The sequence below is a fragment of the Nymphaea colorata genome, chromosome 8 (assembly GCF_008831285.2).
Source record: "Nymphaea colorata isolate Beijing-Zhang1983 chromosome 8, ASM883128v2, whole genome shotgun sequence".
NCBI classification, from domain to species: domain Eukaryota; kingdom Viridiplantae; phylum Streptophyta; class Magnoliopsida; order Nymphaeales; family Nymphaeaceae; genus Nymphaea; species Nymphaea colorata.
The window spans coordinates 22,270,166-22,342,254 of NC_045145.1; the positions used below are offsets into that span (position 1 = coordinate 22,270,166).

General features: G+C 38.3%; 5 protein-coding genes and 1 pseudogene across 7 annotated transcripts; 2 read left to right on the plus strand and 4 right to left on the minus strand.

The window, feature by feature from the left end:
* Nucleotides 1-22,592: 22,592 nt before the first annotated feature.
* On the minus strand, nt 22,593-25,829 carry LOC116258417 (pentatricopeptide repeat-containing protein At1g08070, chloroplastic-like). 2 transcript variants are annotated; one of them, XM_050078963.1, is made up of 2 exons: nt 25,602-25,724; nt 22,593-25,513 (listed from the first exon to the last, which is right to left on the minus strand). In XM_050078963.1, exon 2 carries the CDS (start codon nt 25,261-25,263, stop codon nt 23,800-23,802), a length of 1,464 nt encoding a protein of 487 aa, XP_049934920.1. In that variant the 5' UTR covers nt 25,264-25,513; nt 25,602-25,724; the 3' UTR covers nt 22,593-23,799. The 2 variants fall into 2 exon arrangements, with proteins under 2 accessions (XP_049934920.1, XP_031491419.1); XM_031635559.2 differs by having other exon boundaries at nt 22,593-25,829.
* A 1,244-nt stretch (nt 25,830-27,073) lies between these two features.
* Nucleotides 27,074-32,244, minus strand: LOC116259631 (putative disease resistance RPP13-like protein 3; annotated as a pseudogene).
* Nucleotides 32,245-38,952: 6,708 nt separating this feature from the next.
* On the plus strand, nt 38,953-41,079 carry LOC116259632 (pentatricopeptide repeat-containing protein At2g22070-like). The gene is made up of 4 exons (XM_031637488.1): nt 38,953-38,959; nt 39,590-40,056; nt 40,445-40,598; nt 40,682-41,079. The coding sequence occupies exons 1-4, from the start codon at nt 38,953-38,955 to the stop codon at nt 41,077-41,079; spliced, it is 1,026 nt and encodes a 341-aa protein (XP_031493348.1).
* Nucleotides 41,080-50,149: 9,070 nt separating this feature from the next.
* LOC116258595 (putative disease resistance RPP13-like protein 3) lies at nt 50,150-53,229 on the minus strand. Of its 2 annotated transcripts, XM_031635797.1 has the most exons (2): nt 52,607-53,229; nt 50,150-51,775 (listed from the first exon to the last, which is right to left on the minus strand). In XM_031635797.1, exons 1-2 carry the CDS (start codon nt 53,160-53,162, stop codon nt 50,463-50,465), a joined length of 1,869 nt encoding a protein of 622 aa, XP_031491657.1. In that variant the 5' UTR covers nt 53,163-53,229; the 3' UTR covers nt 50,150-50,462. The 2 variants fall into 2 exon arrangements, with proteins under 2 accessions (XP_031491657.1, XP_031491656.1); XM_031635796.1 differs by having other exon boundaries at nt 50,150-53,229.
* A 6,765-nt stretch (nt 53,230-59,994) lies between these two features.
* On the plus strand, nt 59,995-61,231 carry LOC116259634 (pentatricopeptide repeat-containing protein At4g02750-like). Its single transcript, XM_031637489.1, has 2 exons — nt 59,995-60,379; nt 60,645-61,231. The coding sequence occupies exons 1-2, from the start codon at nt 59,995-59,997 to the stop codon at nt 61,229-61,231; spliced, it is 972 nt and encodes a 323-aa protein (XP_031493349.1).
* A 5,691-nt stretch (nt 61,232-66,922) lies between these two features.
* Nucleotides 66,923-70,123, minus strand: LOC116258358 (putative disease resistance RPP13-like protein 3). The gene has a single exon (XM_031635476.2). It carries the CDS (start codon nt 70,060-70,062, stop codon nt 67,360-67,362), a length of 2,703 nt encoding a protein of 900 aa, XP_031491336.1. The 5' UTR covers nt 70,063-70,123; the 3' UTR covers nt 66,923-67,359.
* Between the last annotated feature and the right edge of the window lie 1,966 nt (nt 70,124-72,089).

Below are 72,089 nucleotides of genomic sequence, written 5' to 3' on the forward strand. Positions count from 1 at the left end.
CAATTGTAATCACCCCAAATTTTTCAAAAAAAAGAGGGCTATTAAAATTTTAGGTCTATTATTTTTAGAATAAATTTTAAATCCAAGTTTAGATCCAAATCAAGAATTCCAAACTCAAATTGCAAAGTCGAATTCAAATTTTGAATTTAGGTTCCAAAACTCCTTTCTCTTGGATTCAAATCTTGAATTCAAATTTCAAATTTTAGCTCTAAAACTCTTTCCTCCTGAATTCAAATCCTAAATTCGAATTTTGAATTTTGACTCTAAAATCTTCCCTCTTGAATTCAAATATTGAATTCGAATTTTGAATTTTGGCTCCAAAACTCTTCTCTCTTGAATTAAATCTTGAATTTGAATTTCGAAATTTGGCTTTAAAAAGTTTTCCCTCTTGAATTCAAATATTGAATTCAAATTTCGAATTTTGGCTCCAAAATTCTCTATAAATACCCTCAACTTCTCCCCTCTTAAGCAAGAGTTAGCCTTGGAAGAAACCCTAGAGTATTCTCAGTTGAAGACTTAGGGTTTCTCTTGAGTTCTTTCTCTCTCCCTTTTCCGCTTTTCATTTCTCTTCATCTTCAACATCTTGGGAGTTTCATTCAAGGTAAGTCCAAGATCATTAAAAAAAAAGAGGGATCATTTCCAATATCAATCACATTCGAGGTAATTAATCTTCCTCTATTTCTATTTTCGTTTTTTCTTCTCTCCATGGCATTTTCAATATCATTCATATCCGAGGTATGTAAACCCCTATTTTTATTTCCTCCTTTTTCTTCTTGTCGTCTTCCCATGGCCATGCAAGATAGCTCAAATGATCCTGAATCAAGAGCTACTCTTGAGTGCACCGGGAGTATGAACAAGACAGAACAAAATTCATATCTTCATTTATCTCCAAAAATATACTTGATCTATTGTCTTCATTTATTTTCTGTTCTTTCAATATCTTACCATTTAAGATTTTAATTTTTTATTTGCCGACTTCATTAAGACTACAAACCAAGTAATGACCCAATATTGAATTCATGCTTGATAGGTCTACGATCCCAATCCATTTTAAATTTTTTTTCTTTCATATATATAATATTTACAAAAATCAAAAATCTTATATGTATGTTGTGGTAGGAATGACTTTAGATGAATGTTGTGGTAGGAATGTTTTACATTCTTCTAATCATATAGGATAAATGCATCCATGCATTCTCACCCACTTTATTTCACTTATGATCATAAGCACATCTCCAAAAGAACTTAAGCAAGAGGGGATTGAGCTCTAACTAGGTGGTAACCGAATTAGAACAAAATCTCAAACCTACTTAAAGTGATAAGAGAACTCTAAAGTGATTTCAAAATGATTTCACAAGCTTTTCAAATGATATTTACTAATTCCGCTTTTTCCTCAAAATATTTCACATTTTCAAGCAACTCTTCAAGAGTCTTTTGAAAAATTTCAAACATCAAACTTTCAATATTTTCTACACTGCATATAAAATAAAAATGATGTTTAAGTTAAAATGAAATGCATCAATGATGAAATAGCCCTTGGATTGATTACTCCCGGTAAAGGTGCCGGGAACGGTCAACCCTCGTACCAATGGGCAAGTCCCTTTTCTTTTTTATTTTAAAACAAACCTCATTTTTCTGGAGCATTCCAAAACCAATGAAAATTTTGAGATGCAAACACCAACCGATTTGAAGCGAATGGTGGAATGCCTCCGGCAGGCCACCCAACAGTGTGGGTCGCAGCCGGCGGGTCGCGCCAGGACGGCCGGAAACCGTCCATCGCCTATCGGCGACCGTTGTCCGCCAAAACGGCCGGCCCGACCAAAAAGCAAATGCACAAATTCATCCAAGAAATTGTGCCAATACAACCACAAATAACCCAAAAATTCAACGATTCAACAATGAACATAGTCTCTGATACCAATTGACGGGAAGATTTTTCACATGTATATACAAACAAACGAATATGCCCTAAACAGGATCATGTTCATACTAAATCGTTGAAACAAAACTTTAAACTGTAGCGGAAGCGTACCTGATTCTATCTGAACAAATGGACAATCGGATTGTAGTAGGATCTTCCAAGGTCTGTGTGGTGCACGCGTGGTCTCTTTCAAATGGGGAAGAGGCAATCCTAGAAACCAATGTTTCAAGCAACCATTGTACGACCCCAAGGACTACTACCATTTTATATTATTGGCAATTACGGATTCAACCTATCAAAGAGTCCGTAATTACATACAGGTATATATATATTACAAAATTACCCCATACCATATTAAATGACGTAATATCCCAAAATGCAATCACTTAAGTGGATATTTACATTAAGATAGTCATAATATCTGAAATTCCTTGTAAACATATATTGATCCATTAAATGATCCTTACATATGTACCTTAAGAATGCCTTTACAGTGATGGCAACGAAAGCAGGCTTTATGGTTGACTTTGTGCTTTATGGTAGACTTTGTTCTCTGCTGTAAGGTGATCCACCAAGTAGACTGTCTTCTCACAAGCTCTGCACTTTTGCATCGTACCAGCAAAAGTAGCCATCTCCAAGGCTTCCCGCTTTACTTTCCTCGACAGAATTAATAAAACCCAAGAAAATTCTTGAGCCCCTGTTCCACTCCGGCGAACAAGAGAAAAGGGGAGTGGTTGGAAATAGTGCGTAGCGAAGATTTTGTTTGTTCCTGATGGGCTACAGCTCAACAATGAGGGGAAAAGAATTGAAACCAATAATGACAGGCAGTAAAGACGAGACGGACTCTAGATCTTTGCTTAAATCGTCTTTCAATTTTTTGTGTTTTTCTTTTTGATGTGGTGGGTCCCTTGGAGCAGCCTTACAGGTGGGGCTTTCACATTCTCATTTATACAGCACCCATTGATCATTGCCAAGTTCTAATGTTTAAAACTTTTTGTTTCTTACTGTGCTTGAAAAGCGTTTGTTCAGGTCGAGTAACAATTGGATTCATATTCAGTTGCTGGTCAGATTCTCATGTGAAAAATATAAACCCAGATGCATTGAGAAATCTGCTGATATTTTCTAATGCATGTGGCATGAAGTGTCTAGTCATAAGATAAAACTAACAAGAGTTCGAATAATGCTGCTGTTGACTAAACTGAAGACCTTCGAAGTTCAATACTAGAACTGTTCTCATATTTAATAGGAAGTAAAAGCCTCAACTTACCTCCCCAAAAAAAAAAAAAAATACAGTCATTCGACGTTTGTATTATTATTTCATAGTGAAGAATTTCATAGTGAAGAAGTTGTTCTCAGGCATCTTGAACTTTCATAGGTATCATAAAGACTACTTCTCACCTACCGTCAAAAGGGGGCGGTCTATCAGAAAGTACAATTATTGATAATTTTCAATATATATATATATATATATATGTGAAAATTTTAACAATGATTCTTTTTAGGATTACTGAAACATCTAACCAATAACCAATACAGTTTGATTATTATGATGAATTGTTAAAAAAAATAAAAAAAAGATGACAAATATGTTCATCATGTAGGTTACATACGGTAGTTTTTCGAAGTCACCTAACCGTCTAACCAATACCATTCAATTCACCATGATCAATGGTTAAAGAAAGACAAAAAAAAATGATGGGTATTTTCATCATGTAGGTTTAATTATCACTTTTTTCTTTTTGTTTTTCTTTAAACTATTCGTATGCTTCAAATAAACAATCTGGTTAGATGACATACTATTCGTTTACATATTTTTTCTTTTTCTTTATATACATATATATATATATATATATATATATATATATATATATATATATATATATATATATATATATATATATATACAATCTTTCTTTACCATTTTATGTTTTTAAAAATTGTCACAAAGGGTGCATTGTTGATTGCTAGTTACTTGATTATAGTTTTTAATGACAGGCACTTTTTGCAACAGTTTTTAACAACATAAAATTTAATGAAAAAGGCCATCAACTCACAGAGGTATATATATATATATATATATATATATATATATATATATATATATATATATATAACAAGAAAAAATATGTAAACGAATAGTAAAAAATAAAAATATTCATCACTTTTTTAATTCAATCATCCATAACCATAGAACAAACGGCCATATAAGGGAGGTAGATTATTCTAGGTGGTTCAATTATATACCTAAAAGTGATAAAAAGACCACCATTGATGTTATCTTAAAAGCAAAAACCTGCACAGACGAGAATCATGGGGTAACAAAAAAGTTTTGATGATTTGCTTTTGATAAGAAGTTCTGCTTATTCTTTGTGTCGTTATCTTGGCCTTGATGTATTGTTGGATCATCAGCAAAAGCCAAAACTTTAGGTAAGAAGGGACACGTTGTGTGGTAAAAAAAAAAAAAAAAAAAACCTTATAAATTAGGCTAAGAAATTATATAAGATAGTGTAAAATACACATACGTATATATATATATATATTGCCAACAATTAAACAAAACAAAGTTGCTTTAAATTATAAATATTAACCGTGCAAAAGAATTTATGGATGTCTATCCTAGCAATTGCACAAATTGATTAAACATGATATATTTATGCTGAGTTACCAACAATTGGATCCATAAATAGGGTGGAGACTATAGCTTTTTATTCATTTACTTCTTCACTTAGTTTTTTTTTATATTATTCCACAACAATCCTTTCCACCCCAAAATTGGAGAATCACAAAAAGGGGGAGGAAAACTTGAAAACATAATTTCAAATTTAAACTGATTTTACTTAATTTTCAGGCACACACAGACAAAATTAATGTTTTTTTTTGCTTTCATGAAATCGGTTCAGGATCTTCTACCTATTTTCAAAAAAAAAAAACATCCACTATCTTAGATCCAGCTAACTTTTCATCTATGATACCTGGGTGCGGCAGTTTTGGTCTCGCGCGGTGCGGGTGCGGATTCGGGTGCGGGTGCACCTCCGGTGCGCACCCAAATGGGTCCAATAAGAGTCGGGTGTGGTCAGCCGCACCCGGCTAAAATCGTCTATTTTCGACTCGCACCCGACTCGCGTTTGACCTGAGTCGGGTGTGGTCAAAGGCGAGAAAGTCTACTTTGGTCCAATTTTTAGGGTTTTTTTTGTAAGTTTTTAATAAAGTCGATGGTTGCCTCTTCTTCGTCCCTCTTCTTCCACCTTTCCCTCTTCGACCCTTCTTCTTCTTCTTCGACCTTCATCCCTCTTAGTCCCTTCTTCTTCTTCTTCCCTCTTCTATACGTCGCATTGGGTGGAGCCAACGAACTCGTCGCTTGCAGCTTGTAGGGCAGGATGACTGTATGAACTGTGATTCTGTGAACTCAAAACTAAAGTATATTTTTTATTGAATTGATGATTCATACTCATATCATGATTAGCAAATTGCAATTTTCATCTTGTTATTTAATAATTTTGTTAGTTTATTGACAAATTTTTGTCATATATATTATATATATATTATTATATTAAATTAATAATAATAATAAAATACTCTCGCCGCACCGCCGCACAAAAATTTTTTGAGATATGCCACACTAGCACCCGCACCCAACACTCAGGTGACATAGCTTTTCATCGCAGTCTGTGATGCCCACCAAATGCATAACATTTAGGGCTGCAGAGGAGTCAGCTTGAGATCGACTTGAACTCATTCATGAAAACTCGACTTGAGCTCGATTCGTTTCTTGAATTTGATGCTATCGAGCTCGCTCATTAAATCAAAACTGGAGCTCAATTCGTTTTTCAAACTTGAGGCTCTATTGTTGAGTCGATGTGAAGCAGTTCAACCCGTGTGCAGGCCTAACCACACCGGTTCTTGCAACGGCGACGAGGTCATAAGCAAATGGCAGCGATCACAGAAATAAACTATTTCCATATTTCTTTACTCATAATAATGAGAGCGCGAGCTGCATCGGGAATCGGACGTGTTCTTCAGTTGCTAGATTGAATCCTTCTTATTTTAGTAGTTGATGCCTGATGGAGGTTCCTTCTCCACTTATTTAATAGTTTAGATTGTTGAAAAATAAAATCAAGGTAAGTTTCTCAGTTAGGTCAATAATTTCCTTCAGCTGTTTCCAAACGGGGTTTATCGGACGTTCAAATTCTCCGACCTGCAAGGTTAAACTTCCGTTTTTACTTATCACCTTTATGGTTGTTCTTTTATGATAATGATAAAAAAAAAACTTTTACCAATCTGACAAAGGAAGGAGACAAAAAATGTTATTCATTTCAAGGAAGCCAAAAATCCTTTTTACTGGGGGGCGCCAAAAAAATTTTTAGTGAGGGTGCTTAAAGAAAGAATATATAAGGAGTGTTTGGATCACTCCTTTTTTCCCACCTTAAGATTGGGGATCCTAAAAAAAAAAAACTGAAAACTACCCCTAAAATAAAAAAATATGTAACAAAAAATAAAGAATGTAATGTATGTTTAGTGGGAGACCTTTAATTAAGTTAATTTCAACCCTGTCATTGTTCCTTTTGAGTCTTTCATCAACGTTATAAACCTTGGTAGTTAGGTTCACCTTTGTCTGGCACACACACACACACATATAGTTTTGAGGATGAAGATCCAATAAGTTTTGGCAACCTTGATAGTCTTAAAGTACAGATGATGAGGAAACGGAAGACTTGGTTTGGGCCCTTTCTGGTTTTAACTTGTGATTTTGTTTCACATCTCTCTCTTTATAAACAGCGCAACCGGTCAGGTTGGATGATGTAGAGCATGGTCATAAAAAATGCACTTAAAAAAAGCCGTGAAAAATTAAATTGCCGTTTAAAACTTTAAAAAATACATTTTTTATGAAAAAGATTCACAACAGAAAAAAACGCGTTTTTAATGTGTTTTTTCACTTTTTCATTTTTTTTTTAGTGTCGAACAGTTTTTTTTTTTTCATTTTCTGTTTCTTTTGTTGCAATTATACTCAGCTTTTGATGTTTGTGTTATTATTTTCTCACTTATTTTATTTTCTCCTTATTTTTAGTTTTTTTTAACTTTTAAAAATTTATCGTATTTTTCCTACTTTTTTTAAGTTTGCCGTATTATACATGAGAAAAACTCATCATTTAAACTTTAAAACTTTATTTGTAACTATGGTGTATAATAACCACATGTCATCCGTTAAAGACTAAGAGAACATTATCCTGATGGTATTGAAGAACGTTGATCTTGCAATTAAGAGTGTCGCTGTGAAGGTCCAGTGGTCTGGTTCTTACCTCCCCATCCCCATCCCCACCTTCACCCCCTCTCTCATTAATGTTCCCAAAATGTGATATTATAATTTAACCGAGATGCTCGTTTTAAAGAAAATTATGTGATGGTAAATTACTCTGTTTCTAATCCTGAGTAGCCAGTAAAAGTAGCAGACCAAAGGAAAATGGCTCCATCAGCCGGTTTTTGTCATCTTTCTCATGAGAAAAATTTTAAGCCCACTGTTCAACTGGTTTTGTCTTTTATCAGTTCATATTTTATTTCCAGCTTTCCATTTTGGTCAATAATATTATAGTAACTTTCTCTTACCTTTCACATTTTCCAAGGCCGTTAAGACAAATATTGTTGCCACATGTTGAAGGTCTTATAAGACAAGAGATGGAGTCCAAGTTTGTTGATCATAAAAGTTATACCTGGGGAGATTATTGAATCTGCTTTCTAATCCCTATTATCAACAATGTTATCCAATCGGTGTACTAATAAGGTGTAGCATTGCTGGTTGGATAATTGCTGGCTGCATAAGCAGTCGCATAAAAGGTATATCAACATTTTGATTTCAATGTAATAATTCACTTGATTGAAAATGATGGAATTACAAAACTGTAGTTGACGGGTGTATCATTTTTCACTCAAGTCACAACAACATTACATGTAAGGAGAATGAAAGAAACTTTGAACATCTTTTCTGAATGATGGGTTGTTAACCTCATTCTCTTCATCCAACCTGATTTTTAAAGCTTTACTGTTGCTTTCCTGGAGTCCTTTTGACCCGGCAACATGATATGCCAGCCAATTTGGGGTCACCATGCGTCCTTTTGTTGAGAAATTAATAGTATTAAATATATGTTTATATATATATTATATAACAATTCGTCTGTCTTTCTTTGTCCTCTTCTTGAACGTTAGTAAATGCCAACATATGCACTGACAAGCGACGATTTTGAGCCAGTTTTCCAGAAATCAAAATTTGAACCTAATCGGGTGGGATATTGATGCTCTGAATCCTTGGATTCCGACTGAATGGGTTGTTAATTGGCAAAAAAAAATATTATATTATTTATGAAATGCCGCACATTAATAGTTAGATCACATATATCTTTTAGTTAGATTTTATAATCATCCCGCACCATCACTGGAAAACATGTTTTCAAGTGGTTATTTTAGGTTTGCCAGAAAGCAGATAGCATGAGGTGACTGTTGTGCTACTCGTGTTGGCAGATTTGAATGGCTGCCCTGCACCCTCAACATGGCTGCCTTGGATGAAAGGGGTAGAGTGAGTTTTTGCAGCCAAGGATGACTTGCCTAGGCATCCTGAATATTAGGAAGCCTATGCTTGCATTATGTAATCTTGACATAGCACATCAGACATTGTTTCCAACTCTGTCGGGATTTTTTCTTATAAAGTTGAACAGAAGGCGTTGTTTTATAAAGTTAATTAGATGGTTATGAGATAGAAGGCTCCCCCTGTTTTCTGTAGCAGCAACTCAAAAGGGCGGATGAACACTATAGTACCGATACTCCAAACATGCAGATATGTTCCAAGAAAATTCGATCTGGGTTTTTGATATAAGCTTCTATCTCCTATTTAGATCTCATGCCCTCATACAACGTGGGCTTCACAGTTGTTAAACAGGAAAAATATTTATGATATAGTGTCTTGTAAAATGTCAGGGATATTGTGTTAGTACTCTTTTTTCTTGTTTATCCTCCTCCTCCTCCTTTCTTGTTTGATCTTGCTGTTGGAATCACCTTTGCACGTTTCTGTTGTGGCAGGTCTGTTGTCAAATATATTTCAAAGATGCAGTTAGACAAGTGAATGCATGCCATTGCTGAATATAAATGATATGATGGTGATATTGGATGGTAATCATGCTATAAAAGATGTAGATGTTAAAGTGGATGACCCAATTACTAAAGAGGAGTTAACAAATGCCGCAGATAATAACGCAACAAATAAATGTTTAATTGAAGACGGATGAGATAAATCTAGTCACAAATGTTGGTAGTGAGTTTGTGCCAAAAATCAGAATGCAGTTTGATAGTGAAGTTGAAGCTCATGGTTATTACAATTTTTATGTATGGCAAGGTGGTTTTGACACTTATACGTGACTCTAAGAAGAAGCATGGAGGAATTAAATATTATGAACAGCTTATTTGCAGGAAAAAATATTACAACAAAAAAAAGAACGAGAAAAAGAAAATATGTAGGTATAAGAGGTGCTTGCAAGGTATGGATGCCCATTGAACTGGACTCAAATACTAAGAAGCGGAAAGTAAAAAAATATGATCCAGTCTTCGGTGAAGATAAATTTTCATAAAACACCAAAGAAAAAGAATATTCCTTAGAAGAAATTTGTAGACAATATGATCTAATCCGGTGTGAAACCATCAAAGGTTATGGAACTTATGAGGAAACTTTGCGAGGAATCAAGATAGCGTACAAACGAAAATACAGAAATTGAAAACCATTCATAGAAACGTGTGTTTCATAGGACAAAAGTAGAACCTGTAGAGGCGACTGCCGACTGAATGTCGGCAGCTGTTGGTAGAACGGCTACAGTTCCCATAGAGTTATTCCCCTGCGAAGGTAGCGGCGGTGGTGGTGGCAGCGGCAATGGGTTTCTCTCCTCAATCATAGCAGCCCAATGATGGGGACAGACAATTCACGTATGGCTAAGGAGACTGATTACCCAGACGGTAAAAACTGAATGTGTCTCACTCCATCACAAGACACGAGTATTTATACTTAAGGGTCCGAAATGAATATGGACCCGTATCAACGCAGGACTATCTAGATGGGTAAATCCCAACAATCTCCCACTAGTCCAAGTCGATATCAAGGGTAAACAAAATGAATGGACTAGCCTTAAAATCCATTCCAATGTCTCACCTTTGTTATTTTACAAAACTTCTCAATAAACAAATGAGAATTTAAAATAAGTAGACAACAAACTTAATGAGAATCAACAAACTGTATGTGATCACATTCATAAATGTTTGTATGATAGTGCGTTTACATTGAACTACACAAACTCATCCTCTTAACATGTTAAAAAAAAAATACCAGATGCTAGCGCTTTAGTAAGAGGATCTGCAACCATATCTGTAGTCCCAATGTGTTGAATACACACTAGTTGATTCTCTGTCATTTCCTTAACAACAAAATACTTAAGTTTTATATGCTTACAAGAAATAGTACTTTTGTTGTTGTTGGAAAAAGAGACTGCAGCTTCATTATCACAGTGAACTTTAAGTGGTCTATCAATAGATTCCACTATCTTAAACTGTGAAATGAAATTCTTTATCCAAATTGTCTGCGATGTAGTATCATATAATGCAATGAATTATGCTTCCATGGTGTGAGCAGCAGTCACAATATGCTTTTTGCTCTCCCATGAGATGACACCTCTTGATAGAAGGAAAACAAAACCAGTAGTAGACTATCTATTATCGGTACATCCTCCAAGATCGGTGTCAGAATAGCCAATCATTTCTAAATGGTCCACCTTGCGATATGTCAACATGTAGTCTTTTTGTCCCTTGCAAGTATCGCATGACTCTCTTCACGGATTTCTAATGTGCCATGCATGAATTAGATTGAAATTACCAAGCATGCCAACAGCAAAGGAAATGTCAGGCCTAGTGCAAATCTGCGCATACTGCAAGCTGTCAACCGCTGATGCATATTGAATGTTGATCATTTGTGCCCTTTCAAATTCGTCCTTTGGACAATCATTTAGGCTCAATTTATCACCTTTAACTATGGGTGTTGAAATACGAGAACAATTCTCCATCTCATATCTCTTAAGTATTTTATTGATGTATACTGATTGAGAGAGACTTAAAATACTTTTAGTTCTGTCTCGACGAATCTCAATACCGAGAACATATGAAGTCTCACCCATGTCCTTCATCTCGAAATGAGATGTAAGAAAATGTTTGGTCGTTGTTAGCAATTTAAGATCATTTGAAGCAAGTAAAATGTCATCCACATATAAAGTCAAAATTATGAACTTACTCCTACATGCCTTAAGATACACACATCGATCAATGATGTTTTCTGTAAACCCAAAAGTCGTAATGACTTCGAAAAACTTAATGTATCATTGACGTGAGACTTGTTTAAGTACATAAATTGCTTTATTAAGCTTGCAAACCCCACTCTCAGAAAACCCTTGAGGTTGATCCATATATACTTTTTCATTCAAATCACCATTCAAAAAAGCCGTTTTCACATTCATCTAATGTAGCTCTAAGTCAAAATGAGCTACAAGTGCAAGGACAATCATTTGAATATGTCTCATTATAGTCAATGTCCTCCATTCGTGTAAATCTTTTAGCAACCAATTTTGCCTTGTATCTCTCTATGTTGCCTTTAGAGTACATCTTGGTCTTATAGACCTATTTACACCCTATAGGTTTTACTCTTTCAGGCAATGACACAAGGCTCCATGTTTGGTTTTTAGCCATAGAGTCAAGTTCTTCTTTCATGGCATTAATCCAGTGTCTGTATTGTTTGCTTTCAACGGCTTCAATAAATGTGAAAAGATCATCATCAATATCTATGAAATCACTAGGCTCTTGTAGGCATACCACATAGTCTAATGATATGGCAGATCTCCTCGCTCTTATAGATCTACGAACAGGTAATTGATCATTTTCAATTTGTATATCTACATCATGTTCGTGTTCATCAGCATAATCTACATTTAATTCATCTGGATCTGATGCATTACCTGTATGATTTGCATTCATGTCATCACGAGAGACGACATAATCATACAAATTAACATTATTTTCAGCAGGTCTACATTCAATATCCTATATTTCCTCAAAATTGAGGTTTTGTAATGCATTTAATCCAAATGAGCCATCTTCCAGAAACTTAGCCTTATCTGTTTTCACAATATGTGGTATGTGAAATGGACAATAAAACCTATAGTCTTTCGATCTTTCTGCATAACCAATAAAGAAACCACCGATTATTTTAGTGTCAAAGGCTTTTATGTAGGGGTTGTACAATTTATCTTCAGCAGGACATCCCTATATGTGCATATAAGAGAGAAAAGGTTTCCTACCTGTGTAATAAGAAGGGAAAGGTCCACAAACATCTGTGTGAAGAATTCTTAATTTTTCAGTACATCGTTCGGCACTTTCTTTATATATGTTAGTTTGTTTTGCCTTTATGAAATCTACGCATATGCCTTTATCTGTAAAATCAAGAGATCGTAAAATCCCTTCATTTAAGAGTCTCCTTATTCTCTTTTCAGAGATATGACCCAAACGACGGTGCCATAGCATGTACGAATAATCTTTCATGGTACTACGCTTATTGCCACTTATACAACGACTAGAAACCAACGATTTAGGAGATTGGATCTTCACATTCAACTTGTATAAACCATCACAAAAAATAGCAAAACCAATTTCAACAAAATCTTTATAAATGAACATATTTGAATTCTCAAACTTTAAGCAGAAATCAAATTTGTCGAGTCTTGATACAAAAATTAAGTTTCTACTATATGATGGAACAAAAAAACATCATGAAGATTCAAAACAAAGCCAGTATCAAGCCTAATCTGGCATTCTCCTACAGCTTTCACATGTGAGCATATTTTGTTTCCTGAGAAAATGCTCCTCTCATATAGTGTTGGTTCTCTTTTGCTTAGAAAGTCATGTAAAGAATTGGCAATATGCACAGTAGCACCAGAGTCAATCCACCAACTATTAATAAGAACATGTAACATATTACTTTCAAGTGAAACAAATGACATATTACCTTTCTTCTCTAACTAATTCGTGTACTTGATGCAGTCTGACTTCTTATGCCCCTTTTTCTTGCAAAAGAAACACTTTATAAGAGCCAAGTTAGTCTGCGCAGTTAGAGAAGCAGTTTGACTAGTTGACTTCTTCTTGACACTCATTTTCATTGAACTTTTCTTTATGCCAACTTTACCAGCCCTAGAGTGAGAAACCATGTGTGCGCTTTGCAACTTCTCACAATTTATTCTTTTTTCCTCTTCAACACACTTAGACATCAATTCATTGAATGTTCATTCAGTATTATGTGTGTTGTGACTGATCTTAAAATGAGTATATTCAGCTGGTAAAGAGGTCAAAGTAAAGAATACCAAGAAAAATTCAGAAATAGTCAACTTCATGTCATTCAATTGAGAAGCAATGTTCCTCATTTCTAATATATGCTGGCGAATGTTACCCCCTCCTTGATATTTCATATGTCTTTAACTTTGACATTAGGGTACTAACTCTGGCTTTATGAGAGCTGACAAACTGAGCCTCAACTGCATCCAAGAACTCTCTCACCGTTCTGCAAGGTTGGATAGCACCACGTATGTTCTTAGCGACCCTTGATTGCAAAAGCAATGAGCTCAGTCGGTTAGAACGCTCCTACTTGTCAAAGTACACTATTTCATTATGTGTACTTTATGGTGTAAGAGGTGGTGGTTCAGGTCGCCTCAAAGCCATATCCAAATTCATATACCCCAATGTAAACACAACATTTTCTTTATATTCATCATAATTTGAATCATCAAGTAAAGGAATAGAATTTAAGCCATTAAAATAAATAGAACTAGGCACCGCAGATGACAAAAGACATCAATAAGTTGACATGCATTATATGAGACAAACCATATGGAACAGTAAACTAAATAAAAGGGTTTTTATGTCTACTATTTTCAAGACAAATACCAAGGGAAATTAGGATACTACTTTGGTAATATAGCTAATACGCACATGTATTCCGTCTTAACTTTATCTAGTAAAACTAAGAAATGTAATCCAAACTGTAGTTAAGCATAACACCTTTGAGTGTAAGATGAAAGAGCTATGTAAGGATCTATTTTTCTATTTTACTCTATTTATCTCTTGAACATAACACATTATCTTTGGGTAATTATATTACTTCAAATGATTAATAAGTACAACATGAACAATAATGTGTCTTTAAATCATGCGTAGTCACTTTGGAGAGGTATAACACGATTTAACTAATTATAGGCTCTTTACATTACTGTTTCCATACAAGCTTTATGATCATGCAACAAAAATTAACTTTAGCATAATCCTAAATAAGACATGATATAAGAATTTGTCATAATTATACATATAAAATTAAACACACGAATCATGTGAATCATTTCTGCATAATCAACTTAATGCTATCCAAATCGTTTATTAAAGCTCCATAAAACATAATGAATCGGTCTCGTATCGATTTAAAATGATTGAACCAATTCATTAAACACCTTAAATAGACATGCAACCACATATACCAGCATCCTCTAGTATAAAACCGGTTCTGTATCAGTTTGAAATGGACCGAACTGGTAGAAAACTAGATGAACCGGTCCCGTAAGGGATAGAACCGGTTGAAGAAAGGCTAAAAACGGTTCCAAAACAGAATAAGCCGGTTTGAAAAAAACCCTAAATTGGTCCCTGAAAGGTCCGAACCGGTTCCAAAACTAAATGAACCGGTTTGAAAAACCCTGAATCAGTTCGAAAATGATCTGAATCGGTCCCCAAAAGGTTGAAACAGTTCTGAATCGGACCGAATCGGTTCTGTTTGAAAAGAAACAGTTCTGAATCCAGACCGTATGGATACGGGTCGGGTCCGGCAGGACCCGACCCGATCCAAAAGAAATAAAAAAAAAAAAGGGAGTGAAAAACCGGGCAGAAACGAGATTTTTTTTTTAACTCTTATGAATCCGGATCGGGTCATGACTCCCCGCCTTCCATCCGACCGCCTCCTACTCGACCGAAAACCGCTGCAACTTTGGCAGGACGGTTAATGGCGGAAGCAAAAAAACCGGCGGGCCTTCAGGGGAGGTCATGGGTGGGCGCCGGTGGGTCTCACGGCGCCGTCCGGCGACGGCGAAGTCGTCGGTAGGCTTATGACCGGTCGTCGCCCTCCCTGCTGCCATCTGTTCATGTGCCCTAGTTCTTGTTCGTCGGGCGGCTGAAAAACGGCACCTAAAAGCCCACCGACAGGCCACCCAACGACGTGGGTGGCCGCCGGCAGGCCGAACCAGCACGGTCGGAAGTCGACCGTTGCCTAATGGCCGACCCACGCCCGCCTAGACGTCGGATTCCGGCCATCCACCTCTCTTCTGTTGCTTTCCCTTTCCCCTTTCTCTTTTACAGTTTCAACGACTGCAAGGAAGGTTCGGAGGCCCACTGTCGCCCAATGGGCGACAGACGTCTGCCGATCCAGCCGTCTCCTTCTCCTTCCTCATACGTGGTTGCGACGAAAAAAACCTGACGGCTGCCATCGCCCAAATGGCTGCCCGACCCCCCAAAGCTTCTGAAACATTTCTGCCCTATTCCCTTTGCATGAAAACAGTATGCAAAGGGAAACGCGCAACGGAAGCATGGTGGTGGGCCCATAACCCATTGAGGGAACTTTGAGAGGAATCAAGATAGCGCATAAATGAAAATGCAGAAATTGAAAACCATTCATAGAAACGAGTGTTCCATAGGATGGAAGTAGAACCTGTAGAGGCGACTGCCACAGTCGGCGGCTGTTGGTAGAACGGCTACAATCCCCACAGGGTCGTTCCCCTGCGGAGGTAGCGGCGGTGGCAGCGGCAATGAGTTTCTCTCCTCAGCCATAGCAGCCCAGTGATGGGGACATACAATTCACGTATGGCTATGGGGACCGATTACCCAGACGGTAAAAACTGAATGTGTCTCACTCCATCACAAGATACAAGTATTTATACTTAAGGGTCCGAAACGGATATGGACTGGTATTGATGCAGGAATATCCAGATGGGTAAATCCCAACATCTTAAGCTAGTAGAATAGAAACAAGCAACTCAAAAGTGAAGAAGAATTTTCCTACTATTGGCAGAGGAACTAGCGGCTTTCCTCAAGAACAACGCAGACAAGAAAATAGCAAGCGTAAACTAATGCCAGAGGCGAGAGATACAAACACGTTGCAGATAGTAATACAACATGATTTTCATTCAAAAACCCCCAAAAAATCATTCGAATGTAGAAGTCCAAGCAAAATCCTACAATGGAGAAGCAGCCGTTAGACGGGAACTTATCTGCGAATGGAGTAGCCAACTTGCTTGATTGGCTGGGTAGGGCAAGGCGCGCGAGAGGGAGAGGAAAAGGGAGAGCAGGAGCTCGGGGGGAACAGAGAGAGGACGAGGCCTCTCGTGAGTGGCGACGAGGGATCATGCATAGTTATTTTTAAGAAAATAACGAGGACCGTTCGATTGAACGCAATTTGATGGCCCTAGTTTGATGTCTGGTATGAGTCTTCTAATGTGTTTATAACACAAAATTAATATAAATCATGATTTACTTCAAGTCATTTTTGTAAAAGAATTGATCTTTATACTACCAAAATTTTGATGTTTTAAAAGCCGTTCATTTTTTTACTATTAAAAAAAATTATTTAAGTAAAATAACAATTATCTAAAGTGTGTTTCTCATCAAATAATCATATCTATAAGGTCATATTTCAAAAGAATATATTTTAATAATTAATATCAATATCTCTGGTTTTTGTCTCTTAACCAAGTGTTTGGTTTTTACCAACTTTTATATATATATATCACCAAGAAAGAGACTTAGTGCATGTTTGACTTTTTTTATTTATTGTAGTGATGTAAATGATTTGGATTTGGGTTGGGTTCAATCTTTGCACTGACCGGTTATGTATTAGGTTCATATTCAGATTTTGACTCACACCTAACTAAGTTTTGAAAAAACGAAATCGGATTTGATTGAATAGTATACGATCTCACCATCAGTTTGTGGTATGCGTTTTTGGTGGAGCGTCTCAAGGAGTGGCGAGCGACTTTGGTGGAGTGTCTCAAGGAGTCGCCGTAAGCATGGAGCCTCCACGACCAACTCTCTTGCTTGCTGAAATCTTTGGTGGGCAGTTATTCTCTATTGTCTTTAGAAGAAAAAGAGGTATGTTTTCAGTTCGTGTGAGTGTGAGGAACATACAGAAAACAGAGAGAGAGTTTTGGGGCTGAAGGTCACGCAGAAGCATTGTTGTTTTGTAAGGGGATTTATTATGTTTTGGTTTCTTGGATCTCACTGTATTTTGATGCTTCGAATAATATGAATCCTGTTAGTTTCTCCCCGTGGATGTAGGAAGACAAACAGTCTATCCGAACCACGTAATTTGAGTGTCTTCAGTGTGATTGGTTTCCTGTTTTGATCTCTGTCGTTCATTTCACTATTCACTCTCTTGATATCACGTACACATACTTGTTTACAGAGTGGTTGTTTTTCACCTTACTCTATATTTTGCTTGCAATCTGGTCCTTTCGTTTTTAACAGATGATTACCTAAGCCATGTTGCAAGATTTGTGTTTGTGATAGTTGGTTTTGATGACTGTGACGTCAAATATGTCAATGACTAAGTTTGAGGTGGATAAGTTTGACGGCAAGATTGATTTTGGTCTATGGCAAAAACGTGTAAATGCCATTTTGGTTCAGAACAACCTGCATAAAGCCTTGCTTGGAAAAGAGAAATCAGGGATTAAAGATGCTGATTGGGATGAGTTAGATTTGAAGGCGATGAGTACAATTCAACTTTGTCTAGCTGATGAGGTAATGTATAATGTTGCAGATGTAGATACTATGACTAATTTGTGGGTTAAATTAGAGAAATTGTACATGTCAAAGTCTCTCACAAATAAGTTGTATTTGAAAAAACAAGTCTATAGTTTACGTATGACTGATGGGACAAATCTGCTTGAACATCTGAATGCATTCAATAGATTAATTACTCAACTTCGCAGTGTTGGTGTTAAGGTAGATGAAGAAGACCAGGCCCTTCTTCTTCTTTCATCTATGCCTAAAGTGTATGACCATCTTGTAACTACTATTCTCTATGGAAAAGACACTTTAAAACTTGAAGAAGTCAGAACTATTTTGCTTTCAAATGAAGCCAGACATAAGCCAAATCATGGAGAAAATTTGATGGTGAAAGAACATGGTCATGAGAGAGGTCGTCAAAAACATAAATTCAGCAAGAAATTTAGATCTTGATTCAAGTCAAAAGGTAGAGACAACAGATGTCATTGGAAAGTTGATTGTCCAAAGCTTAAAGAAAAATATAAACAAAAAAGAAAGCAGCCGAAGAAGCAAGTGTAGTATCAGATGTCGATGGAGATGTGTTATCAGATGTCGATGGAGATGTGTTGGCCACTTCTTCAGGTAACAATATCAAATCTGATGTATTGATTTTAGATTCTAGATGTTCATACCGTATGTATCCTCATAAGTCATGGTTTGATTCTTATACATCATGTGATACTGGAAAAGTGTTGATGGGAAATAATACATAATGTAAATCAGTAGGAATTGGAACCATAAAAGTAAAAATGTTTGATGGTGTCATTAGAACTTTAACAGAAGTTAGACACGTTCCATATTTAAGAAAAGTCTTATTTTTCTTGGTACACTTGATGTTAATGGTTTTACTTTTAGTAGTTCTAATGGCATATTGAAAGTGAAGCGAGGAGCTTTAGTTGTCATGAAAGAAGAGAAAGTTGGATCTCTATACAGGTTGATTGGAGAAACTATAACATGGACAGCTGCCATCTCATCTTCTTCATCCCTTTCTGATGATGATACTGCATATTTATGGTATGCTAGATTAGGCCACATGAGTGAAAGAGGGATTCAAAAGTTGCATAATAGAAAGCTTCTAAAAGGCATCAAATCATGTAAACTTGAATTCTGTGAATGTTGTGTTCTTGGTAAACGGGGCAAGAGTTAAATTTTCAACCTCTACAAAAAGGAGTAAGGGCATTTTTAAATATATTCATTTAGATATATGGGAGCCTGCACCAGTTACATCTAAAGGCGAAGCTAGATTTTTTGTTACGTTCATTGATGACCACTCTCGAAAAGTTTGGGTATATTTTCTCAAGTATGAATCTGAAGTATTAGATACATTTAAAGAATGGAAAGCGAGAGTAGAAAATCAAACAGGTAAAAAGTTAAAGGTGTTAAGAAGTGACAATGGTGGTGAGTATACGTCATCTCAATTTGAAAATTTTTGTAAAGTTGAAGGGATTACTCGACATTTCACTATTTCAGGTACACTACAGTAGAATGGAGTGGCAGAGAGAATGAACAGAACTTTGATTGAGGGGGCTCATTGCATGAGGTTGTTTACAGGTTTACCAAAACATTTTTGGGCAGAAGCTGTTAATACAGCATGTTTTTTAGTAAATAGATCTCCTTCTACAACATTAAATCTGAAAGTGCCAGAGGAAGTATGGTTTGGTAAGCCAGTTGATTACTCTGACGTACATATTTTTTGTTGCCCTATTTATGTGTTATTGCAGGAAGGATAATAAAAGCAAACTTGATGCTAAATCAAAGAAATGTATCTTTCTTGCATACAAAGCAGGCGTGAAAGGGTATAAAGTATGGAACCCCGACACACAGAAAGTGGAGATCAGCAGAAACGTAGTCTTTGATGAAGCTTCATTGTTAAAGAAAATTCAAGATTGTGATAAAGGCAATGAAAAGACAAGCAATCCAATTCAGCTAGAGTGGATTAATGACAAGATCAACCAAATTTTAGAAGAATCATCACAAGATAGTGAGGAAGATGAGCAACCACTTGAAGAACCTTATTCTATTGCGAAGGGTAGAGAAAGAAGGGAAGTTAGATTACCTTTAAAATTTCAAGATACAGTAGCATATGCATTTCCAGTTATGTCTACTGAATCATTAACTTTTCAGGAAGCAATAGAAAGCGATGATAGTAAAAGATGGATGGTTGCTATGGAAGATGAAATGAAGTCTCTTCAAAAGAATCAAACATGAGAATTGGTAAGTCTTCCAGAAAGAAAAAAAGTTATTGGCTGCAAGTGGGTGTTTAGAATAAAAGAATCCTCAAGTGCAGAAGAACCACCAAAGTACACGGCCAGATTCGTGGCAAAGGGCTATGCTAAAAAAAAAAAAGGAGTGGATTTTTCAGAAATTTTTTATCCAATTGTGAAACATTGCTCAATTAGAGTTTTGTTAGCCATGGTAGCTATTGACGATTTGGAACTTAAACAACTAGATGTTAAAACTGTATTTTTACATGGTAGCCTAGAAGAAGAAATATATATGCAGCAGCCACAAGGATTTATTCAATCAAAAATTGAAAAGTTAGTGTGCAAATTGAAAAGGTCACTCTAGGGCTTGAAGCAGGCACCATGACAATGGTACAAAAGATTTGACACATTTATGTTTGCACAAGGCTACAATAGGAGTAGGTATGACAGTAGTGTTTACTTTCGTTTTTTGAATGATGGTTCTATTATTATTTTAATGCTCTATGTGGATGACATGCTTATAACATGCAAACACATGCTAGAAATTGCTAAGTTGAAATATGAACTTAGAAATGAATTTGAAATAAAAGATTTGAGGGCAGCTAAAAGAATTCTAGGTATGGAAATTCGTAGAGATCGAGAAAAGAAGAAATTGTGGTTGACGCAAAAAGAATATGTTAATAAAGTATTGGCTAAATTCAATATGAAGAATGCAAAATTAGTATCTACTCCACTTGCTCAACACTTTAAGTTATCTTTGAAAGATTGTCCTCAATCTGAAAAAGAGAGCAGCGTTATGAGAAAAATATCATATGCTAATGCAGTTGGCTGTCTTATGTATGCCATGATCTGCACTAGGCCTGATTTATCTCATGCAGTAAGTGTTGTCAACAGATATATGACAAATCCAGGTCAAAGACACTGGGAGGCAGTAAAATAGATTTTGCGATATTTGAAGGCTCATCAGATGTTGGTTTACTATTTCAAGCAGGTATAAATATTTCTGATACTCTGATTGGCAATGTTGATTTAGATTATGCAGGTGACTTAGATAGAAGAAGATCTACAACAGGGTATATATTTACTCTAGGTGAAGGCCCAATCAGTTGAAAAGCTACACTACAGGATATTGTTGCTTTATCAACAACTGAATCAGAGTATATTGCCGTAGTAGAAGCTGCTAAAGAAGCAGTTTGGTTAAGAGGACTTGTTAATGAACTGGGTATTATGTAGGAAAATGTCAAATTACATTGTAACAGTCAAAGCGCAATATGTTTGGCTAAAGATCCAGTTTATTATGGAAGAACTAAACATATAGATGTCAGATATCATAAAATCAGGGAGTTTGTGGCAAATAGTGAAATTCAACTGCAAAAAGTGGAGTCGCAACATAATGTGGCAGACAGGTTGACGAAACCTCTCACCACAACTAAATTTCACTATTGTTGAGCTTGGCTCAGATTTGCGCATGTTAAACATGTTTGGAGTCCAAGGAAGAATTGACATTCATATTGAACAAGATTGATCTTATATATTTTCTGGATTATGACCAAGCCAAAAAGATAGAGTTTTGTTATTAGTTTTTTTACTTGGCCATATGTAAGTCAACAGTGGGCATTTGTGTCTTTTACAAAACCCTTTATTTTGCCTTATAGAAGGGCTCGACTTCTTTCCCCTTTTTTTGCCTCTCACCATCAGTTTGTGGTATGCGTTTTTGGTGGAGCGTCTCAAGGAGTGGCGAGCGACTTTGGTGGAGCATCTCAAGGAGTCGCCGTAAGCATGGAGCCTCCACGACCAACTCTCTTGCTTGCTGAAATCTTTGGTGGGTAACTTTGTTGTCTTTAGAAGAAAAAAAGTATGTTTTCAGTTCGTGTGAGGAACATACAGAAAACAGAGAGAGAGTTTTGGGGCTGAAGGTCACGCAGAAGCATTGTTGTTTTGTAAGGGGATTTAGTATGTTCTGGTTTCTTGGATCTCACCGTATTTTGATGTTTCATATAATATGAATCCTCCTAATTTCTCCCCGTGGATGTAGGAAGACAAACAGTCTATTCGAACCACGTAATTTGGGTGTCTTCTGTGTGATTGGTTTTTTGTTTTGCTCTTTGCCGTTCATTTCACTATTCACTCTCTTGATATATCACGTACACATAATTGTTTACAGAGTGGTTGTTTTTCACCTTACTCTATATTTTGCTTGCAATCTGGTCCTTTCGTTTTTAACAAATGATTACCTAAAATGCTTACTCACTTGACAATGATAATTACCAAGTTTAAAAAATCAACGGCTAAAGAGTAAGACATTCTCATTGATAAAAATAAGACATGCCCAATGAGGTAGAGTTCCTAACAGATATTGATACACGTACAAACCGAATCGGCGGCCTATGTGACAGCATGTCAAAAATAGATACACGTACATTTTATATAGCACAAGAACCATGTGACCTTGAACATGAACTATATTTAACATCAAGTTTCCGTATGAAAATGTGCAGTGTAACAGGCGTTGTTTCTTCAGATGCATCTCCCACACAGTGAATACAAAATGAACATAACAATCGCTGGACAGGAAATAACTAGGACTTACAATTCCTAAATCAAATTGCCACTGATTTTTGTCGTTCGCAGATGACAGATTTAAATATCACAATCTTCTTTGTCAACATCAAACAAATAACCAACGGCATTTAGCATGAACCCCAGAAATATGAACCACTCGAACACATAATTGACGTTGAAAAGTTTTCCTAGTTTAAGTAGTTGAACCTGTAGCCACTAAAAATGCAACATCTATTCAAAGCAAACTACAACTCAGAAGTTTCCTAAGGCATTTTCTTCCAGGGAGATTCTTTACAGCTTTCTTCTGAAACACATATCTTAGCCACCAGACATAATAGAACATGAACGCCTGCCTGCTCGTAATCATGCGGATACATGCCTGTCCTCCACGTGGTCTGACTAATAAGGTTTTGAGAGAAACATGGTCTCAACAGCAGACAATACAGTAAGCATGCGCATTTGGATTGGTGACTCTTGGCAAACTAAGTCCTCCCATATGCTTAGATTAGATACACCATAGGGCACTTATAGCAGAAACCTTCCTTTCAGGCTTGCTAACTCGTTTGCAGTAATCTTGGCAAGAGGGCACACCGGTTTTGGCACACTGGGAAAGAAGCAATCTCTGTCATGTGTCTTCCTTACAGAGTCGACAGAGACGAGCTTAACAAATCAAGGATAGTAACCACATCTCCGCAGATCATTGACCATCCTGAGGCATAATTCCAGCACAAGACCGAGCGTGCAATTGTAACAACCAGATTCCTGACCTGGTGAAAAAAATCAAGACTCTGCTACCTATATAATGTCGATCATGATTTACGTAGGCAAGTCCTACAAATTTAACCCTTTTGTCTCACCATGGACAAATTCTCAGAGTTGCAGGCTTCATGAATCTCAAACGTTTAGCTCAACCAGACTGGAACCAGGTTGTTTTCTTATACCACTTCTTACAGAGTGGACAGAGACAAGCTTCACAAATCAAGGCTAGTAACCACATGTTCACAGATCTTTGACCATCCTGAGACATAATTCCAACTCACGAGCAAATGTGCAATTGCAACAACTAAATTCTTGCCCTGGTGAAAAAATCAAGACTCTGCTACCTATTATAATGTCGATCATGATGTACGTAGGCAAGTCCTATAAATCTAACCCTTTTGTCTCACCATGGGCAAATTCTCAGAGTTGCAGGCTTCATGAATCTCCAACGTTTAGATCAACCAGACTGGAACCAGGTTGTTTTCTTATACCCTTCTCCTTGATAAGTTTCCTAATTTCTAACGCTTCATTCCATTTACCAGCAGCAGCATAAACGTTAGAGAGTAGAACATGACAACCTGCTTGACCAGTCTCCAACCCCAGCAGACCAACCCTGATTCTATCAGCAACTTCTGTGTTGCCGTGGATCCTGCAAGCACCAAGAAGTGCACCCAATATCGTTATTTCAGGCTTCATTGGCATGATTTTCACTAGTTCTTCCGCTTCTTCTAATAGACCTGCTCGACCCAGCATATCAACCATACAACCATAGTGCTTAGGATTAGGCAATATATTGTGATCTTTCAACATGTTATTGAAGTATCGGCGTCCCTCATCCACAAGGCCTGCATGGCTGCATGCCGTCAAGACCCCCAAAAAGGTGACACTATTGGGATTTATGTTGGAATCCTGCATTCTGGAAAACGCTTTCAGTGAGTCGTCGGCATTGCCATGCATCGCGAAGCCAACAATCAACGCATTCCAGGCTGATATATCTCTTCGTTTCAAATTACAGAAGACCTGTTCTGCAGCCTCGATATTTCCACATTTTGCGTACATATCAATAAGTGCTGCACCCAAGTAGTCGTCAAGCTTTACATTACATCGGTTAATGTAAGCATGAATCCATTTACCAAGGTCTATCTCGGTCAAATGAGCACAAGCAGATAGCACACTCACCATAGTAACCTCATTAGGCTTCACGTCCTTCTCGAGAAGCATCGATTTGAATAGAGAAACTGCGTCTCTGAACCGGCCATATTGCTTGTAACCAGCGATCATGGAACTCCAGGAAACAACGTCCTTATCCGGCATTTTATCAAACAAATCACGTGCAGAATCAACATCTCCACTTTGGGCATAAGCCGTGATCATGGCATTCCAAGTGATGGTATTCTTACATGGCAGCTCATCAAACATTTTACGCGCAATAGGCAGGATCCCTATCCTCGCGAATCCAGATATCATGGAATTCCAAATGACAGAGTTCCTATAAGGCATTCGATCAAACAACGCCTTAGCAATGGCCAACTCACCATGCCTTGCGTACCCAGATATCATGGTGCTCCAGGAAACATCGTCCCGCTCAGGCATTTCGTCAAACAATTGGCGCGCAACTTCCACTGAACCAGACTTTGCGTAGCCATCGATCAGAGCATTCCAAGAGACAGTATCAACTACCTGACGGTTCTGCTCGAACAACTGGCGAGCAGAGTCCACCTCCCCATGATCAGAATACATGCTGATGAGCGTATTGAGGACGAAGACATCCGAGTCGAACCCGTTCTTAATGATGTGGCCCTGGACCTGCAGGCCCTCTGCCATCAACGCCCTGACGTTGGCAGCCCCGATAACGAAGGGATAGGTGAAATTGTCCGGGGCAACGGGTATCCGGAGCATCTGTACGTACAATCTAATGGCTTCCTCCGGCGAGTGATTCCGGGAATAGGCTCGAATGACAGTGTTGAAGAGGAAAGAGTTCGGCTGCTCGTGGATGACATGCTCTACGATCAGACGGGCATAAACTAGGAACTCGTGCTGTGACTGTGAAAGGGCAAGGTGTCTAACGATCCTGCAGACGAAAAGCTTTCGATGAAGAAGCCCGGCGATGATGATACGAGAAAGAACTGGGTTCAGTTGGACGATGGTTCTGCAGCGTTGCAACAAAAGTTCCAGACTGGAAGAAAACGAACAAGAAGAAGAATTAACGTGGAGATGATAACTATGAGGAGAAGCACCTTCACTACTCGAGTATGAAGCTTGGGATATTGGGAGTTGGCAGGGCGAGGAAGGAGAAGGTAGCGAGGCAAGACAGCTCGGGCTTTTCGCATGAGAACCTCGCAACATCTGTCTGTTTGTCGCGAGGCCTTATGACCGCGAAGATGCAGGTACGCCTGAGCTTATGAAGTTTGCAGGTTCCAATACTTATTTCGAAACTGAAACTCTACAGTGGACGTAGACCTGAATTTGCTGAATCCAATTTAATGTAAAGGCATATGAGCTTGGCGTTCGTACGTAGAACTTGAACTCATTGGATTCTGAAATAAAATCCTTCCTCGTGCAAAAGCGTTTTCTTTGGTTAGATTCTATTTATTAGCATAAGTTTTTTTGGTCTGATTATGTTTTACATACTTCAAGTTAGCCGGATCCAAATATATGTTGAAATTTAATTTCAGGTCCCTTATTTTATAAGATAAATTAGAAAAAGGGCACTCAACAAGTCAATCACTGATTTAATTTTCAAAGACAGTAAATAGGCACCAAACTTTTCCACTTAATTTAAAAATATCATCTTTTAGACAAAAGTGACAATGAAATGAAAAACCAAACTAAGCAATCGTCTCTCTTGGAGGCGCTTGGGAACTATAATATTATGTTACCCTACTTAACACAAAAATTATTTAGATTCATTGGACACTTTGGAAAGTGTTCGATAAATCTGTCTTATTTCTTTTAATAATCTATTGCCAAACAGCCTAAATCTTTTTTAATAATCACCATCGATTCAGTGCCTTACAGTCCAATGAGCCTTGGACATAGGGCAGCAGAGATGGTGAATGCCTTGAGCCTTGAGGCACCATCTGCAACTTAGCACATGCCTCTATCATTAACTGCTTCAGACTCTGCATGCTGCCTTACCTGAATATCACGATTCCCAGTTCTTCCAGATTGCATAGCGTAAAGGTGGGTCAACATCCTTTCGACCTTTGCGTGCACAGGGTTGTGCAAACAACAAATATATACCTCAAAGAAAACAAAAAGAAAGAGAGAGATTTGAGATATTTTAGAAATTTTTGGATGATGAAGTATACTTTCAATCTTTCTACTTTTTTACGATCTCATTTTGTCGATTTCAACACCAGAAGTATTTTGGTTATTCACCATTACATTAAAGATGTGTTGAAACCAAGGGACAGGACAAATCCCAGCGAACATAATTTCTACGCCCGGGGCTGTGGACTGTGCACTGATGGGCAGGCAACCTTATACCTTCTTCAACTCAGTACATTCCAGTACAATTAGCCGCTTCAGACACGGCACGCTGCCATTCCCCAATATCACGGTTTCTAGTTCTTTCAGATGGCGGAGTCGGAACCTTCGAAGCCCAGGAAACCGCGACGGGCCACATTCTAACCGCTTAATCTTGTGTAACTCGTGAAGGAAAAGGTCTGATGGACAAGGAAGTGATTGCAGAAGCGGAAAAGGGTCTTCACTTGAAGGACCCGCAGCTTAAGGTTAAACTGCTAAGGGCGTCGAAGGAACCAAGGTTATCAGGCAACTCCGGCAATCGAATCAACGTGAGGACTCGCAGGTGTGGTGGCGGACTTTGGGGCAACCATTTGCCAAATGGGAAATGAGCATCATCATGCTCAATGAAAAGCCTGGAGAGGTGCCTCAAGCTGCTGAGGGATGCGTAAAGATATTCAGCATCTTCTTCCTTGACACCCTGTATTTGCAACCTCCTCAACTCCTTCAATTGTCTAATCTCTGCGGCAATTCCTTTTATTGAACCATCCAAAGCAGTTAATGTTTGTAGGCATCTTAAATTGCCGACCTCCTTTGGAGTTTAAATGGCCTGTGACCTCGCACATAAATGGCGCAAGTTTCTCAGCCTAATGAACTCATTGGGCAGCATACGAATGCCAGTGTGCCTGATATCTAAAGTTTCTAAATTTTGAAGGCTCCCGATTGATCTGGGAAGTTGTTTTAGACTGGAATTTAACCTTAAGCAAAGGTATCTCAAATGGAGTAGCCGTCCTATCTGCTTCGGCAATTTCTCTATTTTAACACCATACCCTCAGAAATCAGATTAGGTGTCCTGATGTTGTCACGACCCAATTTTTGACACCAAAAATTTTCTTTCATTTCTATGATAGCGGAAGCAATATTGAGTCATGACCAGAACATAAGACACTGTTTTATTTCAATAATAAAATACTTGGACCCAAACAAAAATAACCACAAATCCCCAAAACCGACGCAGTGCCCAGAATGCCAATGCCCGTCCATCACAAGACTGAGGTCGTCGCTCCAAAGCAAAAGCTATCAAGGACTACCTGTAGATAGAAAGAAGGGTCAGAATTCCTCTGAGTATGAGAAAATCCAGCCATGAATGGAACATGGCCCAAAATAATATTTAGTTTCGTAAACAATTCCAAAAAAGGCCTTATGAACTACAACCATAAGTTTTCCAAAACTTAGCACATATCAGAGTTACATCACATCATCAATGACAGAACGAGGTGTGCACAACCTCCAAAATTTCGTAGGCTTCCAACCGTGGTTCTCTGACAATGTCATGGTCATCGTGCCGAGCAACAGAAATCCCCGTGGGCACTCACGGGCAGAACAGAACATATCTTCACCAGGCGATCCAACGGATCGAGGGTACCTGAAGTGAAGCCTCCTGAGATATCTCAGATCGCCGCTGCAGCAGCATGGCCTCTCTAGGAACCCGGGTGGAGAGACCAGGAGTCTCGCTCCCAAACAGAAACAGAACAGAATCCCGAGCCCTTGTGCCGCCCAATACCCTGTGGGCCCTCCAGTACAGCCAGAGGAGTGTGACCACTACCTCTCGGGACGAAACCAAACACTGGGTAAAACAGAAAGCTCGCACTCGCATAAACCATCGCACAAAGCCCACGTTTCGCCTTCGAATTTCAAAAGTGAGGGTTTCTCCTTACTAGACCTTGTCTAATACCCCTCTCAGAAACCGCCCTCAGGCTCGGTTTCCCAAACAGAATAATTCAACCATTTTAAATCTTAATTTAATGGCACCAAAACAAAATCGATAATAAGTGCACTAATATAGAGCATATCACATCCAGACTAAACACAACAATCACCATTTCAAAACAAGGGGGTTCAATACCCCTATTCCTGAAATTTAAATAATACAAAAGGTACCACAGAGCAATAATACATAAAATTACGGTTTTTCCATCCAAATTGCAAACCAATTTATAAAAACCCTCTTTTGACAATTTTAAGAATTCAAAGGGTACTGATTCACAATTTCGAAAGAGTTCTTTGGTTCTTATAGAAAATAACTTTTGCGGACCCCTTTTTTTGAAGATGTTTTCAGCAAAAACGTTGCGGCATGAATGATTAAAAATTTTAACAGCCTTTTCGTGAATTCTGCTTAAGAGGTGGACCCGCTTTGTAATTTTTGAGTCTTGTTATAAAAACGAAACCCACTCGTTTTCTTCATTTCTCACCCGCGTTTTCTCTCTCTTCGTAAGGGAGCTCCTCTTCTTTTTCTCGTTGGCTTTCTCTCTTCACAACAGCACCTTCCTCGCCCGGCGGTGGATCTTCCTCCTTGTTCAAAGGGGGGAACAAACCAGAGAGAGAGGAGCGCCTTCCTCTCGCGAGCTCCAACGCTCGGGTCCTATGGCGCCGCCCACCGACCGTCCGACATTTCCCTCCTAAAAATCGCCGCTTCCTCTGCCCTCATTTTGCACCAGCGTGGGGAAGGCAGTCTACCCAAGAGCCGATGCTTCAATGGCTCTTAGTCTCCACCTTCGCTGCGACGGGGATGAACCATCAACGAAGAGAAACGGTAGGAGGAGGACGCTGCGTTTCACCTTTACTCAACCAGCGTGAGGAACAATGGCTGGTTTTCCAATTGGTTGGGCGATTGCCTCTATTCGTTGGCAAACTCATTGTGTTTCCTTCCTTTCCTCCTTTCTGTATGTTGGTTTTTCCTTTACTGTATGTCGAGCAGAGCAGGCGTTGCCCTCTGTCGACGTCGTTCTGGACAATAGAGTCTTCCCACTGACATTCTATATATCAAATTCCATGGTCAAACCCTCCGTGAGGGTTCTGTATATAATTTTATTGAAGTTGGTTTGATTTCTCTAACGTCTCCTTCATCTCAGAGATATCTGCTATGTTACTCTAGTCTTGATTTCTCATGAATGAAATAACTACAAGAAGAAACAACGTAGCAACATAGAACGACATGCTTCACCTTCATATCTAACATGCTCTCTTTTTAAAAAAAATCAGAAAAGAGAAACAACATCACATGAACATCCGAGAGGTTCCAAAACCTAACAAAGACTAACATGCCTCCGGTCATAACTTTCATGCGGTTTGGTCAAATCCTTGAACGAAGCCCATAACATAGAAATTCATACTCAGTTTTAGGGTTCTCACGGATGAACATAAGTTGCATACGTACAGAAAACCAAAATACAGAGGCTTCACGTTTATGACTGAAATTTCTCTACATGGATTCATCTTCTAAGTATATAGGTATCCATAAGAGATCAAAATACATGGCTTCATGCTTCAATCATGGCTGAAAATCCCCATACCTGTCAAAGTCTGTCACAACCTTCTTGTTCCTCTTTCGCAGTCCCTTTTCTTGATCTTCTGATTCTTTTCCAGCGACCACCTACTTCAACCTCAACGAGAAAGAAAACAAGAATGAGGATGTCTCTCTCTCTCTTTCTCTCGAATCCTCTTGTTGCTGGACTCTCTAGTCGATGGCTGTAGCAATAAGGGATGATTATTTTTCAACCTCTCCCAAGGGAATGAATAACCCGTCAGTTTTTCTTTTCCCTTTCTTTCTCTCAAATTCTCAATTGTTGAGTTTTCTCTTCTATGAAGGCAGTAAAGAAAAGGTTAATTATTGTAAATCAGATCTAAAGAGCCCCCTTCACAACCCTTGTAACTGTCATACGAATTTCTTTTCGTTTCTTTTTTTCATTTCTTTCCATAGTTTCTCTCTTTTTCATTTAATTGGCAGTTTCCATTTCATTTTTGCAGTCATTTAAACCTACCGTTTATGATTTCCTGCTCATAATAACGATCCCATAATTAAGGAAACTTAATAAAAATCGTGGGTCTTACAGATGTAATCCTCATGACAAAAAAAGAAGAGAATATGAATCCTTCTGCTATCCAAAGCCTGATCAATTTGTTTCTTTCGATCAAATGATCCTCAGGAAACAAACCACAATAAAGGAAGCATGGTTTAAGATGTAAGGGCAACTCATCATAGCTCAATGGTTTAAGATGTAAGGGCAACTCATCATAGCTCAACTTCAGAATGCTTGTTATGCTACCCCTGGAAGTTGAGTGTTCATATTTGCCCAACAGATACTTTAAGTTCTGATTTACCTTCTTCCACTCTGACACAGTTCTTTTCTTACGTAGGATACCTCCCAACGTTGCGATTGCAAGGGGGAGACCTCTGCACTTTTGCAGCATACTCTTACCCACTTCCTGAAATTCCAAAGGCATAATCGCAGTTCCTGGAAATGCCTTTTGGCAAAGTAATGACATTGGTAAATCATCACGAAAAGTTTTCAGTTCACGACGGATGAAGTTTACGCTTCTAATTGTTTCTAATTCAGAAGAGACACCCTCTATACGAGTGGTGATCATGATTGCGCTTCCATTGTTATTCTCTGGCAATGCTGAATTGATATTGATGCAAACACTCTTATCCCACACGTCATCCAACACGAGTATAAATTTTTTTCCTTGAAGGTAGCTGTGAATTTTTCTTCCCAGATCAACCTCATCCATTTGCTCTATCTTCTCTCTGGAAAGAAGCAAGTATTCTTCTGCTTCCTTTGAGGAACTCGGTTCCCTTATTTCTCCAAATTCTATTAGCATGAACTTTAGTAGAGTTTTGGTATTAAAAGATTGGGAAACTGATACCCATGCAGAGCAATTGAAATGTTCCTTCACTTTTGGTTCGTTATAAACCTTTTTTTACAAGTGTAGTCTTTCCTAACCCACCCATCCCAAATACTGAAATGTAAGTTTTTTCATTGTTACCTGTCTCTCCCACAAGCTGGTTGACCAAGAGCTCTACATCCTCTTCAATCCCCACGACTTCTGCTTCCTCGAGGAAATTTGCTTCTCTACAATCTTGCCACTGCCGAATGGTCGCGCCCGAACTCCTATCTTCATCAAGCATTTCCATGAAGTACCTGCCCCTTCTTTCTGAGATCGCCGCGACTTTCCTCTTGATCTTTTGTACATCGGTTGCAAGGTTGTCTTGGAAGTAATTGAGTCATGGCGCTGGACAGAATGCAAAGGAAGTTCTTGATTCCACCATGTCCTGCATGTCTCCTTCCAAATCGAAGCAAAAACTCGTCAATAACATCTTCGATATCTTAAGCAACACATCTTACTTGGTTGACCCATGTTTTGATTCCCTCACTTCTATCTCTCTTTCTGTCAGCGTCTTTCAGAAATGATTTGATGCTTTCCAGTTCCTGCCTTAGCTCATCAATTTCTTCGCGAATCCCTCCAAACAACTCCGCTTCTTTCACGAGGTAGGTGCCCAGCCTCTCCAGCAGGAAGTTCACAGCAATCTCCGCCATTTCCGCTCCCTCTTTTTCTCAACAGAATATCGTTCGACACTCAGTTAGGAAGGGCATCTTTAGTTTCCCACTGTCTTCAGCTTTTAAAGAAAATTTTTTCAAATGAATACAGTTTTTACGTGATGGCAATGGCCACATAAGACCAATGTAATCAACTAGCAGAAGTCGCAGCCAAAGCGTTGATGGTGATTATGACTATCCGGAGCTACCCGGGGTCCCAGACAGACAGTCTGGCTTGTGGGTCCATACGCCCCACCGTTTCTAACTTGTGATTTGACGAGACCGAAAAAACAACTGGTAAATAATAATAATAGTAAATGTGAATGTTATGTAAACTGATTACAAGTTATTTGAATAGTTAGTTGAATTGATGGTTTATTAATGTGCCACAAAATTTATTTTTGAAGTCAAATACTAGTTGTGAATTCAAAATATTTGAAAAGGTACAAGCATGCCAAGTTTCCTTTGATCAGGAGCTGCCTTATGATTCTTTGAGCTAAAGTTTTAAGAAAAGCACATATATGCAGACTTTTAAGTAAGTAGAAGTGAAAAGATAATATATATATATATATATATATATATATATATTATATGCGTGTAAAGTATTTGACAAGTAGTACTTGGCCTACGTGGTCAAGTTCCAATGTCGAGTAGATTTATCACTATAAACAGCACAAGTTGCAGCAAGCCAACCCTTTGATGGTCTCTGGATTAATGGATCACATCCAAGCTACCCAAAAATTCAAGCGTGGTGGGCGCTCACAGTGGTATATATCGGTAACTGTCAGTCTCGGTCGCGGGGGCTGGTCACTAATTTCTCGCAGATAACACCAGAAAAAAAATAAAAAAATAGAAACTAAGCTTTTGTAGCGACGCTAAAAAAAAGTTAAGTGAAAATAAAAGCTGAACATATGCTGACGTGAGGTGCAAAAGGTAAGAGTTAGTCTACCGTAAAGATAATGTGGAAGAAAACTCGCATCATGTGCATAGGTAAATAAAATTATTATCGACGTTTAATAAAACTTTTACTGACATGTGGTATGCATCGGTAAAACTTTTATCAACACGTGACGGGCGTTGGTAAAACTTTTACCTACGCGTTGTGGACGTTGACAAAGCGTTTGATCGACATAAAGGTGGACATCAGTGATATATTTATGGACGCAATTTCATTTGTCGGTAAAGATCTGTTACCCACAAAATGCACTTCTAAAACACAGTTTACCTAAGACTGTGAAGCAATGAATGGACGTTCACAAGCTAATGTGAAGGATGCGGCAACTATCATAGAAGAACCATTCATAACCAAAATGTAGCATCCCCATTACTGCCAAAAGAAAGCCAACAACCTCACTGCTATAGGATTTAAAACAACATTTCAAGTTGATTCAGCAACTTACCCTGCTCCATGAGAGCCTCATCAATCACCTTAGCTACATGTTATTAGGGCAACTTACGCTGGGTTGCTCGATGGTGTAGTTGGAAATTAATTTGCGGGACGCATCAATCACAGTATTAATGGGAGCAACCATGAATACTGTATGAGCAATTATGCATGCATTTAGTGGAAGTGGGAGCAAACATTAATACTGTTTGACCAATTATGCATGCATTTAGTAGGAGTGGGAGCAGCCATTAATACTGTGTGACCAATTATTGTAAACAAACTTAAGTTCCTTTTCTTCTCTTTTCTTTTTTTTTTTATATAGTTAATCGAACATATAATTTGGCATTTCTTTGCGTTTCATTTTCTTCTTATGCAAACAAGAATTTGCCTGGTTTCTTTCTTTTCGATGCTTTTCTTTTCTTCTCTATCATTAATCCCTTCATTTCCCCTCCTACATATACTTTAACATTTTTTCCATCCCCTTTATCCAAAATAGTAGTGTAGATAAACCTGCACTAGGGGCAGAGGTAAGATTTTTCTGGAGATCAAATTATAGTTCCAAAATTTTGATAGGAGACGAAATATCATTTTTTTTTAATTTTCATGAAGGATAATATATTTTTTTAAAATTTTACATGTGACTTCTAAAAAAAATTGAGAAAAAGGAAGTACGGGGTTGGGGAGGGCAGCGGCAAGGCCCTTGCCGGCATCCTTTGGCTTTGCCCTGGTTATTACGCTGTCCAAGCATTGAGTAAATTTCCTGACAAAGCTGCTTGGGGGTAGGCCTCCGGCTTTTGTTAAACAAAAATTTATTGAATTTACATTCAGCAAATCACCAAACGTGACATGGTTGCACCAAAACTAAACCATTACATTTATCATATAAAGTTTTATTCTTTAATAGAAACACTACATTCATTGTCACCAAGTTCATGTGCTGTGTATGGTATGGTTTGGATCTGGATCTGATTTCGGGATGAAACCAGATTAAAAATTCACAAAATCAAATCACCATCGGCCAGGGCATCTAATTTAATACATCTATAGATATATTATATGTTCTTTTTTCTCTTTCAAAAGAAACGATACAGGACTAAAGAATGGTGGCTTCCATAAAACGATCTGTTTGTCTTTTTTCAAACATTTCTTTTTTGATTTTTTTTCACTATCATAAAAATGTATAATTTTAATTGTGTTATTCAATTTCTACGAAAAATTATTAATAATAATAATATTAATATTAATAAAATATCTTCACCGCACCGGCACCCGCACCCCGCATTCAGGTGACATAAACTACATTATTACATTTATCCTATAAAGTGTCTAGTCCTCTGAATCCAGAACAGTTAGAGAAACCAATGCACCACAATTACAACGCTGTGGAGTTGAACCATTGGAAGCAGTAGAGCTGGGATCTTCTTCTAATGGCCATGGGCTAGATGCAGTTGACACTAGTGTGCTGGTAGTGTCTACTTTATGAATCTGTGCACGTCCCGGTCCTTCGTATCCGTATATATGTGGGGGTAGGGCTTGCTAATTGTGGGCGTAAGGGAAGGATATGTATCCACGACGCCTAGGAGGAACTGGTTCTTCCGAAACCATTCTTGGTGGTTCCTTATGTGATCTCTTCACCACCAACTTCTGCGTTCCCTTCTCTGTCTGCAATGCCATTATACATGAGAAAATGCTCGAACCAAGAAAGGAATTCATCATCATCATCATGTAACGCATCGTCACCAAGATCCAGAACAGCAAATTTGCGAGAGATTTTGGAAATCTGCCAACCAGTAGATTGTTATTCAAGTTGAGCAGCTTCAAACTGTTGTCCTCTGGAATGCTCTCTTCCAATTGATTACTGTGGAGGTCCAAAACGCTTCCTGCCAAGACAACTTGGTATGGCGCCTTACAGTTTATTGATGGATATGATCACTCACGAGTTGTAGCTCATGGTACCTTTAGTGCAGATTAAAGATGGTATCTGTTCACTGATTCTATTGGGGCTTGATTGGAAAGCCCCCATAACCAAAATGCAGTATCTCTTTGTTTAAGAAAAGTCACGATCCAAAAAGTTCAAGACTTATTTCATTATTAGATTGGTCAACTTCTCTAATTCCTTAAACCTTTTCCGAGAAGTCGGTGAGCAAGGAATCCATGGATTTAGTGACATGGAGTTCTTGGAAACCCATGGAGCTAATTGTTGTTAGAGAGAAACAGAAGCTTGAGGTTCATACGCGTAACCTATTAGACAACATGTCTCCACTACTCTCATTATCGGCGGCCAGGTTCATATCAATAGGCTGGTGTTGATGAAAGTTAATGCCAAAAATAAAAATAAAGAACGTGCAACTGTCTTTAGGAAGAAGGTGAAGAGTTAACTTTTGGTTTCTCAATAATTTCATTGTGTGCATGACAAGTGCCTCTTCAGTTTGCCTACTTTAATTTTTTGTTTTTGTTTTTGTTTTAAATGCATATGTCAATTATGGCTATGCTGGAATCACCAAGAGTCATTTTTCAGTTTTTTGTCATATATATATATATATATATATATATATAGCCCTTTGGGTCGGTTAAATGTGTGTGAGAAAGACTTTCAAATGTACTCAAATTTTTTTTGTTGTGTGCTTAAATCTTTGCTGCTTTGTGTCATGCCTTTGGCCACTTGAAAAACCAAGTGGTGGATTAGTTATTGTGTTGTTATTATGTTATATTTGTGTCATTTACAAAAGCACAAGAAAAAAAAGTGCAAACATGTCATTTCTTAAGCAAAGAGTGGTACCAGAGACATGTTGATCAATTCTAAATATCATTCTGTTGTCACGATTGTTGGTAAAAGTACAAAAGAAAAGCCTGCAAGGTAAAAGCTGCAGACAACTTGTTCAACAAAATTTTTGTGGAAAATTTTTGTTCATTATGCCTAATGACATGACCACTTTAAATATGTTTCAATCACTCATACTTATATTTAATGAAGATAATTATAGATTTTAGAGCCTAAAAATAAAAACTTTCCTTTTGTCACTAAGAAAAAACAAAAAAAAAGATTAGATATCTTTAGCTGGTTGCCACTTTAGGCCAAAGCTAGGAATTTTTCATGAAGAGCATCAAATTATAATTTCAAAATTTTGATTTAAGCTAAAATATCATTTTTAAAAAACCTTATATAAGATAAATATTTTTTAAAAAATTATATGTAATTTTTTTTTAATTTATTGGTGGGCCAGGACCCCTGCGGCCCCCCTTGGCTCCACTTGTGTACTACCTTATTTATTGGGATCAATGAAACAAATATGCTAGCTAGAAACCAAAAAAACTTCAAATATATTTTTCAGTAATAGGCATGTGGTACGCACAAGTTGAGGCATGTGGTTCGGCACAAGTGGACGTATCCAACGATTGAAGCCAACTCAAACTCATCTTTATCTTTTCTTTCAAATTGTTTAGGATTCTGATTAAATCACACTTAGGCTGAATCTAGATGACTCTATAATTCATTCAATTTTCTTTTATATATATATATATATATATAAAATAGTGGAGAAAAGTAATGTAATTTATTTAAATCATTATTTTTCAGTGTTTTTAGCATATTATTTTAAGTATTTTTTATTTATTCATATTTATATGATTAATGATTGGGTTTGTAGAAAACCAGCCCAAAGGTAAGCCAAAATGGCATCTGTCAGAGTGCCCATAATGAAAAAAGGTTCACATTTGTCATGACCTTGAAGGTTTGACTCATCCCTTGTCTTGTATCGAGAGCTGGATGGAATCTACATCTTAGTTGCTGTTACTGGATTTATATTAACCAGTGTCACAAAAATTAAAGCACATCAACCTAGGGATGTCAGCAGACAAACGTTGCCATACATATCGGACCAACCAGACATTGTTTTGCCTAATTCGTAAATGAATTCAGATTCGAACATAGCATCCGAACTTTTTGCGTGCATCCAATCGGATTTGGATATATCCATGAAACATAGTTATAAAATCTAGATGTTATAAGAAAAACCCTGCACTAATTAATCTAATGATATGTGAATTCAATTTCTTATTGGTTCGTATACCTGGATTAGAATCCGGGCTTTGTGCTAATGTATAAGAAGTTCTAGCCAAAAGCTATCTAATAGTGCTGGCGTCATGTAGCCAAAAACATATTGATCACTGCGGCATGCACACTTATAATTAAGTATTCACTGCTTCATACACTAATAACATGACTAATGACAATTAATATGTACATAATCTCCTCATCTCATGTCACTGAAAAAACTCGAAACTCATCATGAGCTTCTTCTTCCCTACCATCATATATTTTCGGTATCCTTTTCTGCAAGCCTGCTGGGAAAGAGGACCCATCCCTATTATTGCCAATCAAAATAAAAATATACGAAAGATTAATTAAAATAGAAATTCTGATTTTTTGTTAAAAAAAAAAGACAGTTAGCAATGACATATGGCATTCTTGAATGGACTCTGAATCAGATGAGTTTGTATCAATTCAAATATCTAATTTAGGCCGTTAATTACTTATAATATAAACTATAGATGGGTTAAAATGCGTATGCCAATAAGCCGGATAAGTTAAAGAGTGACACTGCTGGCCTTTTGCTTGTAAAGCTACAAGCTGCTTGAAGAAAACGCGTGCAAGTCGACAGCCTTTGCCGCTTGTTCAATAGTGTAAAACCCTAAGGCCCGTTTATTGGCAGATAAAAAATTAGAATGGTAAATTTGTTGTGGGAAAAAATGCATTGTAAAAAGTCAGACCCCAAAGGGTTCCACTTTTTTTAGGGTAAAATCACATGGATCTATCTATTTGAGCATGGTGATTTTTCTTGTGTTTTATTTAAAAGTGAAAAGCAGTACAAAAGACGGCAGTTTTCCTCAATGCACAGTAAAATTTATGTGCATCAAAGGAGAGCTAAGGGTAAAACCAGCTAATATCCCCACCCTCCATGTCTACACTCGCATTGGCTTCCAAAAAAGTGTAAGATTATTAGGTTCAAACAAAGTTGTCTGATCACCTCTCGGCTTTTGAGGAGAGAGAGTTCAATTAAGGATAGTTAATTTGTTTGACTGATGTTCTTTCCAAAATAAATCGTATGCCAGGAAAGTAATAATATTTTTCACTACAAATAAAGTGGACATGAGTTGAATGTCATGTCTAATTCTTAGTCGTAGGTCTTAGAATACAAATTTTAATAGTGGAAGATTTTTCATCACATAATTAAAACAACAAACAAAACCTTGTCTGCTACGCATCATCTAATTTATTTAGGTAACCAGGTGAACCAAAGGATGATATTATTCAAAGACAAGGAACACATTTCATAAATATGATATGTAAGCGAAGGAATGCCTAGTAAGTTTGGAAAGAAATGCATTATGTGAATGACAAAGATAAAGGTCTATTTTGTACAGATTCTTTTTTGTCAATAAAAATTTAGGGAGATTACCCAGCAAGGTTGCAGCCGAATGACAAAGATAGAGAAATATAGCTAATGCCATTAACATCTTTCATGATTTTTTTGACCTTCTGTCACACTTACCCGAATTTGGTTTCTTGCCAAGATAAATGAGCTTTTTGAAGAAAATTTTGTGAGAACATGCTTTAAGTTTTGATTATTTTTCTTTTCCAATTTGACCACTTAAGTTACATGGGAAACAAGTAGTGAGAGGAAATAAATCTAAAATTAATTGTTTTTGTTAAGTGTTATACCACCAAGCTTATCATGAACGGCTTCTTTTCTTGATGTGTTGCAACTTACGTAAACGGTAATATTTGCATCTTTTTTCTTCGCTTGCGAGACTTGAACGCATTTCCCATGCAGAGTTTCCCTGCAAACCCGAAAACTCAAGGTCATTGCGAATCAACACCCTGAAAGGCCTTCCTTTCCCCCCTTCTCCACTGGATCTTCCACCAAACTGGTCAGCCTGGTGGATCGACCCCTCTCAGACCGGTTCTCTACCCTGAAATTGCCAACATGCTCAGGCTCTGCGAAGGTGGTACAGTTGAATCAGATACATGACCAACTCATCACAAGCAGCCTGCCGCTCCACAAACTCTTTCCCTTCTACGTCGAGTCCGGCAACATCGATTATGCGAGAATCGCGTTCGATCGAGCTCGAGTGCTCTTCAAATTCGACCGGAATGCGATGCTTCTGGCGTATTCCAAGAACGTGTTACCAGAGCGAGCTCTGCTTCTTTTCCGCGAGATGCTGGCTGTCGGTGACCGCGATGCCGGGCCAGACAAGTGCTCGTTCACGTTCTTTATTGCTGCTTGCTCGCGGTTGGATCGATCCTGCAATTGCCATTCAATGGTGGTTCAAAAGGGATTTGAGCGCGATACGTTTGTGAAGAATTCGCTTGTCAGTATGTGCATATCTTTTGGGGCGATGGTAGATGCGAGGAAACTGTTTGTTGAAATGACTGAACCAGGAGACGTGGTAACTGCCATGGTTAGTGGGTACATGAAATTTGGAATGGTCGCTCTCGCACTTAAGTTATTTGATGAAATGCCTGACTCGAATGATGTTACTTTGGGGTTTTGTCATAGCGGGTTGTGTTAAAAATGGGAGATATAAGGATGCTTTAAGTAGTTTATAGTAGTTTATATGACATGTTGCAATGTACAAATGTCAAGTCAAATGAAGCATCGCTGGTTTGTGCCGTTTCTGCTTGTGCTCACCTTAGGAGCACTTGACCAAGGCAAGTGGATTCATGTTTATATGGACAAGAGAGGAGTCATTTGCAGCTCGAACGTTGCCACAGCACTTATTGATATATGTACATGAAATGTGGAAGCATCACTCATGCACGTGTACTGTTTAATAGTGTTTCTTCTAGGAAGGATCTGCTTTCATGGACGAGCATGATCGTGGGGCTAGCATTGCATGGTCTGAGAGTGAAGCAGTCGCTCGGTTTCTGAACATGTTGGATAATGGCATCAAGCCGGATCGTATCACACTCAATGGAGTTCTAAATGCCTGCAGTCATTCAGGTTTAGTCGACCAATGGCGCCAATTCTTTCATGGCATGCATTTATGGGGCATTGTGCCTACTCTTGAACATTATGGTTGCAAGGTCTCTTGTCCAGCATGTATGCATCATGCAACTGCTGGGATGGGCTTGCCAGAGTCGGGGGCAGCGTGTGCAAACAAAGGATTCAGTTGGTTCTTGGATGGAGTTCTATAGAAGTGAAAGGTGTCATTCATGAATTTGTTGCCGGTAATCGAACCCATCTTAGAGCTGCAGATATTTATCAGAAGCTGGACGAAATATTTAACAGGCTTCAAACAATGGGTTATAGTCCCTGTACATTGCAAATTTCGTTGGACTTGAGTGAGGAAGATAAAGAGCAAGCAATGTATTGGCACAGTGAGAAACTAGCAGTTGCGTTTGGATTGTTGAGCACTGAAGATGGATTTCCATTAGAGTTGTTAAGAATCTTTGAATTTGTGAAGATTGTCACTCTGCTATGAAAGCTATACCTAGAGTTTTTGGCAGAGAAATAATAGTGAGGGACCGATCTTGTTTTCATAATTTGAAACAGGCTAGTTGTTCCTGCAGAGATGGTAGTAGCATTCTCGATTAAATGGTAGCTCATATGTTTCTCCATTGTTCTTGTACCAATGGACATCTGTTTTCCTTCTATGAAGAGATGAATGTGACACTCCTGAAATTATGCTCCTCTTATGAAGTATATAATCTTTCCGACACTCCTTATGAAATTATGCTTCTCCTATGAAATGTATAATCTTTCTCGTCTCGTAGAATATTTGGTGTCCCTTATCATGATCTAGTTTATTCCTGACACAACCTTCACTAAAATTAATTTCATAGAAAAGTTGGCAACACCTTATGGAGGCAAGGATAGTCCTTAACGGTCTTTTCATTTGTCCTCAAGAGAATATACATACATAAAGACATATCTGTATTTAAAGTAGTTGATATTAAGATTCAACTGCACATGAGACACTTAAAAAAATGTTTTGTGTTTTTACTTCTTTAAGCCATCTAGCGTCGTGGTTCAGCTTCTGCTGGCAACGCTCGCTACACAACTAAGTTGTAGGTATACAGCTTAAGGTCAAGAAATAAGGTTCTAAGAATTTCATCTTCTTCTTAGAAGTTCTTATGTGCAAGTCTTCCTTAGATCTTGCTATGGTAAAAGGTCTTTAGATCCTACTTGCATCCTGCTTGTCTCTAAAAGATTTGGATGTTCAAGATGCATTCTTTAGGGCATGTTTGAATGCCTGGATATCCCTTCCATACATGGTGGAGACCTCAAGAGTGGAGTAATAGAACACAGGAGTGGTAGTCCTGAATGATTTTTCCATTTTTACACTGAATGGGGTCCAGAGTTTTTCTGGATTCTAAGTCAACTAGAAGTCCCATCTTAAAATCCTGGAACACTTCTTCAGGGTGACCTTGACCCTGGAAAAGTTATTCAGAACATCAAACGGTTAAAGTTTCACACTATTGGCGAAACAACCTTTGGTGAGATACATTAATCCTACTGGAGTTAGGTCTTTAATTCGCCTCAAGAGTAGCTTTTGTGTTAAGCTCCCTTTGATGGCAATAAAAAGGTTTTCATGGAAGAGTTTCCTCCAAAAATTTCACATTTCTTGAGCTTCTGTGCTTCCAAGAATTTCTTTTTTTTTACGAGTTTTTTGGTGTATTATTGTGTGGAGAACTAAAAAGTGGAAAACTGAAAACTTATAACTGCGAACTCTTTCTCAAGATTTTGTGCTCCAGACCAGATTCTAGAATAAAATTTGGCCTCCTATTCTGTTTAGCCGGGTTTTAATTCTCATGATAAGTAATTGCTGGAAATGCATGTCATTCTTGATTTAAAAGATCAATCGGTTATTGACAATTACTTACATCAAATTCTAAATTAATTAAGGCACAAAACAGCAAAAATGATCTTTTGAAAATAAACAAAAAAGGTTGGGGAGTTATTTATTTTTCCAATTGCAAGTAGAAAGGGAGCAGGAACTATGTGAGCTGCGGTACCCTCGTCCATGCTTTTCCCCTGTGGCTGGTTCTGATGCTGCTGCTTGGCGAATTGCTCTTCATTTGAGGCGGGCACTTCTGGTGGTCTAACTGATCTAATCGGTGCCCAGTTCTCACCTCTAAACAATTTGCACCTCGAACTTTACGGACCCTTTCATGCACCCAATACTCTTCCTTAGTTCTTCATCAGCAGCCTACTTTCTCAAGTTTTGGGCTCTCAATAACAATGCGCGAGGAGCCAAATTAAGTTCCACCTTTTCCCCTCACCCGCAGGGTCCAGGGGGTTGACGCCCAAGGAACTCAAACCACTGACTGGGGGCGGGCCAAGGTTGAAGGCAAAACTCTCTGCGAATGGAGCTTCACGTGTTCCTGTGTACAATTCTGGAAATCGTGGTCGACAGGAAATGGTGAGAACCAAACAACAGTTACATAAATGGGTTATTTACTAATTATTAATCTGGTGAAATACAGAGGAATTTGAAAAGCATTAACAGAAAAGGAAAGATTACGAGGAATTTACTGAAAAACAAAGAGAATGACAGGAAGGAAGGGTCCATTATACCCACCTTCTTTGAGTAGTTCCTTATATATATTTTCCAGCTCTATAAGTCGTTCCCTGTTTGCACCTTCATTTGATGATCATATGTTTTAGGGTTAGATGTATACTCCTAAGGATATTAAACTGTTCATGGGTCAGGTAGAAATTGTCTTTGTGCTTCTAAGATCAGATTAAGTTAAAAGCTCTTATTTGCAGTATATGTCTGAAAACAAGTTGAGAAGCGGATACTAACCTTTGTCATGTTTGGTCATGCCGTGGACTGTGAAGGTCATCACATTTAAGTTCTGACCGTTGTCAAGATTGAACGGAATTCACAGTCATAGTGGTTGAAAAGATTAAGAAGATAGTTGGGCGTAAATAAGGAGAACATAGATTAAGAAGGTAGTTGGGCGTAAGTCATAAATCAATAAAAAGATGCAAGTTGGAATGGCAGACACGTTGTGGCCGACAGAAATTTTAGTGTGCCGGGCGCACCATGCGCGGCAAAGGAGGGACTGATATTTTGGTAATTTATTAAAAAGAAACCTCAATAGTCTTTTTACTTTTTTCCATTTTCAATTTTGTCTTTACAAAAAGTTTTCATTTTCAGTGTGAACTAAGGGTAATTTTTAACCAATATTAAGTTTAATTAGTGCATAATGATGAAACATGGTTCATTTCTAACCATTTTTCACCTTAATAATACGTCAAATTGGCTCCTGATCCTTTAGCACGTTAGCTTGGAAAACTTGGCTTTTTAGCTCGTAATAGAAGGCTTAGCTATTAAGATGGACGTCATGAGAAGAGAGCATTCTAAGACTGGAACTTTTGTTCCTCACTTAGTTGGTCAAGTCCGTATGGTCTGCAAAATTCAAATCAATTAATGCGTTTTCATGTATTGATTGAGCCTTATTCGTTGGTTTGGGCCTTTCATGTCAATCTATGTTCCGAGACTTTGGCTTTGAAGGTGTTTTGCTATGATTGAATTGGTCTCAGTTTAATTTGGTTATGACTTGAACTTGACAAGGCGCTAGGATACGATTGCTCCAAGTAACTTGAATTGCTTGCCAGTCTTATCCCCTCAAGAACACACGCAAATGAGTTATGTGATGTTCATTTGGTTATTAAACGAGTGTTCATTCTAAAGAAAGTTTTGTGATGGTAACTTACTTTGGTTATTAAACGAGTGTTCATTCGCATGAGAAAAACTTTTTAAGTCCACAGTTCGACCTGTTCTGTCTTTTATCAGTTCGTATTTTCCTGCCAGCTTTCCATTTTGGTCAATAATATTGTACTTACTTTCTCTTATTTCTCACCTTCTCCGACGCCGTCAAGACAAATATTGATGCGACGTGTTGAAGGTCTTATAAGACAAGAGATGGAGTGCTCAAGTTTGCACATTATAACAGTTACAAATTGGGAGATTGTTTAATCGGCTTCTTAATCCCTATTATCATCAATGTTGTTCAATCTAGCTACCTCAGTAGTGGTGCAGCATGGTTCGTCAGATAGAGTGGTATGGAAGGTGTGTCTTTATTTCAAATACAGTGAGCACTATTTTTCTTGACAGGATGACATTATCATATTTTACCGTTCAAAACCCTGAAGATAGGACAAGAGAACTTTTCTTGAAGGATACTATGATGACTATTATGATAGTATTAAGAAGTGTTGATCTTGAAATTAATGGGTGGTGCTTCTTCTCTCTCTCTTTAATGTTCCCAAGATGTGAGATTATTAAACGAGATGTTCATTTTAAAGAAAGTTACGACTAAACAGGACAAACAGCATGCGGCTCTTGAATTATAGACCTTTTTTACTTTTTTGTTGTCGCACATTAATAGTTAGATCACATATATTTTTTAGTTAGATTTTATAATCACCCCGCACCATCACTGAGGAATATGCTTTCAAGTGGTTATTTTAGGTTTTCCTTCAAAAAGCAAATCTAAAAAATTGCTCCAAAGCATGCTGCGAAGCACCCATAATTAACCACCAAAAACTTAGTTAATTATGTATTTGATTCAACCACAAAAAATGGAAATTTAGTGGACTGTTCCAGTGAATCAGCCAATTCAGCGGTTCGGCTGAGTCATCGTCTATAAAATGGCGATCACAATCTTTTGAATTAGAAATATATATAAGATAACAATAGGAAAAAATGAGCTTGGTGAAATAGTCGAAAATAATAAAAAACAGTATACGATGTGAGAGACCCTTGTATCTGGACAATTATTAAAATAAAGATACATATAAAAAAGGGTGAACTTGGTGAAATATTAAAAAATAACAAAAAATTAGTATATGATGTGCGACACCCTTGTGTCTGCTTATAAACCAAATAGATGTGCCACCAATTCAAAACAGGTGATACCCCCGCTCTTGTATATGGGGCTTAGCGCATGTTGACGGTTTTTTAATTAAGTGTAGAGATGTAAATGATTTGGATTTGGGTTGGGTTCAATCTTTGCTGAGTACAGCCAACTAGTTATCTATTAGGATCAGATTTGGATTTTGATTCAGACCTAATTAAGTTTCGAAAAATGAATTCGGATCTGATTTAATTGCATAAGGCTTGACATTTATATGTAATTGATCAGTTGGTCTTTATCGAATATCAGATATCAGATTCAGTTGTCCAAATAGCATACTAGATCTGATTTCAATGAGTATTTGGAATTAGATTCCGTGTCCATATCCAGCTAAGTGTAGATCCAAATTGAATTTTTAATTAAATTTATCAGATCTATCCATATCCCTAATTGAGTGGAAGTTGATTACGCCAAACATGGCATGTTAGATCCTCATATTTTTGAAATAGATAAATTTTCAGGTCTGACCCTCCTTTTATGTTCTTAACTTTCGACTTCTTAAGGGTATAAAAGAACATTATAATACATGTTTGTTATAATACATGATCTAAAACAACTTGTTTTTGTTCCATGGAACCATTATGTGGTTATGGATATTAGTTCTAAATCTAACAATTAAACATTGGACACAACTACAGTATTATTCTTGAAAGAAAACAGAAAATTATTGGGTAGAGCTGAGATCGTGGACGCATCACCATCTTCATAGGCAAAAGTCTCTACCCTGCCACTAAACTAGGTACTGGTACATAAGATGGTTACCACTATCAAACCTAAGAAAAGCCAGAAATAAGAACAAAAAAACGAAAGATATTTTATTTTTTGTTCATCTTTACAAATGAATTCTGGTCTGCTTATGGACGGGGTATCTTGACAAGAAACAAGAAAGAAAAGAAAAGAAAAAAAAGAAAACAGAATTAATCCTAAATTAAGCATTATCCTGTAATAAGGTGATTACCTAAAAATAGATACACGTACATTGGGCAAAAGAGTCATAACCCGTTTATATAGCACAAGAACCATGAGATCTTGAACGTGAACTATATTTAACATCAAACTTCCGCATGAAAATGTGCATTGTAACAGGAATTCGTTGTCCAGATGCATCTCCCACACAGTGAATTCAAAATGAACTCAACCATTGCCTGTCAGGAAATAGACTTACATTTCCTAAACCAACATTCGCCATGTCAATATATGTCAAATATTGATGAAAGATGACAATCACACATAAACAAGAGTTAACGTGGTTCGGTTATTGCTGCCTACATCCACGAACGAACAAAACCAGACCTTTTCTTTTTATTCTTTCTTGTTTTTGGTTGTTCACCCTTACAGACATATATTGAAGAGAACCGATGGAACAACAAAGGAAATAAACAATGAAAGGGGAAAAACTTCTGCACAAGAGGAAAGTTTCTAGCCGTTGCCTCAACAATCTCCCCCTCAAGTTGGAGAGCTGATGTCGATCTGCCCCAACTTGCTAGTAATCCATTGATGGCGCTCCTTTCCTAGGGCTTTAGTAAATATATCTGCCAATTGAAATTGGGTACCAACATGAGGGGTACATATGGTTTTGTTCTGAATTTTTTCACGAATGAAATGACAATCAACCTCGATATGCTTAGTGCATTCATGGAACACTGGATTTGCACCAATATGAATGGCTGCCATGTTGTCGCACATGAGACTCATAGGTTTTTCAATTTTGATTCTCATATCAAGAAGAAGCGCTTTGACCCATACAAGTTCACTAGCACATGTGGCCATAGCTCTGTATTCGGCTTCAACACTGGACCTAGCCACCACATTCTGCTTTTTGCTTTTCCATGTGACAAGGTTACCTCCCACCATAGTACAAAAACTGGTAGTAGACTTTCTATCACTCTGATCTCTAGCCCAGTCTGCATTTGTGTATCCATTCACTTCAAGGTTGTTGTTCTGTTTCATTAAGATTCCTTTTCCTGGACTGGCATTTAAATATTTGAGAATACGTTGAACAGTTTCCAAATGTATAGACCGAGGACTTTGCATGACTTGGCTTATCATGTTGACTGCAAACGTGATGTTTGGCCAAGTTACGGTTAAATAAATTAGCTTTCCAATAAGTCGTTGAAAGCCTTGAACATCTTGAATGAGTTTTCCATCATCTTTTCTGATTTTGTAGTTGAGGTCAAGAGGAGTCGAACTCGGCTTAGCTCCTAGAAATCATGTTTCTTTGAGAAGTTCCAACGTGTATTTCCTTTGACATAAAAAAATGTCTTCCTTTGAATGTGCAACTTCAATACCCAAAAAATATCTCAATTTTCCTAAATCCTTAATTTCAAACTTGTCGGACAATATGGCCTTGACTTTCTTCATTTGTTCAACATTGTCTCCTGTAACAATAATGTCATCGACATACACCAATAAAATAACAATACCTTGATAGGAACGAGAGACAAACATAGTGTAGTCTGCAGTGCTTTACTTAAATTTGATCTCAATGAGTATACTACTGAGTTTTGAAAACCATGCTCGTGGAGACTGCTTTAGCCCATTGATTGATTTTTTGAGTCTTCACACATAACCAGGCTGATGTTTGATGCCCTGCGGTGGATGCATATAAACTTCTTCTTCTAAATTCTCATGTAAAAAAGCATTCTTGACATCAAGTTGAAATAATTCAGTTCTTATTTGCTGCCACTGATAGAAAGATACGAATAGAGTTCATCTTAGCAACAGGAGCAAAGGTCTCTGTGAAGTCAATACCTTCTTGTTGGGTGTATCCTTTTGCGACTAATTTGGCTTTGTATTTTATTTTGTATATCCACCGACTTCCCACTGGTTTTTTTCCTTCTGGCAAGGGAACTACAGTCCAAGTTTGATTTTTTTCTAAGGCTGTTAACTCTTCATTCATGGTTTTCTGCTATTCAGGGTCAAGACTGGCTTCCTGAAATGTTGAAGGTTCATGTAAAGAGTATGAGTTGAGGACATAGTGTTGGTACTTGGTTGATAGTTTACTAAAGTCTATGTGTTTTTAGATGGGATGTTTGGAGCTAGAGTAAGCAAGATTGAAACGGAATAGATAGAAATCACTAAACCTAGAGGGTGGACGTGTCATTCTAGACGATCTTCTTCCCTCAGGTATGCTATTGTCAATAGTTTGGCTTTGTGGGCTCAAAGAAGTTGACTCGCTATCTATTGTCAATAGTTTGGCTTTGTGGGCTCAAAGAAGTTGACTCGCTATTTTGAGGTTCAGAAATACTCACTTCAGTGTAAGAGGGCGGTGGAGGGGTGCATGAAAAAATCAGCTCCGAAAACAAGAAGAAGATGCTGCTGGGAAAACAACCAGCCGTCTGATGGCTGCAGCTGCTTGTTCTTCCTCAACAAGGGGCGAGAAAGTGGAAGCCCTTTTGAAAGAGGCTATTCAGGAGCAGGGCATCCAAGGGATAGGCGGAACTTCAAATACCTGTAGCTTCTTCGTGTGAATTCCAAATAAGATGAAACTTGGTCTCAGGGTTCCCAAGCAACTTAGAATCTCATTCCAAACCTGCTCGACATCTGATTTTAATGTGAGAGAGCACAGGTGAAGAAAGACCTACCGCCTGTACTTCAAACGTCGCAGGAAACAGTCCAACGACAAGCAGTCACTCAAAAATGCATAACTCCTCAACCACTGCTCGAAAAAATGTGAAACTTGGCTGGTAGAATCCTCGGAAGCAGACGATTCCAACGAGCCTATACTCAACGTATTTCGACGATGACAGCGCCGGCCGCCGGAATCCAGCACAGTTTCTGGTTTCAAAGCAAAAGCACAAACATAATACCCGACGCCTTTTTCTTTGATTTCTCCCTCACTTCAGCACCAACACATCTCAAATTTGGTAGGAATCCTCCTCAGACTCAGGCAAATCCAACGAGCCCTGGCTCATCAAATTCCGTCACTGGGGCTGGCTACGCCGGTCGCCGGAAGTCTGACATAAATTCAGTTTCGCAGGAGCAGTTTATGCAGGAACAGAAAAAAAATGAATTCCAAAACCTTGTCGATGTTATGCCGGCAGCGGTGAGAGGAGCAAGGAGGTTGAGGAATATAGCGACTGGAAAGAAAACAATGATTCTAGGCGGAAGCAGAAGAAAAAACGGATTCCAGAAGAACTTTCCCCCTTGCCCCCTTTCACTGCTCTGGTCTTCTTGCCTTAGCCGTTGAACAAGAACAGAGGAATTCACCATGCCACTGTTCTCATACCATGTCAAATATTGAAGAAAGATGACAATCACACATAAACATAAGTTAACGTGGTTCGGCTGTTGCTGCTTACATCCACGAACTAACAATACCAGACTTTTCCTTTTTATTCTTTTTTGTTTTTGGTGGTTCACCCTTACACACATTTCCTTTTTATTCTTTTTTGTTTTTGGTGGTTCACCCTTACACACATATATTGAGGAGAACCGATAAGAACAACAAAGGAAATAAACAACGAAAGGGGGAAAACTTCTGCACAAGAGGAAAGTTTAACTTTCCTCTTGCTGCAGACTAGCCGTTGCCTCAACACGCCATGCCTCTGATATGTGTCGTTCACAGCTTCTAATACAGATTTAAATATCACAATCTTCTTTGTCAAAATAGGGGTACATCCGATGTATTCATGGGTGCGTTGTTTAAAACAAAGCAGCGACAAGGTGTCAGAAAAAAAAAAGAAAAAAAAAGCTCTGTAAAAGAAAAATAGCAAGAAAAAACATGTAGAAACAAAAAATATAACCAAGAAGAGAAAAAGAAAAATCGAGCGAGATAGTTCCTGATACTTGCAACAAAAAACAACACTATTTACAGCATCTGTTATTGGAAGGCGCCAACAAATAAGCACATATTTGAGTAAATTTGCTTGGAACCCCACGAGTGGGAAGAATCTGATTATATGCGCGGTGCACAAATTTTCGCGCACAAAATCTTCTTCTATTTAATTGAAAGCACTTCGAGTTTGAGGTGTTGGATGCCGTGAGGCACCACCTTAGCCAAACCACAATGGTGTATCCATAGCTGCTTCAGACTCGGCATGCTGCCTTCCGCGAATGTCACGGTTCTCAGACTTGTTAGATCGACAAGCTGGAGCCTTCGAAGCCTAAGAAACCCCAAAGGACCACATTCTAACCGATCAACGTTGTATAAACGATAAAGCCGAAGGTCTGATAGACAAGGAAGTGATTCCAGGCGCGGAAAAGGGTCTTCCCTGAAGGGCCCATCTGTTAAGGTCAATTTGCTAAGGTTGTTGAAGGAACCAAGGGTATCAGGCAACTCCCACAATTGGCGCAACTCGAGGACTTGCAGGCGAGGTGGCGGACTTTCGAGCAACCTTTTCCCAAATGGGAAATCAGCATCACCGTAATCATCATCGTGATCATCATCGTGCTCAATGCGCAGCCTAAAGAGGTGCCTCATGCTGCTGATGGATCCGTAAATCTCTTCAGCATCTTCTTTCTTGACACCCTCTATGTCCAACCTCCTCAACTCCTTCAATTCTCTAATCTCTGCGGCAATTCCTTTTCTTGAACCATCCAAACCAGTTAATGTCTGTAGGCATCTTAAATTGCTGAAGCCCTTTGGCATGTCGACATTCCATGGAGCCATGCATAAATGGCGCAAGTTTCTCAGCCGAATGATCTCATTGGGTAGCATACGAATGTCAGTATCTCTGATATCTAAAGTTTCTAAATTTTGAAGGCTCCCGATTGATCTGGGAAGTTTTGGCCTGCGGTTCCTGTGGGTCAACTCCCAGTGGGTCCGAAAGCACAGGTACCTCAAATGGAGTAGGTGTCCTATCTGCTTCGGCAGTTTCTCTATATAAACATCACTTAAATCCAATACCCTCAGTAACATAAATTGGCCTGAATGTGAAATCAGATTAGGTGTGCTGATGTAACCCACACGAAAAAAAAGAAGAGAACGTAGGAGTTGAATATTGCCAACTGCGCCTGATAGTACGCTCTCCTCGTCATCTTCAATCCTCTTATTCTCTCCAAAGACAGACATCCGACGGGGGCTGACGACATTTGCTCTCCTCACCTGCATATCAAGTATAAATGAGAACTCCTCTTCCCGTGATATGGAAATGGCAAGATCACGCATGAGGTCATGAATCCTGCACGATTTTACTCGACCATCCATGCTAGTCTCTGCGATTTGAAGCATGCTCCTGTCGATTAATTGTAGCATGTAGTCCTCTCCTACCTCCTCGGCTGTCGCGCCACTTCTTTCTTCTATGAATCCTTCTGCAATCCAAAGCCTGATCAATTTACTTCTTTTGATCAAATGATCCTCAGGAAATAAACCACAATAAAGGAAGCATGGTTTAAGATGTAAGGGCAGCTCATCATAGCTCAACTTTAGAATGCTTGTTATGCTACCCAACTGCCAGCTTAGGTCTTGATTCACCTTCTCCCACTCTGACACAGTGCTCTTCTTACACAGTATACCTCCCAATGTTGTGATTGCAAGTGGGAGGCCTCCGCACTTTTGCAGCATACTCTTACCCACTTCCTGAAATTCTGGAGGCATAATAGCAGTACTTCCTGGAAATGCCTTTCGGCAAAGTAATGACATTGCTACATCATCAGGAAAAGTTTTCAGTTCATGACGGATGAAGTTTACGCTTCTAATTGTTTCTAATCCAGAAGTGACACTCTCTATACGAGTTGTGATCATGATTCCGCTTCCATTGTTATTCTCTACCAATGCTGAATTGATATCGATGCAAACTGTCTCATCCCACACGTCATCCAACACGAGTATAAATTTTTTTCCTTGAAGGTAGCTGAGAATTTTTCTTCCGAGTTCAACCTCATCCATTTGCTCTATCTCCTCTCTGGAAGGAAGCAAGTTTTCTTCTGCTTCCTTTGAGGAACTCGGTTCCCTTATTCCTCCAAATTCTATTAGCATGAACTTTAATAGAGTTTTGGTATTAAATGATTGGGAAACTGATACCCATGCAGAGCAATTGAAATGTTTCTTCACTTTTGGTTCGTTATAAACCTTTCTTGCAAGTGTAGTCTTTCCTAACCCACCCATCCCAACTACTGAAATGTAAATTTTTTTGTTGTTACCTGTCACTCCTCCCACAAGCTGATTGACCAAGAGCTTTACATCCTTTTCAATTCCCACAACTTCTGCTTCCTCGAGGAAATTTGCTTCTGCATAATCTCGCCATTGCCGAATGGTCGCGTCCGGACTCGTATCTTCACGAAGCATTTGTATGTCGTAATTGCGCCTTCTTTCAGCGATCTCGACGATTCTCTTCTTGATCTCTTGTACACGGGTTGCAAGGTTATGTCTTGGAAGTAATTGAGTCATGGCACTGGACAGAGTGCCCAGGAAGTTCATGATTCCACCATAACCTGCATGTCTGGTTCCAAATCGAAGTAAAAACTCATCAATAGCATCTTCGATATCATAAGCCACACGTCTTACTTGGTTGACCCATGTTTTGATTCCCTCGTTTCGATCTCTCTTTTTGTCAGCGTCTTCCAGAAAGCCTTTGATGCTTTCCAGTTCCTCCCTTATCTTCTCAATTTCTTGGCGAATCCCTCCTAACAACTTCGCTTCTTTCACGAGGAAGGTGCCCAGCCTCTCCAGCAGGAAATTCACAGGAATCGCTGCCATCTCTCTCTCTCAACAGAATATCGTGGGTACTCAGTTTGGAAGGGCATCTTTAGTTTCTTCCCACGGACTTCAGCTTTTAATTTTTTTTTTTTCTTTCAATTGATCGATGCAGCTTTTATGGGATGACAACAGCAGATTATGTCAATATAATCAAGGAGCACAAGTCGTAGCCAAAGTAGTAATGGTCTCGCAAAACGGACAACGTCATGGTGATTATGACCTTGTGAAACTACCCCAAACAGTCCATAGGCCCCGCCGGTTCTAACTTGAACGATTTGACGACAATGATTACAAGCTATTTGATTAGTTAGTTTAATTGATGATTTGTAAATGTATCATAAAAATATTTTTTGAAGTCAAATATTAGTTGTGAATTCATATCATTTGAAAAGATATGAGCATGCCAAGTTTCCTTCTGATCATGTGGTGTCCTGTGATGCCTCGATCAAGTTTGATTTAAGGTGCTAAAAATTTAGGGAGAGCACATACATACAAACTTTTAGTTGGACAGAAGAAAAAAGATAATCTATATATATTATATATATGAGTGTGAAGTATTTCGTCAAGTAGTACTTAGGCTTCGTGGTCAAGTTCCAATCAACCTAAAACGCGGGGCCTTATAATATCCGGTAGATTGAATCACCATAAACAGCACGAATTGAACAATTGATGATGCCTCTTGATTAACGGATCATACCCAAAATGGTCAAGCATGTTGGGCGCTCAAGTGGTATATATCGCTGACTGTCAGTTTAGCATGGGGTACCGTAGAACTGGTTTCTAATTTCTCGCAGCAATCCAAAAAAAAAAAAAAACTTTTTTTTTCCTTTACTGACGCTCAAAAAAAAAAGGTTGAGTCTCAATAGAAGGTGAGCAAATGAATGGTTGTCAACGCTTTACTGATGCTATTGTGCCTAGTGTTACTAAAACTGGAAGCGACTTGATTAACACTTTTGGTGTCCGCTTGCAACCACTGGACAGGTTTTTAGTCAAAGTGGGGGCAACCTTTAATAGAGATCGACCAACGCAGCTGTTGTGGGCAACTTCAGCCTCCCAAGTAGGGCTGTTCAATGAGTCGAGCTCGACTCGAACTCGCTCGATAAACTTGGCTCGAGCTCGACTCATTTAATAAACGAGTGACTGATAATATGTGGTCCGTTGCTAGATAGTCATTGGATGTCTAAAATATAAAAATTGCCAGCTAGCTAGTGAATGTTGCGTGATTAAAAAAGATTTAAAGTTTCACTGAAAAACCCATAAAATGTTGCTAAAACTAGCAAAATATGTTACTACAGTATGAACTGTCACCAACACCCTGTCGTAAACAATGATCGGCAAGATAGGGCAGAGTTCAGTAAAGACATCAGCAGTCGTTGGTTCGAGCATTACTCAAAACATTGAACAAGTCAAAAGCTTTTGCAAGACGCTATGTAAAGTCGATAGTGTCATGTCATAGATAGCCAAGGCCATTAATGGTCTCTTGAATGGAGGTCCACTAGAGCTGCATTTAGCATAGAGCCCATGTGGTTGATGCTTCCTGGAAATTACTTTTCCAACTACACGATGGACCAACTAAGTTGCTGTTGGACAAGCTTCAACCTCAAGCGCTTGTCCATAATTAGCCCCCAGTAATTGGTGGTGGGTCAAGGTCAAGCCTTCAAGGTGGTGGGTCTAACCAGCAGTTAATTGGTGGGACCCACGTGCACGATTTGTTTGGCACACTTGACTTTGACCACTCAATCGGGGTACTTAAGCTCTTCGCCAGGCACATGTGGGCTCTTTCTTGACAATCGTGACCTTCATGGACCCTACTCCTTTTGTGCCTGTCCGGTTTTCCAGTCTGCTGCTTTGACCCTACTCCTTTTGCGCTCAGCTCTGCATTATTTTGACAGGGTTTTCCCAATGCCTTTTTATGCTTCTGTTTCTTTGCTGAGATTCATGTTAAATATCCATTTTAGTTATTGATTTCTTTCATTTCTGTGCCGAATAAAGAAGTCATTAGCGGTTAGAATGTAGTTTTGTTATTCCTATGTATTTTCTTCATATTATTATTAGATTCATCTTGCTTAATTATCCATTAATTAAGCTACTATTGGACTCATTTTCTTCGTTTTTCTTTTAACTAATTACACTTACCCTAATATCATTCGAAATCACCTGGGTGTCAAATATGAATTCAATAGATATGTTTTTCAATAGAAATGGCAAATGGTTGACTCTCATAAATTTTTCCTTGCACTTGCAATAGATATGAGCCTTTAGTTCTTGAGGATTTAAATGTTTGGTTCTTAAAAACCATTTTATTTTCTTTAAGATTCATAAGTCTACAATGCTTGTATACTCTGATATCTTGGTGCTAACCTTCTTCCGAAGATTTTAATTGAGCGAGTGATTAAACTTATTAACATGGTACGTGAAAGTGTATATATATATATATATATATATATATATATATATATATATATATATATATATATATATATATATACATGAAAAAACAAGTATATCCGAGACTTTGTCCAGACCAAAGTGGGACCATTTAGACTATATATATATATACATGAAAAAACAAGTATATCCGAGACTTTATCCGGACCAAAGTGGGACCATTTAGACTATATATATATATACATGAAAAAACAAGTATATCCGAGACTTTGTCCAGACCAAAGTGGGACCATTTAGACGGTTAGACTTAGGTTGAACGGATGGCTCCAATGAATTGTGTCGTCCACTTCTTTCTATATTCCATTTACCGTTGTTTAAGGGCCCGTTTGATTGTCGGGTGAAATTTAACATGGTAAATTTATCATGGTAAATTTTTCTAAAAAAAATTTAGAGGATGAAATTTCTCCCTCTTCCAATCTGAGGCTTTGTTTGATGCACAGTAACAATTTAACGTGGTAAATTTAACATTGTTTGATGCACAAGGTAGAAAAATGAAGAGACTTTTTTAAAATTGTTAGTAGTTTTTTGTTTTCTTCTCTTTCCCAATTTGACGTGGGAAGAAATTGAAAAATGATCTTCCAAAACTACGACTAAAGTTGTATTAACTTAATTCCAAAATTCGAAATAATCCAATGTCATGTTGCAAAGCAGGTCTGAACTTCTAATATACTCAAGAAAATGTTTCCCTCATCAAGATAATTGCAGGAATGAAAATCAACACCAAGCTGCTGTCAACAAAACTTGAGATCTATCGATTTCTTGTATCAATAGCAGATATACTAAAAGATCTACCATTTTGTCAAATTATATGTTGGTAGCGGCTGAATCTGGTTTTCACAAGAAGAGAGAGTCGAATCATGGATAAACAATTGAGTAGATGACTTCAGCTCATTCAAACTTACCAAACAAGTGATCAATGGAAACAGATAGGAATATAAGCATTACCATTATTGCTCCCTGTTGTCCTATAGAAAATGCGAGAAACAAAAACCAACACGAATTAAAATTCCAAAGATAAATTCCAAAGATATAAGAAATTAACAGAAAAGGGACGAGATTAAAGTTAGGTCAGTCGGGAGACAAGAAGGCACGAGCGTTGGAGGGCAGAGGGGAAGATTGGCTTTAAATGGGAAGGAGGGCAGATGGGAGCGTTGCTGCGTTGGAGGGCAGAGGGGAAGATGGGCTTCAAATGGGAAAGAGGGCGGATGAGAACGTTGCTGCGTTGGAGGGCAGAGAGGAAGATGGACTTCAAATGGAAAGGAGGGCAGATGAGAGCGTTGGAGGGCAGAGCGGAGCCTGGATCGTGAGAGCGAGGAAGACGAGGGTTGCCGTCGATTGGAGGAAGGGTTGGCGTCGAGGATTGCGAGGGAGGAAGGGTTGCCGTCGAGGGTGCCGTCGATTGGAGAGGAGATGAGTGAAAGAAACGAGGGAAGAAAAAAAATGGAGCGGGGGAAATTTCACCAGCTCGAAAAATTTTCCCGGCTCGAAAGTCTGAGCTGTGAGCTCGGACTTTTGAGCGGGTGAAATTTCAGCCGCTCAAAAGAATAAAAACTGGTGAGGTTTTACGACGTTTGATAAGTCTGGGATGAGCGGGTGAAATTTCACCCACCCATATACATTTCACCCGTTTCTCTCTTTTTACCAGGCAATCAAACGGGCCTTAAGAGACGAAAAAAAGGCTTGATCAAACAACAACTTCTGCCCATTGAACGTGTTGACTGCATGATCAAGATTGACCTTTGGTTTCAATAGAGAGGGAAGGGAGGAGGAAGGAAGAACGCACGGTTCAATTCTTTACCTTTTTCCTTTTTTTTTTTACCGTTTTTCAAGACAAGGTCAAAATAGGAATTTCACTTTCATAAACCGCTTACATATTTCGACAATTATCATGACCGTTCATTCAATCTAAATTGAGCACTTCAAAATAACGACCCTTCATGCAATCTAAATTGAGCACCTCAAAATACTGGATGTCTATCAACTTTTTCTTTTTATTTTTTTCTCCATGTCTATTTTAAACCATATGGCTGTTCAAGCATTTTTAGACAATGTCTAACATCCAACAAAATAGAAAAAAGTATCATGGGAGAAGGTATATCTAAATCATATTCTAATATAGTCGAGAAAAGTAAGACCATTTATTTTAAAATCCATATTTTTCGGTGTTTTTTAGCATATTATTTTGACTGTGTTTTTTATTTATTCATATATATGGGTTTGTGAAAAACAGCCATAAAGCTGATCAGCTAAAATGGCATACCTATTGTCGCAGAATCAAAGGCTATATACACATGTAGAAGGAGTCTAAGACAAACCTGAAGCCTGAAACCTTAATCTCTTGAGATAAGCAGTAGCAGTCCCATCTTGAGCACCCACAAAGAAAAAAGGTTCACATTAGTCATGACCTTGAAGGTCCGACTCATCCTTTGGCTTGTGTCGACAGCTGAGTGGAATCTAAGTCTTAGGTGCTGTTACTGGATTTTATGTGACAGTGTCACAAAAATTAAAGCACATCAACATAGTGATATCAGCAGATAACTGTTGCCATGTATGTCGGGCTAATCAGACACTGCTTTGCCTAATTTGGATTCAGATTCGGACATAGTATCTGAACTTTTGCGTGCGTGCAATTGGATTTGGATATATCCATGAAGCATAGTTGTAAGATCTAGACGTGACAAGAAAAAACCCTGCACTAATTAATCTAATGAGATGTGAATTTAATTTATTATTGGATATTGTACCTGGATTAGAATACGGGCTTTGTGCTAATACATAAGAAATTCTAATAAAAAACGTATCTAATACTGCTGGCGTTCATGTTTTGTTTATTAAACAGCTGCCCCCGTTTGATTAAACATATTGATCACTGCGGCATGGACGCTTGTCAAGTATTCACAGCTTCATATGCTAAGAAGAAGGCTAATGGCAATTATTAACACGTCTCCAATCTCCTCAGCTCATGTCGCTGAAAATACTCGAAGCTCATGAGCTTCTTCTTCCTTACTCACGTCACGTATTTTCAGTCTCCTCTCTTATGCAAGCCTGCTGGAAAAGAGAGCTCACATCCTTATTATTTCCAATCAAAATAAAATACTAATTAACATAAGGACTCTGATTTTTTTTATAAAATAGTTAGCAATGGCACGTGGCATTCGTGAATCGGCCTCCGAATCAAATGAGTTTGCCATCAACTCAAGTCTCTAATTTTAGACTGTTAATTACTTTAATAGAAAATATATATGGGTTAAAATGCATGTGCCAATAAGCCGTATAAGAGTGAAACTGTTTGCCTATTGCTTGTAAAGCTGGTTATACTAATTAGAGTATTGAAGCCAATTTCAATAGTTAATCAAATATTTTTTTTTTTGTATTAAAAAAAGTCACTCCCAGATCGAAAGACTTTGCCGCCTGTCTGTTCAATAGTGTAAACCTTCGAAGCTAGTATCTCCACCCTCCGGCCTATTCTTGCACCAGCTTCCAAAAAAGTATAACGATTATTAGGTTCAAATCAAAGTTGCATGATCATCTAATCGGATGTTGAGAGGAGAGTTCAATTACGGCTAGTTATTTTGTTTGGCTGGGCATCACTTTGTAACTATGCTTGCTATCTGTCACTGGCTAATAATTTTGCTTCTTTTTATGTTGCGTTTTTCTTCGGTTTTATATACTAAATGACTATCATCTTCTTCCTTTCTAGAGAGTATATAGTAAAACTAAGTTTACTTAAGAAAAACATTAAATTAGAAGTTGAGTAAGCTCGCTTTTCAGTTGTTTTCTTTGGTGAAAGTGACGGCCTCTGGAGTGGGAACCTTCGTCTCGCATTCATTGGATTCTTTCGTCACAGTGGGGTGGGAGATCTGTCGAACCATTTGCTCTCTCTTTTTTCATGGCTTCAAGACTTGAATGCATTTCCCATGCAGAGTTTCCCTGCGAACACTGAAGTTAATTGCGAATCAACACCCTGAAAAGCCTTCATTTTCCCCCTTCTCCACTGGATCTACCACCAAACTGCTTCTTAGACCGGTTCTCTACCCTGAAAGTGCCACCATGCTCATGCTCCGCGAAGGTGGTGCAGTTGAAGCAGATACATGCCCAAATCATTACAAGCGGCCTGCCGCTACACAAACTCTTTCCGTTCTGCGTCGAGTCCGGCAGCATCGATTATGCGAGAATCGCGTTCGATCGAGCTCGAGTTCTCTGCAAATTCGACTGGAATGCAATGCTTCAGGCGTATTGCAAGAGCGCGGTGCCAGAGCGAGCTCCGCTTCTTTTCCGCGAGATGCTTGCAGTCGGTGACCTCGATTCCGGGCCAGACAAATACTCGTTCACGTTCTTGATTGCTGCTTGCTCGCGCTTTGATTGATCCTGCAATTGCCATTCAATGGTGGTTAAGAAGGAATTTGAGCGTGATACGTTTCCGAAGAATTCACTTGTCAGTATGTACGTATCTTTTGGGGCGATGGAAGATGCGAGGACACTGTTTGATGGAATGAATGAACCGGGAGACGTGGTTTTATGGACTACCATGGTTGGTGGATACATGAAATTCGGGATGGTGTATCTCGCTCTTAAGTTGTTTGATGAAATGCCTGACTCGAATGATGTTGCTTGGGGTGTTGTCATAGCGGGTTGTGTTAAAAATAGGAGATATAAGGATGCTTTAAGTATTTTCTATGATATGTTGCAATGTACAAATGTCAAGCCAAATGAAGCATCCCTGGTTTGCGCCCTTTCTGCTTGTGCTCACTTAGGAGCACTAGACCAAGGCAAGTGGATTCATGTTTATGTTGACAAGAGAGGAGTCATTTGCAGCTCGAACCTTGCCACAGCACTTAATGATATGTACATGAAATGTGGGAGCATCACGCATGCACGTAGAGTTTTTAACAGTGTTTTTTATAGAAAGGATCTGCTTTCATGGACGAGCATGATCGAGGGAAGCAGTCGATCTGTTTCTGCACATGTTGGATATTGGCATGAAGCCGGATCATATCACACTCATTGGAGTTCTAAATGCCTGCAGTCATTCAGGTTTAGTCGACCAAGGGCGCCACTTTTTTCATGGCATGCAACAATTTTGGGGCATTGTGCCTACTGTTGAACATTACGGTTGCATTGTTGATCTTCTTGGACGTGCTGGCTTCATAGACCAGGCAATGAAGATTGCTAAGTGTATGCCTATAGAGCCTGACATTGTTATATGGAGGGCCTTACTTACTGCTTGTAGGATTCATGAAAATTTAGCACTAGCCGAAGAAATAATGCACCATGTAGAAAGATGTGATCCCCTTGATCATGAAGGCAGCAAGATTCTCTTGTCAAGCATGTATGCATCAAGCAACTGCTGGGATGGGGTTGCCAGAGTCAGGGGCACCATGTGCAAACAAAGGATTCAGTTGGTTCTTGGATGGAGTTCTACAGAAGTGAAAGGTGTCATTCATGAATTTGTTGCTGGTGATAGAACCCATCCTCGAGCTGCTGATATTTATCAGAAGCTGGACGAAATATTTAACAGGCTTCAAACAGTGGGTTATTGTCCCAGTACATTGCAAATTTCGTTGGAGTTGAGTGAGGAAGATAAAAGAGCGAGCAATGTAATTGGCAGAGTGAGAAACTAGCTGTTGCGTTTGGAAAAACTGAAAATTTACTCGTAACTGCGAACTCTTTCTCAAGATTTTGGACTCCAGATTTTAATTATCATGATAAGTAATTGCTGGAAATGCATGTCGTTCTTGATTTAAAAGATCAATCGGTTATTGAAAAACACCCACATCAACTTCTAAATTAATTAAGGCACAAAACAACAAAAATGATCTTTTGAAAATAAACGAAAAAGGTTGGGGAGTTATTTTCCCTTGTGGCTGGCTCTGATGCTGCTGCTTGGGGAATTGCTCTTCATTTGAGGCGGGCACTTCTGGTGGGTCTAACTGATCTAATCAGTGCCCACTTCTCACCTCTAAACAACTTGCATCAAGTATGACGGCAAAATTCTCTGCGAATCGAGCTTCACGTGTTCCTGTGTACAATTTTGAAAATCTTGGTCGACAGGAAATGGCGAGGACCAAATAACAGTTACATAAATGGGTTATTTACTAATTATTAATCTGGTAAAATACAGAGGAAAAAGTGATGGATAAAGAGTTGAAACTGCACCATCATATGGACTGTTTCTGCAGTGGAACAACAGCAGTCACGTTGGTCAGTCAGGCAAGTTTAGCAGATAAGCTTCAATCCAGATTGCCTTTCCTGGACCCAAATCGTTGTGAATCAAAAGGGCCTTTCTTCGCTCTTCCTCATATGTTCTTCGAACTCTCCCGCAGTTACTTTTGTTCTTGTACTAAAAAGATTCACCATGGTTGGTTATGTATCTAATTTCTGTAAATATGAAAAATTGTTTCTCTATTATCAAACTAAGAATTAATTTTCTGGAAATATATTTCTTTATCATCAAACATAAAAATATATTTGTGAAAATATATTTCTCAGTCATCACACACACCAAAATAGGAATCGAAAAGATTTTTTCCATTCATTTTTTCCTGAAAATATATTTCCAGAAATTTATTTTCAATTCCACATTTCCAAGCCATCAAACGGCCCCTAACAGAGATTACGAGGAATTTATTGAAAAACAAAGAGAACGACAGGAAGGAAAGGTCCATTGTATCCACCTTCTTTTTTATCAATAACAAGATGCAAGTTGGAATGGCTGAGTCGTTGTGGCAGAAAGAAAGTTAAGTACGCGCTTTTATCTTTACACAAAGTTTTCATTTTTATGTGAAATAAGGGTATTTCAATCGTATGGTGCATATAACCAGGTTCGGTTGTGGCAAAGGAATGGCAATGCGCGCTTTTAAGCGGAATGCTTGTAGTATTTTCTATGGTAATGGCCAGGGGACTTTCTGTCCGACCGTTTTGAAACCCGGAGAGGAGTCTCACATGTATGGGGAAATATGGAAGACATATGACATTCGCACAAGTATGTGGAAACATACTCGTTCCAAATTTTTATTTATTTGGCAGGGTTGGGTGTTTTGTTTATTTGGCAGAGTTACACGCCTCAAGCAAAAGCAATGCAGGTGGATAGTTGATATAAAGAAAAGAAAAGATAAGACAAGAAACATATGAATGGTTGAGAGTAAAACAAAGCAAAAGGGATAAAGTATCAAGAAACAGAAATGTCTTTTTTTTTTTTTTTCTTAACCAATCACCATATTGCAACTTGGGTCCAATATGATAAATAAAAGCCTGTAACTTGGTTATAAGTTGAAGAAGGGAATACACTATCGATGAGTAAAAGATACGGGGCATAAACTTGGGTCCAGCCTTTTTATAAGTTTCGAACATGCACTTGCCCACACAGCTTCGCATGTGGCTTTGTCGCTGGTTCAATTTTTAACCAATATTAAGTTTAACTAGTGCATAATGATGAAACATGGTTCCTTTCTAACCATTTTTCACCTTAATAATAGGTCAAAATTGGCTTCCGATCCTTCAGCACGTTAGATTGGAAAACTTGGCTTTCTAGCTTGAATAGAAGGCTTAGCTATTAAGATGGACGTGATGAGAAGAGAGCATTCTAAGACTGGAACTTTTGTTCCTCACTTGGTCAAGTCCATATGCTCTGCAAAATCCAAATCAATTAATGTGATTTCATGTATTGATTGAGCCTTAAGATTGTGGATTCTAGGGAAGCAGGATACCAGAAAACTGCCCCTAAAATAAAACTGGTTTAATTCATTTCTCACACATATTAAGTTCCCACAATTCAATAGCAGGATAACTCAAACAGGTCTAGTTTTAATTTTCTCATCTAATGCTTAAGCTTCATTGTTGGGTTTTCAAGATTGATTTAACCTTTATATATGTTTTGAGCAGGTAATGAAAAAAGAATGTAATATATGGCAAGTGGAAGACCTTTGATTATGTTAATTTCGGCCCTACCATCATCGATTTTGAGTTTTTATCACTATTATAAAGCTTGGTAGTTAGGCTCACCTTCGTCAATGCGCGCTCACACACACACACACACACACACAAAGTTTTACAGAATATATATATTACTATATTATTTATGAATTAAAATAAATAAAAAATACAAAAAATAAGAAACAGTAGTTTAGAATAATAAAAAAGCGGTACGTGCAACTGCTATATCAGTGTCAAAGCCGGATCAAACTGCGACCGGTTTAAGACAAACCGGCCGATTCAAAGCCAACTCTTATAGCATTTCTCGGCTCCGTGCATCTTTACTCCTCCAACCGTGAGGTGACTTGAGCGTAAAACTTCGTAAAAATAACCCAAATATGTACCGTACCGCCCATAGTAGCACACGATGAAATACGACAAACAGCATGTGGCTCTTGAATTATTGACATTTTGTACTTTTTTGTTGTCGCACATTAATATTTAGATCACATATATTTTTTAGTTAGATATTATAATCACCCCGCACCATCACTGAAGAATATGTTTTCAAGTGAGGTTTTCCTTCAAAAAGCAAATTAAACAAAAAAATCTCCAAAGCATGCTGCAAAGCATCCGTCCTTCCCCATTCCCCCATGGTACCCAAAAATTTAGGTAATTATGCATTTGATTCAACCACAAAAAGTGAATTCGGATCTGATTTAATTGCATAAGGTTTGACTCTTATAAGTAATAGATCAGTTGGTCTTTATCGAATATCAGATATCAGATTCAGTTGTCGAAATAGCATACTAGATCTGATTGCAATGAGTATTTGGAATTTGATTCCTTGTCCATATCCAGCTAAGTGTAGATCCAAATTGAATGAATTGCTAGTCAATTTTATCATATCTATTCATATCCCTAATTGAGTGGAAGTTGATTACGTCGAACATGACATGTTAGATCCTTATATTTTTGAAATAGAAAAATTTTGAGATCTGACCCTCCTTTTATGTTCTTAACTTTAGACTTGTTAAGGGTATAAATCTGTAAAATGGGAAACCTCGAGTGTGACTGTACAAGTCCTTGATAAAAGAACATTATATTTTTATAACACAAGTTTGTTATAATACATTGCAAATTTCGTTGGAGTTGAGTGAGGAAGATAAAGAGCAAGCAATGTATTGGCACAGTGAGAAACTAGCAGTTGCGTGTGGATTGTTGAGCACTGAAGATGGGTTTCCCATTAGAGTTGTTAAGAATCTTCGAATTTGTGAAGATTGTCTCTCTGCTATGAAAGCTATACCTAGAGTTTTTGGCAGAGAAATAATAGTGAGTGACCGATCTTGTTTTCATAATGTGAAACAGGGTAGTTGTTCCTGCGGAGACTACTGGTGAGTACATTTAGTGACTGGTGGTAGCATTGTCCATTAAATGGCAGCTCATTTGTTTCTCCTTTGTTCTTGTACCAATGGACATCGGTTTCCTTTCTATGAAGAGAGGAATGTCACACTCCTGAAATTATGCTCCTCTTGTGATGTGTATAATCTTTCTGACACTCCATATGAAATTATGCTTCTCCTATGAAATGTATAATCTTTCTCGTCTCGTAGAATATTTGGTGTCCCTTATCATGATCTAGTATATTCCTGACACAATCTTCACTAAAAATAATTTCATAAAAAAGTTGGCAACACCTCATGGAGGCAAGGGTAGACCTCAACGGTCTTTTCATTTGTCCTCAAGAGAATATACATACATAAAGACATATCGGTATTTAAAGAAGTTGATATTAAGATTCAACTGCACAAGAGATACTTAAAAAATTGTTTTGTTTCCTTACTTCTTTAAGCAATCTAGCGTCGTGGTTCAGCTTCTGCTGGCAACGGTCGCTGCACAACTAAGTTGTAGGTATACAGCTTAAGGTCAAGAAATAAGGTTCTATGAATTTCATCTTCTTCTTAGAAGTTAGAAGTTCTTATGTATAAGTCTTCCTTAGAACTTGCTATGGTAAAATGTCTTTAGGTCATACTTGTATCCTGCTTGTCTCTAAAAGTTTTGGATGTTCAAGATGCATTCTCTAGGGCATGTTTGAAGCCTGGATATCCCTTCCATACATGGTGGAGACCTCAAGAGTGGAGTAATCGAACACAGGAGTGGTCGTCCTGAATGATTTCTCCATTTTTACACTGAATGGGTGCCACAGTTTTTCTGGATTCTAAGTCATCTAGAAGTCCCAACTTAAAATCCTGGAACACTTCTTCAGGGTGACCTTGACCCTGGAAAAGTTATTCAGAACATCAAACGGTTAAAGGTTCACACTATTGGCAAAACAACCTTTGGTGAGGTAAATTAATCCTACTGGAGTTAGGTCTTTAATTCGCCTCAAGAGTAGCTTATGTGTTAAGCTCCCTTCGATGGCGATAAAAAGGTTTTCATCGAAGAGTTTCCATCAAAAAACTTTCCTTGCAATATTTTTGTGTTTGAAAGCAATAAACCTCTTTCCATTAATCTACCCCATTTCTTCGGGCCGATAAGTGGAATAATAATTGCCAAATGCCACTTTAGGAGATCATATTCCCATTACGCAGAAAGTGTAAAACAAATTGAAATACTATACTATTTGGCGATGCAAACTATATGCTTTTTTCCAAAATTTACTTCTTCAAATTACGCCCAACTATCTTTAAAAGAATTTTTTATTTTCACGTTTCTTGAACTTCCGTGCTTCCAAGAAAAAAAAAATTACGAGTTTTTTGGTGTTTTATTGTGTGGAGAACTAAAAACTGGAAACTCACTCGTAACTGCGAACTCTTTCTCAAGATTTTGTTCTCCAGATCAGATTCTAGAATAAAATTTGGCCTCCTATTCTGTTTTAGCCCGATTTTATTTCTCATGATAAGTAATTGCTGGAAATGCATGTCATTCTTGATTTAAAAGATCAGTCGGTTACTCACAAACACTTACATCAACTTCTAAAGCACAAAACAACAAAAATGATCTTTTGAAAATAAAGAAAAAAGGTTGGGGAGTTATTTCTTCTAATTGGCTCTGATGCTGCTGCTTGGCGAATTGCTGTTCATTTGATAATTTATTAAAAAGAAATGCCTCAATAGTCTTTTTACCTTTTTCCATTTTCAATTTTGTCTTTGCAAAAAGTTTTCATTTTCAGTGTTGTATGATCCTCCAATTAGGTAGGGCTGAGATCGTGGACCCATCAACCATCTTTGTAGGCAAATGGTTCTACCCTGCCACTAAACTAAACTAGGTACTGGTACATACGATGGTTACCATTATCAAACCTAAGAAAAGCCAGAAATAAGAAAAGAAACGAAAGATATTTTATTTTTTATTCATCTTAACAAATGAATTCTAGTCTATTTATGGATGAGGTATGTTGACAAGAAAGAAAAGAAAAAACAGAACTAATCATAAATTAAGAATTATCCTGTAAGAAGTTGATTACCTAAAAATAGATACACGGACATTGGAGAAAAGAGTCATAACCCGTTTAAATAGCACAAGAATCATGAGATCTTGGACATCAACTATATTTAAAATCAAACTTCCGCATGGAAATGTGCATGGACGGGCATTCTTTGTCCAGATGCATCTCCCACACAGTGAATTCAAAATGAACTCAACCATTGCCAGTCAGGAAATAGATTACAATTCCTAAACCAAAATTCGCCATGCCTCTGATTTGTGTCGTTCACAGCTTCTAATTGAAAGATCTTCTTCTATTTAATTGGGCGCAAATAAACAGTGAATAGATTAAGAAGAATCCACATGGTCCCCGAATCTGATTGATTATATGCGCGGTGCACAAATTCTTCTTCTATTTAATTGAAAGCTGTTCGAGTTTGAGGTGTTGGATGCCTTGAGGTTCCACTTGACCACAATCGTGTATCCTTAGCTGCTTCAGACTCGGCATGCTGCCTTCCACGAATGTCACAGTTCTAAGTTTTATTAGACCGAAGAGCTGGAGCCTTCGAAGCCTAGGAAACCCCAAAGGACCACATTCTAACCGCTCAACGTTGTATAAACGATAAAGCCGAAGGTCTGATAGACAAGGAAGTGATTCCAGGCGCGGAAAAGGGTCTTCCCTGAAGGGCCCATCTGTTAAGGTCAATTTGCTAAGGTTGTTGAAGGAACCAAGGGTATCAGGCAACTCCCACAATTGGCGCAACTCGAGGACTCGCAGGCGAGGTGGCGGACTTTCGAGCAACCTTTTCCCAAATGGGAAATCAGCATCACCGTAATCATCATCGTGATCATCATCGTGCTCAATGCGCAGCCTAAAGAGGTGCCTCATGCTGCTGATGGATCCGTAAATCTCTTCGGCATCTTCTTCCTTGACACGCCGTATTTCCAACCTCCTCAACTCCTTCAATTGTCTAATCTCTGCGGCAATTCCTTTTCTTGAACCATCGAAACCAGTTAATGTTTGTAGGCATCTTAAATTGCCGACGCCCTTTGGCATTTGGGCATACCCTAAACCCATGCATAAATGGCGCAAGTTTCTCAGCCTAATGATCTCTTTCGGCAGAATATGAATGCCACCATCTCTGATATCTAAAGTTTCTAAATTTTGAAGACTCCCGATTGATCTGGGAAGTTCTTTTAGACTGAAATTTAACCTTAAGCAAAGGTACCTCAAATGGAGTAGCCGTCCTATCTGCTTCGGCAATTTCTCTATTTTAACACCGTCTAAATCCAAGACCCTCAGTAACATAAATTGGCCTGAATATGAAGCCAGGTCAGGTGTCCTGATGTAATCCAGATGAAAAAAAAGAAGAGAACGGAGGAGTTGAGTATTGCCAACAGCGCCTGATATTACGTTCTCCTCATCATCTCCAATACCCTTATTCTCTCTAATGACTGACATCCGACGGGGGCTGACGACGTTCGCTCTCCTTTCCTGCACATCAAGTATAAATGAGAACTCCTCTTCGTGTGATATGGAAATGGCAAGATCACGCATAAGATCATGAATCCTGCACGATTTCACTCGACCATCCATGCTAGTCTCTGCGATTTGAAGCATGCTCTTGTCGATTAATTGTAGCATGTAGTCCTCTCCTACCTCCTCGACTGTCGTGCCTTTTCTTTCTTCTATGAATCCTTCTGCAATCCAAAGCCTGATCAATTTGTTTCTTTTGATCAAATGATCCTCAGGAAATAAACCACAATAAAGGAAGCATGGTTTAAGATACAAGGGCAGCTCATCATAGCTCATCTTTAGAATGTTTGTTATGCTACCCCTCGAAGTTGAGCATTCATAATTACCCAACTGCCAGCTTAAGTCTTGATTCACCTTCTCCCACTCTGACACAGTCCTCTTCTTACACAGTATACCTCCCAATGTTGCGATTGCAAGTGGGAGGCCTCCACACTTTTGCAGCATACTCTTACCCACTTCCTGAAATGCCGGAGGCATAATAGCAGTACTTCCTGGAAATGCCTTTTGGCAAAGTAATGACATTGCTATATCATCAGGAAAAGTTTTCAGTTCACAACGGATGAAGTTTAGGCTTCTAATTGTTTCTAATTCAGAAATGACACCCTCTATACGAGTTGTGATCATAATTGCGCTTCCATTGTTATTCTCTGGCAATGCTGAATTGATATCGATGCAAACTCTCTTATCCCACACGTCATCCAACACTAGTATAAATTTTTTTCCTTCAAGGTAGCTGTGAATTTCTCTTACCAGATCAACCTCATCCATTTGCTCTATCTTCTGTCTGAAAAGACGCCAGTTGTCCTCTGCTTCCTTTGAGGAAGGCGGTTCCCTTATTTCTTCAAATTCTATTAGCATGAACTTTAGTAGAGTTTTGGTATTAAAAGATCGGGAAACTGAAACCCATGCAGAGCAATTGAAATGGTCCTTCACTTTTGGTTCGTTATAAACCTTTCTTGCAAGTGTAGTCTTTCCTAACCCACCCATCCCAACTACTGAAATGTAAGCTTTTTTATTGTTACCTGTCACTCCTCCCACAAGCTGATTGACCAAGAGCTTTACATCCTTTTCAATTCCCACGACTTCTGCTTCCTCGAGGAAATTTGCTTCTGCATAATCTCGCCATTGCCGAATGGTCGCATCCGGACTCGTATCTTCAGGAAGCATTTGTATGTCGTACATGCGCCTTCTTTCAGCGATCCGAAAGATTCTCCTCTTGATCGCTTGTACACCGGTTGCAAGGTCATGACTTGGAAGTAATTGTGTCGTGGCAGTGGACAGAGTGCCGAGAAAGCTCACGATTCCACCATGACCTGCATGTCTCGTTCCAAATCGAAGTAAAAACTCATCAATAGCATCTTCAATATCATAAGCCACACGTCTTACTTGGTTGACCCATGTTTTGATTCCCTTGTGTCGATCTCTCTTTCTGTCAGCGTCTTCCAGAAACGCTTGGATGATTTCCAGTTCCTCCCTTATCTCCTCAATTTCTTGGCGAATCCCTCCCAACAACTCCGCTTCTTTCACGAGGAAGGTGCCCAGCCTCTCCAGCAGGAACTTCACAGGAATCGCTGCCATCTCTCTCTCGCTCTCTCTCAACAGAATATCGTGGATACTCAGTTTGGAAGGGCATCTTTAGTTTCCCACTGTCTTCAGCTTTTAAAGAATTTTTTTTCAAATGAATAGCAGATAATACCAATGCAATCACTTGAACGATTTGATGAGAATTAGGTAGGACAGTCTGGCTTGTGGGTCCATAGGCCCCGCCGATTCTAACTTGAACAATTCGGACAAGAATGATTGCAAGCTATTTGATTAGTTAGTTTAAAATGTATCATAAAATTATTTTTTGAAGTCAAATATTAGTTGTGAATTCATATTATTTGAAAAGATACGAGCATGCCAAGTTTCCTTCTGATCATGTGGTGTCTGTCGTGATGCCTCGACCAAGTTTGATTTAAGGTGCTAAAAATTTGGTGAGAGCACATGCATACAAACTTTTAGTTAGACAAAAAAAAAAAGATCATCTATATATAATATAATATATATATATATATATGAGTGTGAAGTATTTTGTCAAGTACTACTTAGCCTACGTGGTCAAGTTCCAATCAACCCAAAACCGTCCAAATTATGCTAGAAGACGCACCTTGGTGCTAACCTTCTTATGAAGATTTTAATTGAGCGAGTGATTAAACCTATTAACATGGTATAATACAAAATGCTCAAATACGTGAAAGTTACTTATGTAAGTGACCTGCTATATATATATATATATATATGTAAATTTAAACATCTCGAAAGTGTGAAAGACCCGAACCGTAGCTTTGGGTCATTTATTTTTGCTGTCATGGAACATCTTGTCCCACGTCGGGCGTCTTAAGCAGGCGCTTCTGACACGAGGGCTCCAATTGGTAGAAAAAAACCCACAACTCCTTGGACCAACTACACCATGACAACTCAACTGGTGTCGGCAGCTCCAGCGTAAATTATTTCAAACATTATGTTTGAATGTTTGAATAGAAGGGCAAAAAGAAAAAAGAAAAAAAAAGGTGAAAGGAAAAGAAATGTATGTAAACGATGAACTTATTATTGTGTACATGTATGCATATATACACACTCATAATCAAATTCTAGTATCAATTGATGAACTTATTGTGTCACTCATAATCAAATTCTAGTATCAATTGACAAACTTATTGTGTATATATCTAATGTGTAAGTAAGTCACCACCTCATACTGGTCTTCTTCTTCTTCTTCTTCTTTTTTTTTTATTAGTTTGAGTCCTGAAGAAATCCCACTTTTATGTTATGTTTGGATGAAGGGAAAGAGAGGGAAAGGAATCAATGGAAGGAAAAAAAAGACAATGGGAAGGGAAAGGAGAAGAAAGGAAAGAAAATGATCATCCATTTCTTTTCCTTCTAATCTCTTTATTTTCAGAGGGATTGAAATTACATTTAAAATTAGTTTTATTCCCTTCCACTTACTTTTCCTTTCCTTACGTCCAAACACAGTTATTAGTTTTCTCTTTTTTTTCCTTTATATTAACTAATAATCCAAACACAAGAAAGACCTTTCTTTCCATTCTTTTTCCTTTATATTAACTAATAATTCAAACACAGGAAAGACCTTTCTTTCCATTCTTTTCCCTTCCATCCAAACAGGCTCGCATAAAACCTGAAGACGAGCACCTCTGCTGGACAAGTTTTAGGGTTTTGTTCCCACGAGCAAAATTATTATTCAAGAAGCATTTAATAGTACTTATTTGCTGTGAGAAATTTAACGCCAATATATACACTAGTGTGGACCCTTTATTCGATTAGGCATAACTTTTTGACCTAGCTACCTTTTACGACGCGCTTTCAAATATGAATTTTTTGGATAGCTTTAACCAATCACCTACTGTTGCCACTTACTTTGGCTCTTTATATCTTGAATGATTTGATAAGAAGATGAAAGGAAAAAAAAAAAAAAAACTGGTGACAAAGGTTATAAGATCTGACCAATAATGTTGAGGAGTCGTTCTCAGGCAAGGTATTACTAATTGACGCCATACGTGCTCAAGATTTTATCTAATATTATAAAGAGCAAATCAGGTAGATTA

Bases quoted from the DNA above. Each gene is read 5' to 3' on its own strand.
- LOC116258417 (XM_031635559.2), bottom strand. From the start codon at position 25,710: ATGTTGCGAGGTTCTCATGCGAAAAGCCCGAGCTGTCTTGCCTCGCTA.
- LOC116259634 (XM_031637489.1), top strand. From the start codon at position 59,995: ATGGTGGTTAAGAAGGAATTTGAGCGTGATACGTTTCCGAAGAATTCA. The intron at 60,380-60,644 runs GCAAGTGGATTC...GCAGTCATTCAG, and splicing joins CTTAGGAGCACTAGACCAAG to GTTTAGTCGACCAAGGGCGC.
- LOC116259632 (XM_031637488.1), top strand. The intron at 40,057-40,444 runs GTTAGTGGGTAC...TGTTTCTTCTAG, and splicing joins GAGACGTGGTAACTGCCATG to GAAGGATCTGCTTTCATGGA. The intron at 40,599-40,681 runs GTTTAGTCGACC...TATGGTTGCAAG, and splicing joins AAATGCCTGCAGTCATTCAG to GTCTCTTGTCCAGCATGTAT.
- LOC116258358 (XM_031635476.2), bottom strand. From the start codon at position 70,062: ATGGCAGCGATTCCTGTGAAGTTCCTGCTGGAGAGGCTGGGCACCTTC.
- LOC116258595 (XM_031635796.1), bottom strand. From the start codon at position 53,162: ATGGCAGCGATTCCTGTGAATTTCCTGCTGGAGAGGCTGGGCACCTTC.